General features: G+C 49.8%; 1 protein-coding gene across 1 annotated transcript; it reads left to right on the forward strand.

Moving 5' to 3' along the window:
* Positions 1–13,057: 13,057 nt before the first annotated feature.
* On the forward strand, positions 13,058–51,827 carry CD9 (CD9 molecule; the record flags this gene model as incomplete). The annotated part of the gene is given in 10 exon segments (XM_080705271.1): positions 13,058–13,123; positions 37,911–38,013; positions 47,194–47,291; positions 47,502–47,556; positions 47,559–47,572; positions 47,946–48,020; positions 48,915–49,013; positions 49,146–49,235; positions 50,510–50,593; positions 51,762–51,827. Coding segments are annotated over 10 exon segments (750 nt in total).
* Between the last annotated feature and the right edge of the window lie 19,205 nt (positions 51,828–71,032).

Below are 71,032 nucleotides of genomic sequence, written 5' to 3' on the forward strand. Positions count from 1 at the left end.
GTGTGCTCCAGCCCAGATGTGTCTGCTCCGGTCCTGTGTATGATCACGAGGGACTAATAGCTCCGTAATCTCCATGGTGCCTGGGAAATCGCTTCGAGGTAGAACAGAGTTGTTTTCTATTGTTGCCGCCACAACTTCAACGCACAAATTTACGATGTGTATTCTTCTTTGATAAGTCAGAAGTCTGACGTATGGAGTTCACTGTGCTAAGATCAAGAGGAGGGTAGGGCTGCTTTCCTTCTGGAGCCAAGACATTTCCTTGTCTTTTCCAGCTCCACAGGCTGCCCCATTCCTTGGCCCTGTGGCCCCTTCATTCATCGGCAAAGCCAACATCGTTGATCGTGTGTCCCCTGACGCATGGCCACACCTCCCCTCAACCACAGTCAGGAAAGAGTCTCCAATTTCAGCAATTCATGGAGTTAGATTGGGCCCACCTAGATTAGCTCAAGATAATCTCCCTTCAGAACCTTAAGCAGATCTGCAAAATCCCTTTTGCCACGTAAGGTAATAATTCTCAGGTTCTAGGGGACTGATTAGGTTGTGGACGTATTTAGAGGGCGATTATTCTGCCTATCACATTATTATAGAGAAAGAAAAGGCAAGGTGCCAATTATAACGATGTGCTTCTGGTGAAAAAAGAAATGGTGGTATGGTAATTAGATATATAATATGTGTCTATTAAAACATAGCATGTAGCTGGGCGTGGTGGTGCATGCTTGTAATCCCCACGCTCAGGAGACGGAGAGAGGAGGATCGCGCAGGTTCGAAGCCAGCCACACTGGCTTAAGAGACCCTGTTTCCAAATAAAATATAAAATAGGTCTGGGAGTGTAGCCCGGAGGTAGAGGGTTTCCAGGAACCCCAGTACCATAAAAAAGTATGTATATATTATATATGATGTATAATGTGTATTATGTTATAATAGCATATATCAATTTATAATTCTATATATATTAGCTGGGCATGGTTAGTGCACACTTATAATCTCAGCATTTGGGAGGCTGAGACAGGAGGATCTGGGTTCACGACCAACCTCAGCTACTATTTAGTGAGGCTTTTTGCAACTCAGTGAGACCCTGTTTCAAAATAAAGAATAAAAGCCGGGTGTGGTGGCGCACGCTTGTAATCCCTGAGCTTGGGAGGCTGAGACAGGAGGATCGCACAGGTTCAAAGCAACTTAGTGAGACCCTGTTTCCAATAAAATAGAAAATAGGTCCGGGAGTATAGCCCGGAGGTAGAAAGTCTCTGGGTTCCACCGCCAGTACCACCAAAAAATAAATAAAGAAATAAAATAAAAAGAATAAAAAATAGGGCTAGGGATGTTGCTTGTAGGTAGAATGTCCCTGGGTTTCAGCCACAGAACTGCAAAATAATAATAATAATAATAATTCTATACATGTTACATTATATATAACATATACTTGTGAATTAGCATTTGCTTATATTTACATAAAGATAGATACATAAACACCAGCATTGGCTTTTGGAGGAGGCCTAGACTCATAAGAGACAAGATTAATGGAACTTTTTTGTTATTATGGAAGTGTTTAAATACACACAAAACTAGAAAGACTAGTATAGTGAGTCCTATATACCCATCACCAGCATCAGAATTTGGCTTTTTTCTTTTTATTTATTTTTTCAATCTTATCGCTTCACTTTCAGAGAAGGGGGCTGAAATTCTTAGAGCAAATGCCAGGCATTATATCATTCTGCCCTTAGGACTTCAGCACACTTTTCTAAGATATAGGGTTTTCTCAAAAACACAACCACAATATCATCTTCACACATGATAAAGTTGGCATTATTTCCTTAATATCAGCTAATACTGAGTCCATTATTAAATTTCTCTGATTGCCTGCAAAAATTTTAAGACTTGGTTCGTCTGCCTGGGTGTGGTGGCTCACACTTATAATCCCAATACTTGGGAGGCTGAGACAGGAGGATCATAGGTTCAAGACCTGCAAAGCAAATTAGTGAGACCCTCAGAAATTTAGCAAGATCCTATTTCTAAATAAAAGATATAGGGCTAGAGGTGTAGCTCAGGGATATAACACCCCTGGGTTCAATCCCCAGTACCAAAAAAAAAAAAAAAAAATGTTTGTCTGAATCAGGATTCAAATAAGCCCCACCCACACATTGCCCTTGGTTAACACAATCCTTAAATCTTTTCTATAGATTGCTTAGCAGTTTCCAGGAAAATCACATGTCCCTCTTCCTCTTTTTTTTTTTCTTTTTTTTTTTTTTTTTTTTTTTTTTGGTGGTACTGGGGTTCCTGGAAGCCCTTCTACCTCCGGGCTACACTCCCAGACATATTTTATATTTTTGAAACAGGGTCTCTTATGCCAGCATGGCTGGCTTCGAACCTGCGCGATCCTCCTGTCTCCGCCTCCCAAGCGCAGGGATTACAAGCGTGCGCCACCACACCCGGCTCCTCTTCTTTATATCTATTTTTCAACTATGTAAATGAGTAAACTTTTTAAAACTTAAACTTCGACGCAAATACAAACCTAATGTTGCATGGTGAGTTGGCTTCCCAAAGGGGCCCCATTAAAGCCCCAGTGATGGGCAGAGTCAGGGACACTGGGGCGCTGGCACTCCAGTTTCCTGGCCTGCCTGGCGGGGGTGGGTGGTGACATCTCGATGTCACCTAGAACAGAACAACTAGATGAAAGTCCCCAAGACCAAGGATGCTACAACTGTTCTGTGTGTGCCAGGCGGGTAAAACACAGGAAACTTATCCCCAGCCAAATGGAGCCAGAGAACTCTCCTAGACCCAGGCATTGATGCAAAGCCCAGTCAGGCTGGACCACAGAGGACACTGGGATAGATAAAGAAAGCAGAGAGACAGAGGGGCAGGCCAAGCCCTACAAAAACTCTGTCACTGGCCCCCAGTGTCCTGTGAAAAACCCCCAAGTAGTATGGCCCGGGAAGGGATAACCGGTAATGTGTTGGTGTGTGCCATGGCGTGGGTCCTATTCATCCCCCAAAGGTCCATGTGCTGAGCGCTTGGTCCCCAGGGTGATGTGTTGGGAGGTGCTAGGGTTCCTTTAAGCAGTGGGGCCTAGCAGAAGGTCCTTTAGTCAACTGGGGGCAGAGGTGCTCTCGAAAGCAGGACCCTGGTCTCTGTCTCTGTCTGTCTGTCTGTCTGTCTGTCTGTCTGTCTGTCTGTCTGTCTGTCCAGAACAAGCCTGTATCTAGTCCACCCCAGACGCAGTTGGGTGAGACAAGGCCCTTCCTCAAGGAGATCATAGTCTCTGGAGTATCAGCCAACTATCCTATGAAGCAAAGCGCAGAGCCCCTTCCCCAGTGCCGCCCCCTCCCTCTTGTCCATGGCTACAGCTTCTCCAAGGTCAGCCCAGCTGTGCGCTCCCACCCTCGACACCCCCCAGCTCTTCACTCCCCCAGTTCTTCCCTCCTCTCTGAAACCCAGTGGTCCATGTCTACCGGATCATGCATCCTCAGTCAGAAAAACAGTTCCTTCCAAGTGAATCTAGAATCCAGCCCATCCCAGGCTCTGGCCCTTGGTCCATGTTCAGTAAACATGTGGCCAACAGGACACAGCATGTTGGACAGAGACGCTCCGAAGACAGAGGGCTTGCTCCTCAAAGAGCAGAAAGTTCTCTTCCTGCCAAAACTCCATGACTCCGAGGCTTGGCACCATTTAATGTTTTATAACAACCCAGTTCGCTGCCCTGGCCCATGAGGCTCAGACGCAAAGTCAGGCTTGTAAGCTCCCTCCCCGCTTAAAGAGTGCGTGAACATCCAGAATCTCACTGATTCACTTGTGCCGGTGATGTCAGAATTTCTATTAAGCCCATTTTATGCACAAAGAAATGGAGTCTCAGAAAAGCAAAGCCCAGGTTGTCATGGCTCCCGGGTGTGTACACTGGGGCTGGGGCCGGGGACTTCTTTTTTTAACATTCATAATATTTTCCTGTAATTTCTTCTCTGCCTTCCTAGGCAGGAAACACACACACACACACACACACACACACACACACACACACACACACATTCACTCACTCACCAGAGCCCAGTATTCTCCTCCTGAATCCAGAGGCACCTTCCAGAACTGAAGTTAGCTGCAGAGGGAGGAGAAGCCAAGAATGTACTACCTTAAGTACCACTGAGACAACCAGCCACCCAGCCCCTCCCCGCCTGGTGCAGAAAGAGCCATAATCCTCTTCGCAGCTGCAGAAAGGGAGGCTCAGATGAAACAGACACTAGCAGAAGCAAGTCCAAAATGCAAACTCAGCATCTATTGTCAGCCCCTAAGGCCCCAAGAATCAGCTCACTGGGAGACCCCTTCAGGGTGGTGTGACCCCTGGGAGGTCATCTGCAGCCCCTTGACCTACCTTTACAATCAAAAGGCAAAAATGGCACACACACACACACACACAAAAAAAAAAAAAAAAAAAAAAAAACAGGCAGGTGCAGTGTTGTGCACCTGCGTTCCCAGCTGCTTGGGAGACTGAGGTAAGAGGATCACTTGAGTCTACAAGACTATGGCCAGCCTGGGTGGCACCGTGAGACTTCATCACAAAATAATAATAGGGGCTGGGCATCAGTGATGTAGCACCCCTGGTTCAATCCTTAGTACCACACACACAAAGGCAATGAGTAGTGTCAATAGTAACACATCCACTCACCCCATGAAGAGGCAATTCAGTAGTTATGTTCTGGAGGCAGACCACCAGGTTAAAATCCTGGCTCTGCTGCTTCCTAGCAAGATAATGAACATCCTTGTAGCTTGTTCGCCCCATCTGTAACAAGGAAGCTGGGCATGGTGGCACACATCTGTAATTCCCGTACTTGGGAGGCTAAAACAGGATTACAGGTTCAAGGCCAGTAAGCTAGTGAGATCTTGTTTCAAAACAAAAAATAAAAAAGGGCTGGGAACTCAGGATGCCCCTGAGTTCCATCCCCAGTACCACAAAAAATAAATAAATAAAATTGGGTTCTTACAACTCCTCTCTGCCTCTACCTCCCCTCCTATAGGACAGATCCTGAGAAATAGTATTTGTTTTGCTGAGCAGAGGTGAGGTGAGGAGAGAGAGGCCCAGGAAATGCCTGGCTGGAGGTAAATTGTTCCCCAAGAACATGTGCAGAGGACCAGCCCAGGGCGGGGCGGGGAGAGAGAATGAGAATGAAGAGGATGGCCAGGGCTGGGCTGCGGGAAGGAGACAAGAGCGGTTGCCACAGAATGGATGATGGAGGAAAGTCATTCCAGGAAGGACCTTCAGCCTGGCGTCCTCTGGCATGTGCGCTGTAACCCCTCGTCTACCCCTCCTTGAACTCTTGGTCAGATGCACACTATACACCAGTGGTCTCTACGCGCTGTGCTTGTGTGTTTAATGCTAGGAGGGGGGGAGGAGGGGGAGGAGGAGGAGGAGGAGGAGGAGGAGGAGGAGGAGGAGGAGGAGGAGGAAGAGGTGAGAGTCTCACAGCCCAAGGCAGCCCATGAGTTTAAGAGGTGCAGACTGGATGGGTGAATGGCAAGGAGAGGCGATGGAGGGGAGGACAGTTGCTTGGGATACGGGCCAGCTTTGGGATGTGGTCCCTAGTATGAGGAGCAGCAAGAGGGATGAAAGATGGAGGAGTCAGTGCTGGGCTGAAGACCTGAGCCCTGGTCCTGACTAGCCACTAAGCCACTATATCCTGCCTTGTTTTTTTGGTGTTTGGTGTTTTGGGGGGTTTTGTTTTTGTTTTTTTCAGAACTAGGGGTTGAACCCAGGAGCATTCTACCTCCAAGCTACACCCCCTAGCCCTAACTTTTATTCTTTATTGTGAAACAGGGTCTCACTAAGTTGTTGCGAACTCACTAAGTAGCTGAGGCTGGCTGTGAACCTGTGATCCTCCTGTCTCAGCCTCCCAAAAACTTGGACTACAAACATGTGCCACCACGCCCAGCTTTGTTTTTGTTTTTTTTTTAATACTAGAAATTGAACTCTGGGTTTCTCTACCATTGAGCTACATCCCCAGCTCTTTATATTTGATTTGTTTTTGGTACTAAGGATTGAACTCAAATGTACTCTACCTCCGAGCTACACTCCTAACCCTTTTTTTTTTTCTTTTGTGGTACTGGGGATAGAACCCAAGGGCCTTCTACCTCCAGGATATACCCCCAGATCTAATTTATATTTTATTTGAAAACAGGATCTTACTAAGTCACTAAGAGCCTCGCTAAGCTGCTAAGGCTGACTTCAAACCTGAGATCCTCCTGTCTCAGCCTTCCATGTACTGGGATTATAAGCATGTGCCACCATGCTCAGTTCCCAACCCATTTTATTTATTTATTTATTTATTTATTTACTTATTTATTTATTTATTTTGCGGGTCTGGGAATGGAACCCAGAGGCATTTGACCTCCGAGCTACACCCCCTGCCCAATTTTTTATTCTTTATTTTGAAACCAGGTCACACTGAGTTGCAGAGGGCCTCACTAAGTAGCTGAGGCTGTCCGCAAACCAGGATCCTCCAGTCTCAGCCTCCCGAATGCTGGGATTACAAGCGTGCGCCACCACGCCCGGCTTATTTTATTTTTTGAGACAGAGTTTCATTAAATTGTGGAGGCTTGTGATCCTCCTGCCTTCGCCTCCTGAGTAGCTGGGATTAGAGGTGTTCACCACCACACCCAGGTTGGTTTCTTATCTTTAAACTGGATAGCATCTGTGGTGTCTCATAGCAACAACACTGAGATACACTGGGAAATAAGAATCACATTTGCTCAGCAGATGCGAGGCGAGGGGGAGGAGGTGGAGGAATCTCGGGTGACGTGAGTCTGTGCGCTCCCAAGCCCACATCAGCTGACTGACAGGAAGGATAAGGAGAGAAGAGGTCAGTTTCGGGTGTAGGAGGTTAGGGACCTCAGAGATTAAGATCTCTGATCCTGATGTTTACTTTGATAATTATATTCATTTCCTATTGCTTCTTTAATAAATTATTACCAATTTAGCAGCTTAAAACAACACATATTTAGCAGGGCATGGTGGCACACACCTGTAATCCCAGTACTTGGGAGGCTGAGACAGGAGAATCACAAGTTGAAAGCCAGCTTCAGTAACTTAAGGAGAGCCTGTTTTAGAATTAAAAACTGAAACAAAAGGGTTGGGGTACAACTCAGTGGCATAGCACCCTTGGGTTCCATCCCTCGTACCACAAGGAAAGAAAGAAAGAACATATATTTAGTTATTTCACAGGTCCAGATATCAGAAGTCTAAAATAAGTCCACAGAACGTTCTGAAAGCAGCCTAGGTATCCGTCAGCAGATGAGTAGACAAAGAAGCTGTGGTGCGTGCTCACGAGGAAGTCCTACTCAGCCAAGAAGAGGAACAAAATCACGTCATCTGCAGGGAAATGGCCGGGACTGGACAACATCGGAGAAAGCGAGCTCCTCCAGACGAAGGAAAGCAACACGGGCTTCCTCTCAGATGTGGAAGCTGGAGAGAAAAAAGAGAAGGGACCACGTGAAAATTAGGAGAGAGGCCATTTGAGCAGTGAGAGGGGGGTCGGGAGGGGAAAAGAAGTTGTAGGAAGCAAAAAGAACAGACGATTCTATGTGTACAAATGCATTTTTTTTTTTTTTTTTTGGTACTGGGGATGGAACCCAGGGGCATTCTACCTCCAAGCTACACCCCCCCGCCCTATTTTATTCTTTATTTTGAAACAGGGTCTCACTAAGTTGTGGAGGGCCTCACTAAATAGCTGAGGCTGGCTGGGAACCTGAGATCCTCCTGTCTCAGGAGGATGGCAGGTTTGAGGCCAGCCTGGGCAAAAACTTAGGGAGACCCTGTGCAGGGCTGGGAGTGGAGCTCAGAGGTAAAATGGCCCTGGATCTAATCTCGAGTACCAAAAAAGGTGAGTAGAACGGCATGTTGCTCCTGGGGAGAATTCTCTAGGGGAGAATTTGATTCTTGACCTTCCCAGAATTTTAATACTGGAAATTGAACTCTGGGTTTCTCTACCATTGAGCTACGTTCCCAGCTCTTTATATTTGCTGGTTGATTTGTTTTTGGTACTAGGGCTTAAACTCAAGGGGTCCTATACCTCCGGGCCTTTTTTTTTTTTTTTCTTTTGTGGTACTGGGGATAGAACCCAGGGGCCTTCTACCTCCGGGCTATACCCCCAGATCTATTTTATATTTTATTTGAAAACAGGAGCTTAGTCACTAAGCTGCTGAGGCTGGCTTCAAACCTGAGATCCTCCTATCTCAGCTTTCCAACTACTGGGATTACAAGCGTGTGCCACCATGCCCAATTCTCTCTTAAAAATCCTTTTGAGCCAGGACGATGGCGCATCCTTGTAATCCCAAGTACTTGGGAGACTGAGACAGGGGGATCACAGGTTCATGGATAGCCTCAGCAAGTAGCGAGACTCGCATCAACCTAGAGAGACTGTGTTTCAAAATAAAAATAAAGTATGGCTGGGGGGGTAGGTCAGAGGTAGAATGCCTCTGGGTTCAATCCCCAGTACCACCAAAAACAAACACACACAAAGAGAGAGAGGAGAGAGAGAGAGAGAGAGAGAGAGAGAGAGAGAGAGAGAGAGAGAGAGAGAGAGAGAGAGAGAGAGAGAGAGAGAGAGAGAGAGAGAGAACGAACACAGGACCCACCAGGACAAACTCTTCATTCCAGGATCCCTGAACATAATCACATCTTTAAAGCCCCTTATGCCCTGTAAGACGGCACATTCCCAGGCTTCAGGCCCTGAGAAGGGGCATACCTGGAGACTTGAATGTTGGGAAAGGTGAGTCAAACAAAGGAAATACAGGAGGAAACCAGCGCTCAGTGCAGAAGCTGAGCTGTCCACTCCTTTACAGAAGACCAGCAGGAGGCGGGGACAGTGAGGACTGGGGGCTCTGGAAATCAGAAATCAGTGGGAGCAACTGCACTTGTGGGAGCACACCACCAAAATATGTACAGATACAGGAAGATAAAGACGGCCAAAGAGTCAAACGTGAGAGACAAACAAGGAGACCCGTGGAGGAAGAGACCGGAGCCATCATCGGAGGCGCTGGAGTGCGAGGAACAGCAAAGAAGCTTCTACAAGTAAAGGAGATGAACCAAGATGGCCTCTAATATGGTGACTGGGAGAGCCTTCGGGCCTGGAGACTGGAAATCCAGCCCGCTGCCCTCTGAAGCCCCGGCCCAGCTGGCCCATAGCTGGACGAGGGATGGAAGTCCACCGGGTAGGTGTGGCTCATCACTAGCCCACCTGGTCCCTGCGTGGTCAGATCTCACCACCAGGGGGAGCACAGGAGCCAAGTGAACCCTGAACTGAGGGGTAGGGGGCGGGGAAGGGGTATTTCAGAAACAGGATGCCCCAGGAAAGGGAGGAGAAGTTTTTCCACTCCTGCTCCACAAAGCCTGGAAGGCCCCTGGCTGCCTTCATGTGATCTCTGACTCAAGGACTTACCCAGATTTTCCAGTTAAATCAAACCATATTTTTTTCCATCTCTCCGTTTCCCGGCCTCCCGCAGGACTGCCCGTAACAAACAGGCTTTGGCCCAGAGGTTTACAGCACCACAGATCGCCGGGATGGAGGAGACCTTTCCCGTTTCCTAACCCAAGATGCTCGCCGTAGAGAGGAGGCGATGGAGGCCCAGAGATGGGAGGCGACCTGTCTAAAATGAACCCCAGGGCCAGAACCAAGACCAGAACGCAAATCTCTACACTCCAGGCCCAACGCTCAGATCACCCGCGAAGGACTCCGGAGCGGCCAGCCGCCTCTCGTAGCTCCATGGTTGAAAATAATATCTATCGGTGATGATGGGCGATGTGTCAGGCATTGCATCAAGACCTGGGTGTTTGAATTATCCAAAGAAGTTTCTAGTGTAGACTGAAATATTTACTGAACTCCTCCCACAGGTGCTTAACTGCAGGAGGAGGAAGGAGTTGTACAGAGATAAAATCTTTTTTTTTTTTTTTTTACTTTAGACCTGTTCTCCCCAGATACGTGGCCTCTGGCCAGAAGAGCATAATGGGGCATTGTTTGGCGCCTTTCTCCTCCACTGTGCTTTACCCACTGGGGTAGAACCTTCCTCCTGGCTGGGAGGGTGAGTAACCGGCATTCCTGGCTCACCCTCTTCTTCCTCATCCTCTCTCCGCCCCCAGCTCACCCACCACCGCTGGTTTCCGGGCTCAGCTGGCTGCCTGTGGTTTGAGTCTCTGAGCCTTTGCATATTCAGTTACCACTGCCTGGAAGTCCCTCTCTACCTGCCCACCTGCTACTGACCCCATCCTCCCAACTCAGCTACTGCCTGCTTCCTGCTCCCAACAACTTCAAGGTGACTGACAGGAGGGCGTGCCCTGCTCTCCTTCTTGTTGCAGCTTTCCTGAACAGAATTCGTGGGCTTGAACTGTTTGTGGGCCTCTCCACCCTACCCTGAGGTTCTCCCATGCTATCTATCCTCAGACAGAGGGGGTTTCATCTCAGGACTCTCGCCTCCGCCATTGCCGAGACACCCGGCAAGCTCTCTAGAAATGCTAGTAGAGTTGGGACAGTGTCGTACTGAGATCCCAGTACGACAGGCAGGAGGGTCGCCGGTGCATGGCAGGCCTGGGCAACTTAGGAAAACCCTGTCTCAAAGTAAAATCAAAAGGGCTGGAGGTGGCGCTCAGGGGTATAGCGCCCCTGGGTTCAATCCTCAGTACTACAAAAAAGCAGAAAAAATAAAAGAACAAAGAGAACTTGGAACAAATAAAGTTGGAACAAATAAATGAGTCTGGCCCCTGCTGCCGGGACTCCCTCTCTCTTCCCGCTCCCACTTCATTCCCTCGTCACTCTCTGAATCCATGCCCACCCTCCCTCTCGTCTCCTGTCTCCTAACACATTTCCACCGGCCCTCAGTTCAGCTTTCCCACTGCTCCCCTCGGGCTACCCAACTGCACCTCCCCAAACACATCTCAGTTTTCTGTCCAATTCCCCATAGCTCTGAGCCAAAGACAAGGCACACAAGCAATGGTTCTTATCAACACGGAGCTCCCTGCCCACCCAACAAGTACCCACCTGAGATAAAGGGAGGGATCCCCCAGAGGCTAGCACAGCTGGACCGCTCCCCCTCCACCTGACATTGCCCTCATATTCAGAGTGCAAAGCTGGGGACCAGGGGCCCTCCCGGCATCCCACTGAGCCCCAGCCTTGGTACCCAAGATTCTCCACTGACAGCCTAGCACAGCTGAGTCTTCCCAATCCAGGGGAGGAGCCCCTCCTCGGAGCTCTCTTAGCCCCCAGGCCTATCTCCATAACCCCAAATAGCACCCTCAGCCCTTGGCAGAGAGCCAGTCTCCCTCCCCCCACCAGATCTAAGCTCCTACTTGGCAGAAAGGGGATTTAAATCACTGTCCCAAGCTCCTTCTCCTAGAGAAATACCCTCACTAAGTAGATTCAGATTTTTTTTTTTCTAAACTAGGGATGGAACCCAGGGGCATTCTACCTCCAAACTACACCCACAGCCCTATATTTTTATTCTTATTTTGAAACAGGTCTCACTAAGTTGCAGAGAGCCTCACTGCGACCCTCCTGTCTCAGAAAAAAAAAAGTGTTTGGGTGAATCAAGGAGACAGGTTGGGGAGATAGCTGAGTGGTAGAGTCTTCACGTGGAAGCCCGCTCCCTTCCCCACACTGCTTAAAAAAATCAGTGAGATCAGTCTAATGATAATAAACAAAGTAAAGACTACCGTGTGCCAACAGTATGCTGTGTAAAATTTTGAGTTCCGGACTTTTGGCTTCTTGGTAGTTTCTGATGTTTCTGTAAGGAGCATGATTCGGTTTTGTTCAGACGAGAGAACACTAATGTTAATAATGGGGGAGCTCTGTACTTTCTGCTTAATTTTCCTACAAACCTAAAACAGCTCTAACAAAAGTATAGCAATAAAAAAATGAAATTAAAAAAATTGACAAAGAAAAGAAAAGCACTCAAGGAAACTACATTTTGAAAAACACGCAAAGGATTTAGAGGAACCCCCTCGCCCAGTCCTGAGAATCAGAAAGTCGGAATTCCTTCCAGTGGAGGGGGTGGGGCCGGCCACGGCACGCACCCCCAGGTGGAGTGGGGTGGGGTCCGGGCGCAGCACAAAGTCCCGCAGGTGTCCCGTGCCGGGCCACTAATGCAAGATGGGGAGTTTGGACTTAGGTCACTGAACGTAAGGAGCTACAGAAGTTTTTGAGAGCAGGAGAAAGGGCACCTGGCACTTTCCACCGCAAGACGCACGAGGGAGGGCGGGGTGGAGCGGTGGGACGCCGAAGCCCCTCCGCACCCTCGCTTCCCCTCCAGGGCTTTAAGCCGCAAGCCCAGGCCAGCCCTCCTGCCTGTCCAGTCCCCCCGCCGAATTACTACGGGGCGATCGGGATTTGATTACTTCCAAAGGCTCCCGATGTCCTCCCACCTGGACCGCGGGCGAGCTTCTGATTCCACCTACTCCGCACCCTGTGCCAAATAAGAATACGTGCAATAAGTAAACGTTTGCAAAGAGACGGCTCAAGGAAGGCATTTTCCTTCCAAATCGAGGTCAAAGCCGGAGCCGCAGGCTGGCAGCCGGCCTTCGGGGTTAGGGTCCTTCAGCCTAGCCGGCCCGGGAAGACCCTTCCCAGGCTAAGGGCTTGGGCGGAGCGCCCGGACTCGGCTGGGAAGAACCGGAAGGGCGAGGCCTCCATGAAAGCACCGGTCCAAGGGGCTGGGTATGGCGGCTTGGGAAGACCCCGGGCGCTCGGAAGGAGAGGGGGCCCCGGGAGGACGACGTCGGGATGGAGGGTGGGTCAGCTCGGGGCTTAGCGGAGGCCGAGCTCGGCGGGATGCGCGGGCCGGGGTCCCGGGGACCTGGGCGGGGCGGGGGGCGGGGCCGGGGCGGGGGGCGGGGCCGGGGCGGCACCCCACGGCACATGCGCAGCGCGGCCCGCCGCGCGCCCCGAGGAGTGGCACTTTTTAAAAGTGCAGCCGCAGGCCAGCCCACATCCGCCAGCGCCTCTGTCCAGCGCCCGGTCCCTCGCGTCCCAGCCGCGCGCCCCCGGCTCCCACATCACCATCCCGGCCCAGACCAGCCCAGCCAACCCTCACCATGCCGGTCAAAGGAGGTACCAAGTGCATCAAATATCTGCTCTTCGGATTTAACTTCGTCTTCTGGGTGAGTGAGCGCCGACGGCCGCGCGCTCCGCGGCGGGGCCACCTGTTCCCGGGCCCCGCACGCTGTCTACACCCGGGGGCGCCGGGTGGCTGGGAGTCCGCGTAGCTGGCACTGCCCGCGCCGGGCAGACTGGCGCGGAGAGAGAAGGCGCTGTGGCCGCCAGCTGGCTCCTCGGCCGGGGCCGGGCGCTGGCGGGACGGGCGCGTCCGTGGGGGGCCTGCGGCAGCCGAGCCGGCGGGGTAACCTGGGGGTCCTGGTGGGCTGGGACGCGCGGGCTGGCCTCGGCCCTCTCCTTCGCCGAGGACTTGGGGTGGGTTTGTGTCAGCTCCCACCCTGATCCCCTCGAGTGCGGTAGACAGAAGCTGCACAGTCGTCATCGGGGAACTTGGGTCCTGGCCAGGAAGACTTGGGCGGTCAGTGCAGGTCGAGACCCAGTCCCCGCCCCCCCCCCCAAGTGGCCAGGGCGCAGGGAAGGGCGCCCTTCTAAAGGACTCGATGGCGCAGGGAGCGCTCAGAGAACAGCTGTTGCACTTTTGCACAGGAGCGAGGCCGGGGGTCCCCCCTCCACCCTCCAGGGGGAACCTCGCAGACCCGCGGTTCGCCCAGGCTTTGAGTCTGAGCCGCCGCGTTGAGAATGTCCCAGCGCCCTCGAAGCTACCTGAAAGACCAGCTAGTCGTGATTCTCTTTCCAAGAGCGATAACTATCTTCACTGGAGAGAACTCTGAGACTAGAGTTTGGGACGAGAAGGAGGGAGGGGTAGATGCCTATCGACCCCTCGGGTGGGATGAGTCCTGCGCTTCTGTCTTTCCGGCAGAGATCAGGTGCCCCCCCCCCCCGCCCCGGAGCCTCGCCCCCCTCCCCCACCAGCCCACCCAAGGGCAAGGCGGAGCCCTGGAGAAGGGGCGTTCACCTGGAGAGAGAGCTCTTGCCCGCTCGCTCAGCCTCTCAGCAAATGGGAAGCCTGAACCAGGAGACCGACAGGGGCTGCGTCCACTCCCAACTTTCCAACCTTTGCTTGGGGCACGGAGGGACCGCCCAGGGACTGGAGCCTGGAGTCACCAGCGCCTTATGCCTTGACTTTGAGGGCCACCTCCCCTACACACAGATGGACAGTCTTTGCTACTCTGCCAGCAGTAAAGGTTTCAGCACAGTAACCCCAGTACCACCCCTGAGCGAGATGGCTGCAGAAACAGGTGTGCGCCAACAGAGGCGTGTGACCAAAACATGTGTGTATTTTCTTTCAGCTGGTCACTGCGGTCTTTTGGCTCCTAGGGGCAAATATTGAGTTAATCCCCCCACCCCACCCGACCCCACCGCCGTCCCCTGGGGCTGAAGGAGTGGTAGGGAGCAGATCCGCATCCCGAGAAGTCCCCTTACCCAACTCAAAATAGTGAGGATGGCACCTGCGTGTACGTACCCCCTGCCCAGGGCAACCTTTGACCTGCCTTAGACCCCGCCTGCAGCAGTCACCCCCTCCAGCACTAGCAGCCTCTCCACTACCAGGCTTGGCTTTCTCCACTTACCAACTCCAGGCACCACAAAAGAATGTCTGAGGTTGGCTCCGCCTCAGCTGTCCCCGCCCCACCCTACCCCACCCCACCCTGTCCTTTAGGGACTTTTCCTCTCCCTGGAGGGCCTGTAGGGGTAGCATTGGAGCAAGGCTTGGGGCTGGGGAGAGCCACAGACTGCCACCGTGTGCCTGCGTACCCCATCTGCCCCCCTGGCATGTGCAGGAGGCTCCTCTGGCCACCGGAGTCTGCCAGTCTGCTGCCTGCTGGCCCGCAATCTGTCCTCCTGTCTCCCTCCTGCCTCCCCCCCCCCTCTCTCTCTCCTCTCCTCTCGCAGCCCAAGCTCCCCTGCCTGGCTGTGGTCTCAAACAGAACCGTCTGTCTCTGGAAGTTGTGGTTTTCCGGTTGGGAGTGACCTTAACCTTGTTTCCTTCAGCCTTTGGTCTCCATCAAGCCGAGATGAGCACTCAGCCACACTTTTCTGAATTTGTCATTGTTCACCTGTCCTAAGTTGGGGGGTCCTAGAGAGACTATGCCCTAACCTTCCTGGAGATGAAAAAATATGGGAGTGGCGGGTCTACTTGTACAGCGTTTCACAGTCTGCAGAGTGTGCGCCCCCAAATCCCATGATATAGACAAAGCTGGGAGCAAGATCTGCATCTTACTCTTTGGTGATCAGGAATCTGGTCCCTGGAAGGTTAAATGACTTGTCCAGGGTCACGTGGCCCGAGAGTATCAGAAGTAACCTGACCCGGCTGGGGAAGAAGGGTGTAATGAGGATCCCCAAATATCTGGAATCCTTATAATGTCACCATTTCTTTCTCTTTTGAGACCAGCGATTTGTACATTTGGCATTTGGAACTGAATGTGGGCCTTTAATTCAGGAGTCGGGAGGCCGGGGGCCACCAACACACCTGTGTGCAGAGGCTGCTGAGAGGGGATGGGTGGCAGGGATCCTTAGAGGAGCCAGCCTCAGTGGCGGTAGGACGGTTGGGCGCTGGGGGTGCCTCCACCCTGGTCCTGCTCTGATCCCTCTGGGTCACTCCATGACAGCTGAGCCCAGGCAGCCTGGGCCTCCCCAAACTGGGCATCTGATGCCTACAGCCAAACCAGCCACCGGTCTGTTTTCCCAACATCCCCGGAGCCAAATTCCCCAGCCCCATTTGGGTTTGTTTTTGCATTTCCTTCAGACCTCCCTGCCTACCTCCCCAAAATAAAAAAGGCTGAAAAGGAAAACATTTTACTAAGGTCAGAGCAAACACAATTTTGCCAGGCTTGAGCCAGGCCAGGAATGTCTCGCTCATTCTATCCCCCCACATCGTTTGGAACAAACGTCTCAGAAGAACCCTTAAAGCCAGCCTCGTGCCTCCCTCCTGCAGCAACAAGACTGTCCCACACGACCCCAAAAGAGGAGTCAGGAAATGGAAGTGAACAGTGGTTGCAGAGTCTTGACCCAGATCCTGGCTTCTCTTGACCTTTTACCTTGGAGCGAGAGCCCGGTTCTCACGTCTCTTTCCTGCTGGCAGCTCCTTGTCCCCGTCCTGGGTGGGGTCTCTCTGAGACTTCTGTTCTCAGTGCCCATGTACCTGAGGGGTCTGTGGCCATACAGCAGGATGGTCTAAGCTCTGGATTCAACACCGCCACAGCCCTGGGGTCCCAGGGAGGGTTCAGCGCAGCTGTGGAAGGCACTTGGCACCTCCGCTTGGAGTCAGCTTCCCCCACAGCTGTTGTTCTGCGTTGGTGCAAAGTAGCTTGAGGCTGTATGCACAGAGTAGGAACAGTTCTCCATGAAGTGGACGTTGAAGCCACAGGAGCGGACTCAGCCCACAGGGCCTCTGTCTTTCCAGCTCCTGCCAACCTCCTTCTCCAGGGCAAAACACTGACTCCATTTCAAGGGCTGCTACACACCTGACCGGGAGAGGGGCACTTCTGAAAATAAAACTGCAAGGCAGAGAGCCCTGAGGTATCAGGATTCAGGGGCCGGGCACAGTAGGGATGAGTTGGGTGGCAAAATTCCCGGTTCCCCACCCACTGCCTCCCCAGAAGCTGTCTGGCTTGGATGTTGGGCTGAGCAAGTACCGGGCTGCTGTGTAAAATGGCTCCCGTGGCTGGCTCACAAACCGCCAGGGCCAGTGGAGAAGCCGCTGTGTTCAGACCTGGCAGGGTAAGAGAGGTGAGCTGAGGCCAGGTGTCTGCGCTGCTCAGGAAAATAGGACCTCTATCCTCCCCGCATCTTTATGGCTTCTCCGCCACCCCTGCGATGGTTGCCAGCAGCAAAGATCTAGACTCCTGATCTTGGGGTTGGGGATAGACAGACTAAATTCACTCTCTACACACTAACAGCACCCGCCCCAGGCCCTGCCGCCTTGTGCTGGGGAAGACCCACACTTGGAAAGGCTTTCATAAACAGCTGCAGTGGGGGAGGGGGCTCTCCAGACCGCTGGCTCCTCTGGGGCTTCTCTCACCTCTTCCTTGGAGAGGCGCATTGAGAGTGAACCATCCCCCTTGCACACAGGACTTGTGTGTGCCCAGATTGCTCTGTTTATTTTCCTGTTCAGCTCAGTTATATGAAGAGGTGCGGCTTCTGCAATTGGTCGCAGCTTGGAACTTAAGAATACCTTAGACTTACAAAAGCACCTTTTCTCCCCAGAGCGCGGCCCTGGAGAGGTTGTGCCTGGCATATCTGGCTGGGAGGTAGGGGCCGGAGGTCACCAGGTTTCTTTGGCTTCTGACAGTATATTTTAGATAGACCTGTGTGGCGTCGGGGGGGAAAAGAGAGCAGAGAAGTTTGAAGAAGCTGCTTGCTTATTTACATTCTGCGTTCCTTCCTCCCCCAGGTTGGGTGAGTGAGATTTTATTTGGACTCACTCACTGCAATTTTTTTTTTTTCAATCAAGCTTTATTTACCTCCTCTACGCGGAAGAGCCACGACTTCTCTGTTGCAGGGTTTGAAAATCTCAGACTTGGATCTGGAGTCTCGGGAGAAGCTGATGGCAGCTGGAGGAATTCAGGAGACCAAACGGGCTAAGCCTAATACATTTTGTGATTTATGCTTTGGAGGTCTGACTGCGGATCGCTTCCCTGCCCCATCCCATGGGAAAAGTCAGGCGGGTCCAGGGACATTTTCGTTTTCATCCAATGATGGCATACAGCCGTGGAAAGCAACATTCTGTCCCCAGATGAGATAATTTTATTATAATTACTTCCATCCGGTAATTTCACACACACACCAAAAAAAAAAAAAAACTTAGTTGTGGATAATTTTAAAGTATTGTATGTTGTCATCCAAAACTCGGAAATCTTAACCTTTCTAGGGAATCCCATGAAGTCAATGCCTGTGAAAAAATGTTTTGCTCTTTTTTTTTTTTTAATTTATTTTTTGTGTGTACTGGGGTTCCTGGAAGCCCTTCCACCTCCAGGCTACACTCCTAGAACCTATTTTTTATATTTTTATTTGGAAACAGGGTCTCTTAAGCCAGTATGGCTGGCTTCGAACCTGCGTGATCCTCCTGTCTCCGCCTCCTAAGTGCGGGGATTACAAGCGTGTGCCACCACGCCCGGCATATGCTCATATTTTCAATCTTTTTTTTTTTTGGTCTGAATCTCAGGTCATAAATGCCCCATATTAGTTTTCTGCCTCAGTTTCTAGGCAGTTCCTGTCCTGTCCTGAATCCCATCTTTCTTTCCTTCCTTCTTTCTTTCTTTCTTCCTTTCTTTCTTCTTTACTTCCTTACGTCCTTACTTCTTCCTTCCTTCCCTCCTTCCTTTTTTTTTTTGTGGTTCTAGGGGTGAAACCCAGGGGCACTCTACCTCTCAGCTACACCCCCAACTCTATTTTATTCTTTATTTTGAAATAGGGTCTCTCTACATTGCGGAGGGCCTCACTAAATAGCTGAGGCTGGCTGCGAACTCACGATCCTCCTGTTTCAGCCCCCCAAGTATTAGGATTACAAGCGTGCGCCACCACGCCCGGCAGGATCCCGCGTTTCTATCATAAGGAGCAGGTGGCCTTGCCACTTCCTGGGGACAGCATGGGCAGGGAATGGGGACTTTGCAAAAGGCATTAGAAACGAGAAGCGCTAGGTTCTCATGATGATGAAGTGGGGCCCAACCTGGGGAGCCGGCCTCCCCACCCATTCCCGCTGACTCTCAGCTTAATCACTGCCCAAGGAGTGGCTTTGACTCTCACTTCACTTAACGAGTGTTGTGTGTTTCTAGTCCACAGGAAAAACCCAGTGTTACGAGCTTCCAGCCAAGTTTTGCTTCTTGGGTTAGGTTTTCCCACAGCTTGGGGGATGCTACCTGTCGAGGAGCAACTTGCTTTCTCCTCTTTCCCACAAGATGGGGCTGGAAGGGTCATGCCCTCTTCTCCTCTTCCCTCTGAAGATTTGGGGAAAGGAGACATCTCTCACCTGGGGTCCTTTTAGGAACTGAGACTCTTGAGGGGACAAACAGCCTTGTTAAGTGATAGAGACAGACAGAGCCGTCTGACTTGGAGAGGGCCCCAGCTTAATGTGAGTCTAAGGAAGGTCCCTGGGTAGAGAGGTGTGTGAACCACTACTTAGTTCAGTCTCCTTGCTGAGCACTGCAGGGGCGCGGGGATGAGCAGCTATCTCTGGCTGTCAGGGAAGGGACTGACCTTCACGGCTTAGCCAGTGCACATCCAGGGTTCCAGTGAACACCTCGCAGACCTGAGCAGGCCATTGGTGGGACTCCTCCCAGGCCCTGCCTCTGAACTGAGCATCTCAGCATCAGATAGTCTTTGCGTGCACTTCTGGCCTAAGCTGCATGTAAGTGTCCAGATGTAGAAGCAACACAATTCCTGTGTGGACCACAGGAGAATATCCTTAGCTTGGGTGTTAAGAATATCATAAGCCCAGCATTGTGGCACATGCTTGTAATTACTTCCAGCATTTGGGAGGCTGAGACAGAAGGATCGTGATTTGAGGGCAGCCTCAGCTATTACTTAGTGAGGCTTTTTGCAATTCAGTGAGACCTTGTTTCCAAGTAAAGAATAAAAAATAAGGCTGAGGGTGTAGCTCAGCGGTAGAATGCCCCTGGGTTCCATCCCCAGTACCGCAAAAACAAAACAAAACAAAAACACATAAAGTAAATTGGACAGTTGTATTCAATTCCAAACAGATTTCTATAACATACCAGTTTTCATTTCTTTTCGCCCTACATTGATGGAGTCTGTGGCATAAGAGATAATCACAATTCACTAAAATTTTAAGTGAAAATATCAGCAAAACCATAGTTCCTTGTGAACCCATCATTGCCATTCCACTCAATAGAAGTCAGATGCTTGAATCCAGACCACCTCTACCCTTCAGGTGAGCCACGGCAGCGTGCCAGTTTGCATGCTCACCTCAGATCCCATGCCCAGCTCCAATGGGTGTTTTCCAGGTGAGAGACCTTGTGCACCTCTCTCTGCGGCCCACTCCTAGAGAGGAATGTGTGCCCCGAGGGCACTAAGGCAATGCCTTCTGATCCCCCATTGCCAAGCGAATGCCTTCTGGCGATGCAGGCTGCAGATTTAAACGCATTACTACCATAATCATTGTTTGAAAGCTTCCTTTCAGCAAGCCTGGGCAGTCTTTCATGCCCTACTTCATTCCCCCCTAATCAAAGGATAGCCCTGGCTTCCTAACACAGGCAACCTCATTACCAGAAAACTTAACGTGGTGGCGCATGCCTGTAATCCCAGCATACGGGAGGCTGAGACAGGAGAATCACGGTTTGCAGACAGCCTCAGCTACCTAGGCCCTTTGCAACTCAGTGAGACCCTGTTTCAAAATAAAGACTAAAAAATAGGACTGGGAGTGTAGCTCGGAGTAGAAGGCCCCTGGGGTTCCACCCCCAGTACCACACACACACACACACAAAAAGCCCGCACATAGAAATTTCCACCCATGCGAGGGTGGGACCTTCACCTTTCTGTGTCGTGGGAAGCTGGTACCATTCTCACGTCGCAAGTGCCTCCAGGACCCGTTGGTATGTCTCCAGAGCTGTAGCAGAGCCTATGAGGGTGCTATCTTGTGCTCTTTGCTGGCCGGGTGGTGCTGTGGGAGAAGGGCAGAGGCTCCGGGGCTATTCCTATAGGGAGTGCAGGGTGAGGGGTCACTGGACGGGCCACAGCCCCGTCTCACACACAGTGGCCAATGGGCAGCTGTACCAACAGTGAGGAGGCCAGGATGAGAAGCCGACATGCCAAGTGGCTGTAGAGGATCCGCATCCCAGGGCACGGCTGGGGTTGAGTGCGGCCAGAATGTGGACCGCCCTCCCGGCCAGAGCCCAGCGGAGGGAGCAGCATCTCCCCCGAGGGAGGCCGGGCCCTGGCAGCACCTCGGGCCACGCGGACAGTGCAGGTGTCTTCTCTCTGGTACATATGCGCCTTCTTGGGGCCTTTAGCAATAGAAGATGCTCCTGTTTAAAGGGGGATCAGGCCGGGTGTGGTGGCGCACGCTTGTAATCCCAGCATTTGAGAGGCTGAGACTGGAGGATCACGACAACCTCGGCTACTCAGTGAGGGCCTTTGCCACTTAGCGAGACCCGGTTTCAAAATAAATAATTAAAAAAAAATAATAGGGCAGGGGGTGTAGCTCGGAGTTCAAATGCCCTTGGGTTCCATCCCCAGACCCGCAAAAATAAAAGGGGGGAGGGATCGGATGTGGCCAGGAAGGAGGAAGAGAGAAAAGGAAAAAACTCTGGCTTGGGAGTAAAAAAAAGGGATCAAAAAGATCAACAGTACAGAGTCGAGCGTGGTGGCACAAACTCGTGATCCCAACATTGGGAGGCTGAGACCAGAGGAGAGCCCAGCCTCAGCTACTTAGTGAGGCCCTTTGCAACTCAGTGAGACCCTGTTTCAAAATAAAGAATAAAAAATAGGGCTGGGGGTGTCTCTCAGAGGTAGAATGCCCCTGGGTTCCATCCTAGTACCACACACCAAAAAAAATTAAAATTAAAAATAAAATAAAAAGGGGCTGGGTATGCAACTCAGAGGCAGAATACCTTGGCTTTAATCTCCAGTAACACACACACACACACACACACACACACACACACACACACACATCATTTTACCTACCCAGTGAGGCAAGTAAAGTACTTAGGGTACAATGTGGAGATTAGCAAATATTTGCGTGCTCACTAATAATAACTAATAATTCACCTGGAACGAAGGTGAAGTCACAGTGAGGGACAGAGCAGGTGGCAGGTGAGACACAGGAGTTTGGGGGACTCGCCCCCCTGAACCCTTGCTGGGTGTCCCATGATGGGAGAGAAGGGTACCGCACTGAGCAGCACTGAGAGTGTCCTTTGCCAACACTGCCAGGCCACAACCACATGGCTCTGCTCAGAAGCCGTAAAGAAGGGCACCTCGTACCTCTGGGGCTGTGCAGCCACGTGGTAGCCAGCTCTGCGGATAGGATGAGCGCCCACTGGTCCCCGTGGTGGAGTGTGTAAGCAAGAGTGTGTGTGCATAATCGCCAGACATCTCAGTGAGGCGTACACAATGGGAAACAAATGTGTGGTACGCTGGAATTTAAAGCACAACTTGCCCCAAACAATCCCCCACATCAGATGATTTTGGTTAAGATCAGAATGCCTGCTTTCAGCAGAAAAGGGATTTATTTATGGGCCGGCCCATACGCGCTATGCATCTGGCGAGCAGGCGGTGGAAACTTGAGAGCTCTTGTTTAGAAAGGTTACCTTGGGCTTCCCACTTGTGGGGCAAGATGCCACTGCCACTGAGCTACACCCCCAGCCCCAGGGCTCTGGTTTTTTAAACGATGATGCTGACTTCGTCCTTGGAAGGGAAGATTTCTCAGCCCTTGAACTTGTCCAAACCAGGTAGCTTCCTCATTTCAGTAAAGGTATGCTGAGAAAAAGCTTAGGTGGCCCTCAATCCCTTGCCACACCCTGGAGAGGAGGCCCTGGCTACCTCCCTGCTCCTGAGAATGAGACAGACATGGAGTCTGATCTCCTGTGGGCCGTGCTGTGCAGGGAGGGAGCGGGAGAGCTCGCCGCTGAGTCACTATTTGCTCTGAAACCCTGGGCAAGCCACTTCCCATCTCTGAGCCTGTCTCCCCATCTCTTAACTGGGATGATCCAGACCACTTTTGAGGCAGTCTGTCCACTAAGAATGAAAAGGGGTGTCAGGTCACAGTAAAACTCTCGTCTCCCAGCATCCCTCCTATCCCTGGGAAACCCTTGGTGCCTGCACTCTTGTTGCTCAATAATGAAGGAAACGTCCTAGGAAGGCAGAGCCCCGCACCAGCCTGAGGCCTGGCTGGGGACCTGTAAACACAGTTGCCCAAAGAGACTGCGGAGTGGTACCCATCATCAGGCCTCACAGCTGTTGTATTGGGCCTCCTGCACCCCTGCACCCAGGAGCCCCAGGAGGGCTGGAATCCCCAGAAAGGGTGAGCCTGCGGCCAGTATGTGCTTAGGACACCAGCACAGGCGTCAGGAGATAAAGGCATGCTCTTTGAGTTCTTTATACCCATTTTATAATTTGGGTTTCTTTTTTATGTTGAATTATATGGATGGTGGGGTAAGGGACTATAATTTGAGTTTAAGATACTGCATGGACATAAGAGGCAGAAGTCTTCCTCCCCATGGACCTGACTTCTTGAGACTGGTTTGGAATTTTTTTTGATGTGGCACACATACACACACACACACACACACACACACACACACACACACACACCTTCCCCAGCCCCCTGAAGTCCTTAAAGATCAACATGAAACAGCAAGGGCCATTTATGACTGGGGTAATTATTAGGGGCAGGGAATGGGGGAGGCAGCAAATCTGTGATCTCTGCAGCCTCATTTTCCTTATCTGCTTAATGAAGGCGATAATCCACCAAGCAGTTAGCGTGGGCCGCAGGAAGAGCTCTCGGGTAGATTCTGCTGCCGCCGCTGTGTTCAGGTATCTGTCTCCTCCTAAATGCTCATATCCAGCCGTAGCCCACTACTTCCGCATCACACAGGGTTGCTTAGAGCTGACTTTTCCCTAAGGCTCTTCTTTCAGGACACAGATTGGAGGGCTTATCTTCCCTCCTGCCTATGGAACTCACAGTTCCAGCCACCCCAGAGGTGGGTGAGGGGAGAGATCAGTGCTGTACTTTCCTGGAAATGCCCCTCCAAGGTGCCCGGCTGGCGGAGCCTCTTAGGAGAAATGGAGAGAAACCACCCTACTTTGCATCCAAATCAGAAAGGGTGGCCTTAGCACCCCACATCCCCACCTTCTGTGCACACCTGGTACTTCCTAGAAAGGGATTCCTCTTATCTAGTACTTTCTTAACACCTAGGACACCCAGAAACCAGGTCCAACAGAGCCAAAGGAAGCCCCCATTGCTTCTGTGTGGGTAGAAAATGAGAGAAAGGTGGGGTTGACCCTGGGCAAAGCCTCCTCTCCCAGCCTGGGAGAGAAAACAGTCCCAGGCGAGGAGTGAGGGGCAGCCCCCTCCGCTCACCTAGGTGCTGGGTGTCACTGAATCTAAGTCATCGGTCAAGCCAGGGCAGGTAGAGGGACCCTACCTCTGAGTTACAGTGAAATCCCCCGTGTCCAGGCCGCCCTCCTCTTTCAGGGTTCCTGTGCCTGGGAAAGAGTGTAGCTTTGAGCCATCTGCGTAGACCTGAATCCGTTTGAGCCCTGCCTCTTCACTGACTGTCTTTCTGAGTGAATTGCTTAACATTGTTGATCCAGAACCTGCTCTGAGTAAGAGCGGTGAGAAGACGCAGTGAGATTCCGTACGCACACCGCCTCCTCACGGAGAGTGACCGCTCTAATCCCTATTATCCTATTATTTATTTCCCTTCACCAGCCTCTGGACGAGTTGTTTATGGGCCAAAGAACCCGCCAGAAGTGGAGTCTATCGCCAGCCTCTGTGTGTTCTTTTTTTTTCTTTTTCTTCTTTCTTTTTTTCTTTCTTTCTTATCTTTTCTGTGTGTGTGTGTGTGTGTGTGTGTGTGTGTGTGTGTGTGTGTTACTGGAAATGAAACCCAGGGGCCTTCTACCTCCGAGCTACACCTCCAGCTCTATTTTTATATTTTATTTGGAAACAGGGTCTCACTAAGCTGCTGAGGCTAGCTTCAAACCGGCGATCCTCCTGTCTCTGCCTCCCAAGTACTGGGATTACAAGGGTGTACCACAATGCTTGGCTTGTTTTCTTATTTTTAAAAATGATCTTTTGTAGAGTTCAGGGTGGTGGGCGGTCGGAGTCCACTCTCACGCATAATAGCGGCCTGGCCTGGGACAAGAGGGGAGGTTTTTGCCAAACCTCAGCACTGCCCTGCTACGAAGGCCATGGGAGCCTCTCGCCTGCACCCTGAGCCATCGGGGCCTGGGCTGGAGGGAGCGGGACTCGGGCAGAGCCGCGGCCGGTGCAAGTGCAGGTTCCTTGAACGGTTGCCTGGCCCCGTGAATTTCCTTCGGGAATTTCCTTCCTGACCTTCGTGCCTTCCCGTTAGCTCCACACACCCCTTCCTCCACAGTCACCGTGTCCCATCCCAGGGTGCCAGAGACCTGCTTGGCAGAGCTCAGAGAAGTGAGAGGACCAGCTCTGTGTCAAAGTCTCCCCTGGGGACTCCACCAAGCCCAACTGCTGAGCCCCTCCCACACCTGAGTACATATGGAGTCTAGAATGGGAGGGCCAATTTGACTTCTGGCAGGTTCCAGGGGCACACCTGAAAACTGCTGCCTACACAAGGGATAGCCGGAAGGCTAGCCTCATACCCGGTATCTTTCCGAAAGAATTTAAGTCCGCACACTGTAATGATACATGCATTCCCATGTTTATGGCAGTGGCCAAGTTATAGAACCAGCCTAGGGTCTGTCAACAGATGAATGGGTTTTTAAAATGTGGTACCTAGCCAGGTAGGGTGGCACACACCTATAATCCTAGTACTTGGGAAGCTGAGACAGGAGGATCACAGGTTTGAAGCCAGCCTCAGCAACTTATTGAGGCCTTATTTCAAAAAAAAAAAAAAAAAAAAGGGCAGGCATGGTGGTGCATGCCTTTAATCCCAGCATTCGGGAGGCGGAGACTGGAGGATCTCAGCTACTTAATGAGGCCCTTTGCAACTCAGAGACCCTGTTTCAAAAATAGAAAGACTAAAAAATGGGGCTGGGGGTGTAACTTGGAGGTACAATGCCCTTGGGTTCCATCTCTGATTCCGAAAAAAAAAAAGCAGTGTTTGGGAGGCTGAGACAGGAAGGTTGCAAGTTTGAGGACAGCCTCAGCAACATAGCAAGATTCCCAACAACCCATCAAGACCCTGTTTCCAAACGAAAAATAAATAAAAAGGGCTGGGGATGTTGCTCGGCAGTAGAATGCCCCTGAGTTCAGTCCCCAATATGTGTGGTATATATACACGATGGGATTTTGTTCAGCCATAAAAAACAAAATGATGCCATTTGCAGGAAAATGGATGGAAGTGAAGAACATCGGGCTAAGTGACATTAGCCAGACTCAGAAAGTCCGGGGTCATGTGCTTGCCCTCATATGGAAGCTAGAGAGAAGAGAAAGATAATCCTGAAAACAGGAGGAAGAACAGGAGCAGAAAGGACAGTGATCAAGGGGAGGGAAGAGGAGGCTCTAGGAATGAAATTGACCAAATTTTAATTCTATGCACATATGACTGTATCACAGTGAACCCCACTTTTATGTGTAATTATAATGCACTGATAAAAAGAAGTGTTTTGTTTTGTTTTGTTTGTGGTACTGGGGATTGAACCCGGGGGCATTCTACCTCCAAGCAACATCCTCAGCCCTATTTTTTATTTTTTATTTTGAAACAGGGTCTCACTAAGTTGCAGAGGGCCTCACTAAGTAGCTGAGGCTGACCACAAACTCACGATTCTCCTGTCTCAGCCTCCCAAATGCTGGGATTACAAGTCTGTGTCACCATGCCAGGCTTAAGTTATTATTATTATTTTTTATTCTTTTTGGTGGTACTGGGGATGGAACCCAGGGGCCTTCTACCTCTGGGCTACACTCCCAGACCTATTTTATATTTTATTTGGAAACAGGGTCTCTTAAGCCAGCTGAGGCTGGCTTCGAACCTGCTCGATCCTCCTGTCTCAGCCTCCCAAGCGTGGGGATTACAAGCGTGTGCCACCACTCCTGGCTTAAGTCAATTATTTTTATTTAAAAAATGGATTGCTCTTGAAGATGCCGATTTCTGGCCATTTGAACGCTGCCTTCAGACAGCAACTTGGTAGAAGTTCAGGCTGACCGCGTTTTCTGGAGAGGGCTGAGGGTGTAGCTCGGTGGTAGAACATTTGCCTAGCACGCCTGATGGCTCGGGCTCCACACCCAGTACTGAAAAAAGAAAAAGAAAAAAAAGAGCTTTCTAATGAGAAAGCCTGGCCCTCAGGCTGGGCTGCCCACCAGCCTCCAGGATGGTCATGGCCACAAGAAGACTTCTGTTCTCTATGGAGGCTGTCCCTGGGGCTTTTCAGCTTACCTCTAATAAAACTAAAGTTAGTCCTGGGCCCCATGGATGCCTTCGAATTCAGCCTGAGTGATATTTTGCTGCCGGTGGCGTCTCTCTGCCGATTGGACTGGAGTTTGGTTTTGTTGTTGTTTAATTTTGTGGAAGGCCTGCGTGAGGGCGGACTCCAGGACCTCTAGCTCTGCCCAGACGCCTCCGCCTGTCCAAAGCTCCAGCCTCCCTCTGAAGTGGGGGAGGAGGACGCAGGAGAGGATTAGAGGAGACTGCAACACTGGGATCCTGTTTGTTCTTGCTGGCACCGCCCGGCCTTCTGACTGGTGACGCGCCCATCCTCGGCTTGGCATACAGTGCTGAGCTGAGGTTGCTATGGAGGTGGGTGAGGCCCAGAGCCCGCAGGTCTGGGTGGCCTGACTTGTTTTTAAATGTCGAAGCCTGTGTGGACACAGAAGGCCTTATCTCCACCTCCGTGGCTTTCTTAAAAGCGTCACTGGTATTTCGGAGCCTGGGAAAGGCTGGCAGGGAAACCTGCGCCCTCAGTATTTGGTCTCTTATTATAACTTCTTAGGTGCCACGGATAACTATCTGCTTCTGTTTACCCAAGTCCAGGTATGTAAAAAAAAAAAAAAAAAAAAAAAACAGGCTGATAAGCATCTTACCCAAGGAGAGAATTCTAGAGAACAGGGTTTTCTGGGTGCTATGGTACACGCCTGGGATCCAGCTACCTGGGAGCCTGAGGCAGGAGGATTGCAAGTTTGAGGCCAGCCTGGGCAAGTTAGCCAGACTTTTGTCTCAAAATAAAATAAAAAGGACTGGGGCTGTAGCTCCCTGATAGAGCCCTTGCCTGCCCCTAAATAAACAGACAGATAAGAGTATAAGGTTTCCTTTCCTACCCCACCCAGGAAAGCTCCCTCCCTCCCTGTCCCTGCCTCTGTAATAACTCCCTTCTGCAGAGTCCAAGCTGGGATCCCAGGAAGAATGGAAGCCTGGAACCCAGCAGTCCCTCCACCTTCCGTCCCCACAGAGCTTTGGCATTCTCAGCCCGATCACAGGGAAGTGTGGACGGTGCTGTGTGGGCGTGACGAAGGTAAATTTATCCACCTTCCTCCACCACCCAACACTCCACACAGACATTCACAGAAACCAGAAAACAGGAGCCCACTGTCCTAGGCGACCCCGCCCCGCCAGCCTCCCTCGCCCATCGTAGGAGGACACACAGCAGATGACCACGGAGTGGCCCTGAGCTATACACTGCCATCCCCTGTCCCGCTCCAGGTCTATTACTGTTAGTATTCTTATTACACTCATTTTTTTTTCTTCTTTTTGGTGGTACTGGGGTTCCTGGAAACCTTTCTGCCTCCAAGCTACACTCCCAGACCTATTTTATACTTTATTTGGAAACAGGGTCTCACTAAGTTGCTGAGAGCCTCACCAAGTAGCCGAGGCTGGCTTCGAACCTGCGCGATCCTCCTGTCTCAGCCTCCCAAGCACGGGGATTACAAGTGTGCGCCACCACGCCCAGCGTCTCACTTTTATTTTTCCCTACTGAATCTGGCTGGCTCTAGCTGTTCAGTTTTCAGCCTGGCTATATGCAGTACTTCATTTAATACTCACCTTCAACCTAAGTTGAAGGCAAGACAGGTATCATACTATATTATTTTTTCTTTTCTTTGTTTCTTTTTTAATGCAGTACTGGGGATGGAACCCAGGGGCATTCTACCTCCACACTACACCCCCAGCCCTATTTTTTTATTCTTTATTTTGAAACAGGGTCTCACTACGTTGCAATGGGCCTAGTACTGAGGCTGTCCATGAACCACGATCCTCCTGTCTCAACCTCCCAACTGCTGGGATTACAAGCATGCTCCACCACACCCAACTTATATATATATATATTTTTTTTTTTTTTAAATACATCAGGACTCCAAGGTTCAGAGAAGTTGGGGAAAGTGTTTGAATTCCTGGTGGTAGAATTAGAGCCCAGAGTCTGTGTCCATCCTCCGGCAGCACCATTCTTACCCAGGAGTGCAGCAGAGTTGCCTGGGAGCACTCAGAATCCCCCTGTGCTGGAATCGAGGCCGGCTTGTGTTTAGAATCTCATAGGTCAAGCCAGGTGCAGTGCTACATGCCTATAATCCTAGTACTTGGGAGGCTGAGACAAAAGGATCGCTGGATAAAGGCCAGCCTGGGCAGCTTAGTGAGAAACCCTGTCTCAAAATAAAAAGGGCTGGGAGTATAGCTTGCTGGTAGAGTACCCTTGGTCTCAATCCCCAGCACTGCAAGAAAAATAAAAATAAAAAATTTCGCCGGGCGTGGTGGCGCACGCTTGTAATCCCCGCGCTTGGGAGGCAGAGACAGGAGGATCGCGCAGGTTCGAAGCCAGCCGCGCACACTGGCTTAGGAGACCCTGTTTCCAAATAAAAATGTAAAAAAATAGGTCTGGGAGTGTAGCCCGGAGGTAGAAGGGCTTCCAGGAACCCCAGTACCACCCAAAAAAAAAAAAAAAAAAATTCAAGCCAGGCATGGTGGTGCACACTTGTAATCCCGGCATTTGGGAGGCTGAGACTGGAGTATCGCGGTTCGCGGACAGCCTCAGCTACTCAGTGAGGCCCTTTGCAACCTAGTGAGACCCAGTTTCAAAATAAAGAATAAAAAAATAGGACAGGGGGTGTAGCTTGGAGGTAGAATGCCCCTGGGTTCCATCCCTAGTACCGAAAAAAAGAAAAATATCCTAAGTCATTCTGACGCCCACTCCGTGTTGAGGCATGCTCCGGGCCAGGCTAGCCGTGCAGGTGACAGGTGACAGGTGTCAGCTCCAGCGCCTCCCGTCCCTTGTGAGCTACTTCCTATTATGCCACCTGTTCCTTCCTGAAATAGCCCTTGCTTTTCCAGAAGGACAGTGAAAAACAGGGAAGAATGAATCCTCTCCCTCTCCCCAGGACCCCATCCACCCACCGCCTCCCCAGTGTGGCAGGTCTGGCCACTTCTAGTCCACAGCAGACCACGGAGAGAAAGCACCGTGGAGAGTCAACCACTCTGTGCTCTCTGGGCTTCCTAAGACAGCTGGATGGGAAGGTGTGATGAGTATTTTGTCCTTTAAGAAAAGAAAAATGAACAGCCAGTCAGGCCCTAGGAGGGGGCGTCGCCGAGACCCTGCAGTTTGTTTGCAGTTTGTTTGACTCAGGGATCCTCAGAGCACTGGGCGCCCCTAAGCGCCATTACACTTTATTTCTCTTTCTTCATTCTTGTTTAATCCTCCTCTGGAATTGGAGACAGTTCCTCTAACTCCAGGTATGTGTTTTCAGGAGAGGTTTCTGTCCTGTACCTGAGGTTAGCAGTGACTCACCGGGCCCTTCGCTGTGCTGGTGCCTTTTAGCAAAGGTGCACTGTCAAGGTGTTTGTGAAGGAGAGGAGGCAGCCAGGCCGCTCTTCACTGGGCCACGGTTCGGAGCAGTGTTAGGTTTCTGTGTCTCTGAAGCTGTCATAAACCCCACGTGACCAGGTTACCTGTGAGTTCATCAAAAATCGGAGCGTCAAACTGGGTCTCTCAGAGAGGTGGAGAGGCGGGTGGACTTGTAAGTACAGAGCAAAGCGGAAGATTTTCAAGAGACTCTATAAGGATTATAATCTCATGGTGACATCACATACAAAGAGAGAAGATTTGTCACCCACCAAGTGCTTCCCAGCCAGGCCTCCTGGGTCCTCCCCAGTGCGCTCTCTAGGAAAGCAGTTGGTCTTGTCGTTTCTGGCTCTTGTTGTGTGATAGTAAAAGATGAATCCAGCCAGTCGGGCGTGGTGGCGCATGCTTGTAAATCCCAGCATTCGGGAGGCTGAGACAGGAGGATCGCGGTTCGCGGACAGCCTCAGCTACTTAGTGAGGCCCTCTGCAACTCAGTGAGACCCGGTTTCAAAATAAAGAATAAGAAACAGGGCTGTGGGTGTAGCTCAGAGGTTGAATGCCCCTGGGTTTTCATTCCCAGTACCATAAAAAAAAATAAATAAATAAATAAAAAGAATCCAGATGGGTGGGAAAGAAAGTTTGTCCAAAGGGAGAGGTCTTTGGGGTGGATTTCAGAGTTCTTTTCTGTGAAGTCTTTATTTATTGAGTAATCATGCGCTAATGACTATTCTTTCCAAAGTATGGACAGACAGGGGAGACAAGAAAAAAAACTAAGGAGTAACATGGTGGCACACATTTGTAATTCCCAGTACCAGGGAGGCTGAGACAAGAGAATGGCAGGTTCGAGGCCAGCCTCAGCAACTTAGGGAGACCTTGTTTCAAAATAGAAAAATAAAATAGGGCTATGGGGATAGCCCAGAGATAGAATGCCCCTGGGTTCAGTTTCCGGTACCAAAAAAAAAAAAAAAAAAAAAAGGAAAGAAACAGACTAAAAAGTCTTTCTAACGTCAAAGAGTGTGTGTTCTGGTGAGACGGGAGGTGAGTGCTGAGGTTAGACAAAGGACGAACATGAAGGTACTGGAGGATTAAACACTTGAGGACTGCATCGGTCTTGGAGGAGACTGGGGAGACCAGGGCGGGCACAGCCTAGGTTGACAGGGTGGCGTTTCAGGAGGAAGGACCTGCATGGGCAGGGGTGGGATGCAGGAGGCTGATGGGGAAGCTTGGAGTCTGTGTCTGAGGATGGGAGGGGGCAGGTGCCCTGATGGCCGCTGCTGGGGACGGGGGTGGGTGGGTGGGTGGGGAGCAGTCGAGCAGTTTGTTCCGTTTGGTTGTTTTAGGGTGGAAGACCTGCCCGTGTGTTGGCAGAGATGGAATCGCAGAGGCAGGAAAGAGGCTAATTCATGGCAGGTTCTTGAAGGAGCCAGGGAGAGAGGGGCCCCAGCTGTTGCTGCGGCTGCTGCTACTGTTGCTTTTTTAGACCTTTAATTTCGTTTTAGGCCAACAGAAAAGTTGGGAAGATAGTATAGAGAATCCTAAAGTCCTTGCTGTGTGCCCCATTGTTTTTGTTAGTTTGGGTTTTTGGGGGGTTTTTTAGTGGTACTGGGTGGGGTTCCTGGAAGCCCTTCTACCTCCGGGCTAGGCTACACTCCCAGACCTATTTTATACTTTTTATTTGGAAACAGGGTCTCTTAAGCCAGCGCGGCTGGCTTCGAACCTGCACGATCCTCCTGTCTCCACCTCCCAAGCGCGGGGATTACAAGCGTGCGCCACCGTGCCCGGCTTGTGCGTCCCAGTGTACCAGGTTACATTTGTCACAACAGAAGCCAGCACTGGTGTATAACAAGTCAGAAATCCAGACTTAAGCCGGGCGTGGTGGCGCACGCTGTAATCCCAGCATTCAGCAGGCTGAGACAGGAGGATCGCGGTTTGCAGACAGCCTCAGCTACTTAGTGAGGCCCTTTGCAACTTAGTGAGGCCCTTTGCAACTCAGTGAGACCCTGTTTCAAAATAAAGAATAAAAAATAGGGCAGAGGGTGTAGCTCGGAGGTAGAATGCCCCTGGGCTCCATCCCCAGTAAAAGTCCAGACCTAACTGGCAGGACACCAGCATCCACGATGATGTCCTCTCTCTGTTCCAGGATCCTGCCCAGGGTACCACGGGATGGCCCTGTGTCTCCTTGCAACCCCTGGTCCGTGACAGCTGACTTTCCTTTTCGGCACCACCTTAACAGTGTTGAGAAGTACCAGTTAAAGTATTTTGTAAACTCTCATCACCTTAGGTTTGTCCCATTTTTTTCCCTTGTGATTGCCCGTTCATCTTCTCAGAGGGAAAAATGAGCATAAATGAAGAAAGAAATGTCTGATAAAACAATGGGGGAGAAATTATCCCTCTTTTCCGTCTACTGTGAAATGGATGGAACCATTCTGAGCCAGATGGCAAAGCAACTTTTCCTGGCAAAACCAGGAAAAGGAAACGGGGCAGACTGCGGATGGGGCCGAGGCTGAGTGTGACGGCCCCAGGCTTTCCTCCTCCCTCCACACCCGCTGGCGACGGGGCAAGTTGCTGTCCTCTTCCTAGGGCCCTGTGAGCAGCGGCTTGTCTGAGCCTCTGCAGCAAACCTGCTCAGACCGGGTGATGAAGGAAAAGAGAAGCGGCCGTGACAATCATGTGGCCGGCGTGACTACCAGTCTGCCAATTAACCTGGGAGGAATCCACCCATCTCTTGACCTCCCAGACCCCTGTACAGGCATCCCTCGGTACCCACAGGGAGTGATTCCAGCCCCCACCCACCACCACCATGGCCAAGTGCAAGGATGCTCAAGTTCTGTATATAAAATGATGTTGTAGCTGGGCGTGGTGGCACACGCTTGTAATCCCAGCATTCAGGAGGCTGAGACCGGAGGATCGCAGTTTGTGGCCAGCCTCAGCTACTTAGTGAGGCCCTTTGCAACTCAGTGAGACCCTGTTTCAAAATAAAGATTAAGAGCCAGGCATGGTGGTGCACACTTGTAATCCCAGCATTTGGGAGGCTGAGACCGGAGGATCGTGGTTCGCAGCCAGCCTCAGCTACTTAGTGAGGCCCTTTGCAACTTAGTGAGGCCCTTTGCAACTCTGAGGTAGAATGCCCCTGGGTTCCATCCCCAAACCCGCCTTGTTTCAAAATAAAAATAGGATGGAGGTATAACTTGGAAGTAGAATGCCTCTGGATTCAAACCCAGTACCGCAAAAAGAAAAGTCAAAAATTAAAAGGGCTAGGGTTCAGTCCCCAGTTCTGCAAAAAAAAAAAAAGGCAGCAGGCCTATGTTTGTGTGTGTGTGTGTATGTGTGTGTGTGTGTGTGTGTGTGTGTGTGTGTGAGAGAGAGAGAGAGAGAGAGAGAGAGAGAGAGAGAGAGAGAGAGAGAGAGAGAGAGAGACAAACAGACAGACAGACATGCTCTGTGTTCCCGCCTTTCCTTCCTTCTGGGATTTTTTTTTTTCCAGTACTGGGTATGGAACCCAGGGGCATTCAACCTCCCAGCTACACCCCCTGCCCTATTTTTTATTCTTTATTTTGAAACGGTCTCTCACTGAGTTGCAAAGGACCTCACTAAGTAGCTGAGGCTGTCGGTGAACCGCGATCCCCCTGTCTCAGCCTCCCGAATTGCTGGGATTGCAAGATTGTGCCACCATGCCCAGCTTCCTCTTGGGATTCTCGAACCTTCCCCCTCTCTATTGGTAGCCTTTTAGGTATAAAAGGCCAGTATCTATTATAGTTTTTCTTTATCTCTTCGGCCAGCTGCTTTCTTTTCTCGTTGTCTTGGTGCTGTGGCTTTGAAAACCCAGCAGCATGACTTAAGGTTTGGAGAAGAGCCCTAGCACCCAGGCCTCCCAGCTCTGCGTTGCCTTTGACCCAGGTGAGACCTGAAATACTTCCGTCCCCTCCTGGTTCCAGTTCTGTGATCCAGCGCCCTCCTCTCCACCTGTGCATTCAGACCGGCTGGACAGCTGGGCTCTCAAGGGTCTCCGTGGGATGGGTGGGGTCTTCCTCTGTGGGTTTTACTCAGGCACCTGTCCCTAAGTGAGCCTGGGGTCATCCCCAAAGAGACCCAGCTCCTGCCCCGGGAGCTTTCTGTGCAGAGCACAGCTTTATGCCATCCTCTGAAGCTTGTCCCCAAGCATGGGATTATTTTAATTCTTTTCGCAGCTACTGGTTTAATTTTTCTCACTGAGAAAGGGTAGGTGAGTTGCCTGGCTCTGTGGGGGATACGATCACTGAGATAATTCCTTGGCATGCACAGGCTGGAGCAGACAGAAAGAAAAGAGCCCCGCCTCTCACCCTCTCAACAAAGTCCCGAGGGTCAAGGGCAGCAGGAGACCTGTGTGCCCAGGGGCCCAGACCCACCAGGCGTGCACCTGTCTAGCACCCCTGCACACCGGGGTCGAGACACATATTTTTCCTCGCCCAGGTGCACTCAGCTGGGCCCCACCTCCCCGAGCTCTTGTTGTTTGGGAAACCCCAATTAGAGGAGAGTGTCCTGGCTGGGGCCAGGGTAGAAGACTCCTGCTTCTCTCCCAAGCGTGCTCTGTTATCTTTGGGTTAGACCAGGAGACTCCTGCTCACCTGCATGTCTTACTAATAAAAACCTAAGCCGGGCGTGGTGGTGCACGCTTGTAACCCCGGTACTTGGGAGGCTGAGACAGGAGGATCACGCAGGTTCGTGGCCAGCCTCAGCTACTTAGTGAGGCTCTCTGCAACTCGGTGAGACCCTGTTTCCAAATAAAGGATAAAAAATAGGGCTGGGGTGTAGCTCAGAAGAATGCCCCAGGGTTAAATCCCCAGTACAGAAAGAAAAACCTGACCCATGTCTTTTAAGCAAAGTTCTCAGATTCGTGTGTGTGTGTGTGTGTGTGCGCGCGCGCGCGTGTGTGTGTGTGTGTGTGTGTGTGTGTGTGTGTGTGTGTGGTATTGTTTTTGTTTTGTTCTGTTTTGGTACTGGGATTGAGCCCAGGGGCATTCTACCTCCAGTCTACTATACCCACTAAATTGCTGAGGCTAGTCTCAAACCTATGATCCTCCTATCTCAGCCTCCCAAAAACTGGGAGTGCAGGTGTGTGCCACTGAGCCGGGCTGCCTGCTGCCTTTTTGCATTGAATTTCTCAGTTAACCGGCCTGGGAGAGTGGTGTGGAAGCCATTAGCTGTCCTGTTTGCCCCAGTGCTAATCCAGAGACCGCTTCCGTTGGCCGGGTCCCAAGGACTGGGAGGCAGAGCTACGATGACTCTATAGCCCACGGTTGTACAGGCTGTGCTATCTAAGGGTGCTGAGGCACCTGCCAGTGAACTCACGTTTTGGTGCTGCCTTACCCAGCTCTCAGATTCATCTTAATGGCAGAATCTCTACACCTCCGAGCTTGGCATCCATGAGGTCGTGGCTCCCAGGGTCAGGCCCTGGGCACTTGGCTTTGAGTAGTTCTTGCTGGTGTTTGCCATCGCCTTACTAAGGGGAGGGGATGAGAGGTGTGGGGAGAGGCCGAGTGGCTGCCCACAGAGCCCAGGGCCCATGCTGCAGACCCCCGTGCTGGGAAGGGCAGATTCTCCCAAAGCCCACGTGGCGCCCCCTCCTTCAGAGTAATCCTGACATAATCTCCATCCGTCTTTAACCATACTAAAAAGGCAAGGAAGGGCCACATCTTCCCATTACAATTTTACAGATGGCAGGAGAATTTATGACAGTACCTCTACCATCTTTTCTCCATTAAGATGTATGACTACAATGCACCAATTAAAAAAAAATATTTAAAAAAAAAAGAATGTATGGCAGGAGCCCGGCCATGGTGACGCAGCGCCTCTAATCCCAGTACTTGGGAGGCTGAGACAGGAGGATCACAGGTTTGAGGACAGTCTCAGCAACTTAGTGATACTCTTTCAAAATTAGTGAGGCCTTTTGCAACTCAGTGAGACCCTGTTAAAATAAATAATAAAAAATCGGGCTGGGGGTATAGCTTGGAGGTAGAATGCCCCTGGGTTCCATCCCCAGTACCGCAAAAAAATAAAAATAAAAATAAAAAAAGGGCTGGGATTGTAGCTCGGAGGCAGAACGCCCCGGGGTTCAACCCCCAGTGGGGGAGCTCGCCTGTGTGACCAGGGCCAGTCGGCTCGTGCTGGGGATGCGGGCAGCAGAGGTCTTGGGCGGCCCCTTACCTTATGACTGTCCCCACTTCCCATCCCTCATGCCCAAACTCTTGCCATGTTGTGGGGAAAAGACGAGGGGAAGTGGCAAAGAAAGGGGCCCGTCCACCTGGCCCCGCACCCATGCCGGCTGCCGCTCGGGAGGGCCACACGTCACGCCCCCAGCCAGCCCTGGTACCAGCGACGACGCGGGAGCCCAGCTGGCACTGGGGTGGGGGCTGGCAGGAGGCCTCCCCATGGCATCTGGTTGAACAATGCCCGGCCGGGATTTGGCCTTTGAATAGAGGACCGATGTGGACGTGCGAGGGAGGCTCTGATATGTCCTCTGCTAAGTGAGCAGCGTGGCCTCAGAGGACATCGCAGCCGCCCCCCTGTGCCCGTGCGCGTTCACAGTTACATTGCCATCGTCCAAGTCGAAACTAAGGATATTATACTAGGCTCAGTGGCACGTGCCCATAGGCCCAGCTGCTCAAGAGGCTGAGACGGGAGGATCCCTTGAGCCCGGGAGTTCAAGGCCAGCCTGGGCTACGTAGCAGGGTAACTCACAGTATTGCTGTACCCCAGACACCCACCTACCCACTTTTTTTTTTTTTTTTTTTTTTGCAGTACTGGGGATGGAATCCAGGGGCTTTCTACCTCTGAGCAACACCCCAGCCTATTTTTTTTATTCTTTATTTTGAAACAGGGTCTCACTGAGTGGCCAAGGGCTCACCTAAGTAGTTGAGGCTGTCAGCCAGCTGCGATCCTGTCTCGGTGACGTGCACTCTTTCCTGAGCATAAATCCTTTCCTGTACCCACAGGATACCACTCACTTCATGATCATTAATGCTTTCTTATGTCTCCTGTATGCACAGATACATGTACAGTAATTATAATAGTTTTTACTTATATAAAATCATACCGTATCAATTCGTGTGGCTCTTGCGTTTGTTTAGCATCGTAAAATGCACTTAGAGCGTCGTACGTAGATGTTGTTATTAATCTTCAGTGCCGTGTACTAGCCTAAGGCTTTCTAGAAAGTATTCATCCACAGCCATACTGCTGGTGGGTAATTGTTGATTCCCAGCTTGGTGATATTTTGACCCATGGATCTATCACACGCACCCACTGGCTTCTGCACATGAAGGGCAGAGCCGGAGGGTGATCCCAGAGGCTTTTGTGAGCTTCAAATCTTACCCTTCAGCATTTGGGGACTGTGTTGGCCCTGGCAGCCAGAATTAATTCCAGTGTCCTGTTGTCTCGCAGCTTGCTGGGATTGCCGTCCTGGCCATCGGACTATGGCTCCGATTCGACTCTCAGACCAAGAGCATCTTTGAGCAAGAAAATAACAATTCGAGCTTCTACACAGGTAAGCAGGGAGGACCGGGTCTGGGAAAGACTCTGGCCGCATGAGCCAGTCCTGCCCCTTTCAAGTAGTGTAGTTTGTGTGTGCGAGCGTGTGTAGTTGCGCCCATGAATCTGCATCTGACTGATGTGGTTTCCTTTCGTGCCGGCCGAGTTTGGCATTCTGACCAGCCTCTGATGTGAGGCTGGCGCTGGCAAAGTCGCTTCCACTCTGTTGAGGGTTTATGAACCTTCGTTCACATCCCTCATGCGCTCTCCTAATTACCCACCCTCGTAGGCTTCTTTTTTTGTTTTCTCTTCATTCAGAAAACCTTTGTTCTTCTTCTACCAGGAAGATAGGTAGCCCCTCTCCCCACTATCGGGATGAGAACTCAGACCCAAAAGAAGACAGCCCCCTGGATCACATGGCCAGAAGTAATAGGGGAGGCCGGGGTGTAGCTCGGTGATAGAGCACGTGCCCGATGTGCACGTGGCCCTGGGTCTCACAAAAGAAAGTGAACAGCGAGGCCAGGCCTGTTGGCCGACTCCTATAATCCCAGTACTCGGAAGGCTGACAAAGGAGGGTCTCAGGTTCGAGGCCAGCCTTCAGCCACTTAGCAAGACTCTGAATCAAAATAAAAAATAAAGAAGGCTAGGGGTGTAGCTCAGAGGTAGACTGCCCTGGGTTCAACCCTCCTGCACCCAAAGAAGGAAAAGAAGTTTCTAGAAGAGACCCCATCCAGCCCTTGTGAGGGCCATGGCGTTTGGTTTCATTTTTGATTTTGCTTTTCTGAACTGCTTTTACCACAGAGGAAGGTTTGCAACGTCGACATGCCTGGGCTTTTCTGAACGTGAACAGACTTACCAGGTCTCTTTCTGCGCACGGGCTCCTTGGCATCCTTTCTGGCATCCTTTCTGGCATCCTTTCTGGCATCTTCCGGTTAGCTTCTCGAAGGGGAAAAGAGACTCGGGCCTGTCGAACGCGACTTCCCGGTTTCTGAGTAAGCTCAGACCCTGCGGTTCCGCTTTATGTCTAGTTTGGCCGTGGGAACCTTGTCATTTGCAAGAAACAGAAGAAGACCCCTATTTTTAGGGTGTTTCTGTCATGTCATCAGGCTCCAAGTGTAAGTCTGGTCATTTCCTTCCCACCCACCAAAGTTATTTTTACAAAAAGATGGAGAAAACAGCCTCGTGGGGGTTATCTCCCCAGCTTCAGGGACGGGCGGCCGGGGCTGGCCGGCCACGCCACCTCCCTTTATACCTCCCTGAGGTATAAAATACAAAAATTTATATTAAGAAAAATACAGTTTATTGATATAAAAATTATATTTTCTATAAATAAATTTTTATTTTTATAAAAATATAGCCCAAAGCCGGGCATGGTAGCTCACACTTGTAATCCCAGCATTCGGGAGGCCGAGACAGGAGGATCGCGGTTCGCAGGCAGCCTCAGCTACTTAGTGAGGCCCTCTGCAACTCAGTGAGACCTTGTTTCAAAATAAAGAATAAAAGTAGGGCAGAGGGTGTAGCTCAGAGGCAGAATGCCCTGGATTCCATGCCCAGTACCAAATATACATATATATATAATCCCAATATAAATATATGTAATATATAGATTATATTATATATAATATATATTATAATATATATTATATTTATCCCAGTTGACTGCATAGCCCCTGAGCCCTGTGGACAGCTTTCCTGCCTTAACGAGTTGTTAACTGGTTTTTTTTTGGGGGGGGGGGGGTCACGGCTCCCCATTGTCAGAAAGCAAGGAAAGGAAAGGAAAGCACAATGTGTTTTGTTTTTAACTACACATGCAGAGTTTTCAGGCAGCGGGTTTCCATAGTGCCCTGACTTGTTTTAGCAACAGAGCATTTTTTGCGCCAGCAGGCTTGGAATGCCACGGGGGGGGGGGGGGGGGGTGCTCTGAGCAGGGAGCGGGGACGAGGTGCTCCACCCTGACCCGACCTGCACTAGAGCTGCTTCAGGCTGGGCCTCCCCAGCACAGGCCCGGGGCCTCCCAGAGAGCTCCTCCCCTCCTGTCCTGTCCGCTCCTAGCCACCCAGGGTTTCCCCTCTGCTGCCCAGCTCTGCTAGTTCAGTGCGTGTGTCGACAAGGGAGGAAGGCCCTGGCACACTGAGCTGGTTCCTCACACTGACTGTCTCTTCCGTTCACTGTTATGTTGTCCATATTTAATCCCATAACCCTTCGGAGAGAGCATGGAATGATTCTCCTCTCGCAGATAAAGAGGCCAGAATTTAGAGAGGCCAAATTAACCATCCACGAAGGACCTCGAGAGGCAGGGCTGCACCCGGGCGTGCTGGTGCACAGCTGTCATCTACTAGTACTTGGGAAGCTGAGACAGGAGGAGCACAGGTTCAAGGCTAGCCTCAGCCACTTAGCGAGGCTCTCAGCAACCTAGTGAGACCTTGTTTACAAACAAAAAAATAAAAAATAACAAAAAGGGCTGAGTGTGTAGCTCAGAAGTAAAATGCCTCTGGGTTCAATCCCCAGTATCAATCAATAAATAGGGCTAGGGGTAGAGCTCAGAGGCAGAATGCTCCTGGGTTCAATCCCCAATAAGAAAGAAAGGGAGGGAGAGAGGGGGGAGGGGGAGGGGGAGGGGAGAGGAGAGGAGAGGAGAGGAGAGGAGAGGAGAGGAGAGGAGAGGAGAGGAGAGGAGAGGAGAGGAGAAAGAGAAACCCCGGCTGCCTCTCTTAGATTCTCTGTGCTAGGTCTTGGAAGGATCTCCACATGTAAATATAGAAAAAAATAGTACTAGCAGAACATTCCCGGGTGACAGGGCTGGAGTGGGGCCCTCTTGGTCTTTTACTTTCGGCCGACGTGGTCATGGGAGAGAAGCCATCCGTGGCCCTAGCTAGCAAGTAACATATAGAGAGAAACGAGCACGCCTTTGGAGGAGCCAGACTTGAGGCCATCATGGGCCCCTGCACACACACACACACACACACACACACACACACACACACACACACACCTGGCTAGAAGTGATCAGGAGGGTTATTTGAAGGTGCAGTCCCTGCCTGGGGGTGAGGAGCTTTGAAGACAGCTCTGTTTACAGAAGCCTGGGGACCAGGGGACCATGAGTGACCCCAGAATCTCATCAGGAGCAGCAGCTGTTTGCATCTGGCCAAGCCCCGCCTTCGGGTCACTAAATGGGAAACTGAATCCTGTTGGTCCCTGAGCGAACAGACAAGGAAGCTTCTCTCTGCGAGCCCCCTTCCCCACTGGGCTGAGACCAGCGCATACGCCTGCGCCCTCCACCCGCCCTCCCAGCAAACGAGCCAGGAGTGCCAGCTACACCCAGGCCGCTGTCCTGACATCACCTGCACACTGGGCACAACTGTCTGCAAAGCTGCCCGCGGGGCAGCCTGACACACACTGACCCTTCAGGAAACCTGCAGGACCCGGGGCCATCTCCCTTCCAGGGGGGCTGCGGCTTGCACAGCGAGTCCAGAACAGCTGACGGCCTTATATGGGCCTTCTCTCCCATTCAGGCCCTGGGAGAGCCGCCCGTCAGCAGTATCCATAATCCCGGGCTGCGCACACGCTGGAGGACTTCGCTTGCTTGGTCCCAGGCCAGCGGCTCTTCTTAACTCCTTGGTGTCCTTCAGAATGTGGCCCCTGCATGGGGGAAGTGAAGGGGCTCAGCCAGAGGCCGTGAATGTCCACACCTCCCTGGGACCATCCCTGTTCTCGAACAGGTGCCCAAGGATTTGCAGGACTGTGCTACCTCTGAGCTATACCCTTAGCCCTTTAAAAAAAAAAAGTATTTTGAAACAGGATCTTGCTAAGTTGCTGAGGCTGGCCTCGAACCTGCCATCCTCTCGTTTCAGCCTCCCAAGTAGTGGGATTACAGGCGTGCACCACCATGCCTGGCTTGTGCCCCTTATTAATGAGCAGCCGTCCGGGGGAGGGAGAAGAACCAAAGGAGAGCCACTGGGGCAGAGTTAGGGCTCCTGTGAACCCCTGGTTATTTGGAGATAATAAACTCTGTTAAGCCAGAGACTCCAGTGGGGTTTGTTCTCCCCGCGCCCTGCTGTGAGGACTGCTGTTTGCAAAGTAGAGTTGAGGTCCCCACAGGAGACTGGTGTGTTTTCTCCGAGCCTGAGCCCCATGAGAACCTGGAAACACAGGCAAAAAAAACAATGTGCCGCTTTACGTGTAAAGGGCACCCCCAACATATGCTACTCCAGCCTTCTTTTTCTTTTTCTTTCTTTTTTTTTAAATAGGCCTATAATGTCAGCCTGAAAGAAAAAAAAAAAAAAAACAGAATAAACAACCCTTAAGCAATTTAACATGGTAATCCTCGAGAAGGCCCTGTGACGAATAACTTTTTCCATGAGTCAGACAGAGAGCCAGCCTTCGCTTATTTTATGAAGAGGAACACTTTGTCATCATTGCCAGCCCTTGCTAACAAGCTTGGCGGGCTGGGTTCTAAGCAGCTTTCTCAAAGAGAGGCATTAGCCGGGCGTGGTGGCGCACGCCTGTAATCCCAGTGCTTGGGAGGCTGAGACAGGAGGATCGCGGGTTCGTGGCCAGCCTCAGCAACTTAGAAAGACCCTGTTTCAAAATAACAAAATAAAAAAAAAGGCTGGGGGTGCAGCTTGGAAGCAGAATGTCACTGGGTTCGATCGATTATCAGTATGGAAGGGAGGGAGGAAGGAAGAGAAGTACTAGACAGTCCTTGTTTTATTTTGTTTTTTTGTGTATATGTGTGGTGTTTTTTGGTACTGGGGATTGAACCCAGGTTATTTTACCTCTGAGCTATATCCCCTAGCCCTTTTCTTAAATTTTTCTTTTCTTTTCTTTTTTTTTTTTTTTTTTGTTTGTTTCGGGGTTTTTTTGTTGTTGTTGTTGTTGTTGTTGTTTTGGTTCGTTGGTTTTTGCAGGTCTGGGGATGGAACCCAGGGGCATTCGACCTCCAAGCCACACCCCCTGCTCTATTTTTTATTCTTTATTTTGAAACAGGGTCTCTTACGCCAGCGCGGCTGGCTTCGAACCTGCGCGATCCTCCTGTCTCCGCCTCCCAAGCGCGGGGATTGCAAGCGTGCGCCACCACGCCAGGCATATTTTGGGGGTTTTTTGTTTGGTTGGTTTTGGTTTTTGCAGGTCTGGGGATGGAACCCAAGGGCATTCGACCTCCAAGCTATACCCCCTGCCCTATTTTTTATTCTTTATTTTGTAACAGGGTCTCACTGAGTTGCAGAGGGCCTCACTAAGTAGCTGAGGCTGTCCATGAACCAAGATCCTATGGTCTTAGCCTCCTGGATGCTGGGATTACAAGTGTGCACCACCACCCATGCCCTCACTAACAGAGTCTCACTAAGTTGCAGAGGGCCTCACTAAGTACCCGAGGCTGGCCATGAACCCCAACCTCCTGTCTCAGCCTCCCAAGTACTAGGATTACAAGCTTGTGCTACCCCTCCCAGCTTCTTTTCTTGTTTTGAAATAGGGTCTTGCTAAGTTGCTGAGAGAGTCTGAGTACTCTGCTGGGGCTGTCCTTGAACCTGTGATTCCCCTGTCTCAGTCTCCTAAGTGCTGGGATTACAGACGTGCGCCACCACCCCTGACTTGGACAGTCCTTTTAAGAAGCAAGCCAAGCCCTGCAGTGGTTCCAGGACCTCTTGGGAGAGGGACCTGCTTCCGGATGAACTACGGTGTAGCTTGACAGCCGCTGCTCGGGCGCCCTGCCCCCTTGGACAGCTGCTGGGCTACAAGCCATGACCCATGACTCCAGAGGGCTCATGTCAAGTGCGTAGACCTGCAGCTGGCCAAGCAAGATTTGAAGCCAACCGAAACTTTTTATTTTAAAATCTTCCTAGCCAGGCACGGTGGCAGACATCTATAATCCCAGGACTCGAGAGGCTGAGTGAGGTAGGAGGATCGCAGGTTTGAGGCTCAGTCTCTGCTGAGCCCTAGGATGAGTATGTAATGTTAACCAAGAGGCCTGTTAAGAGAATGTTCTCTGTTCTTCCCTGTACATTGACCCACCCGCCCTGGCTTCTGTCGGGGTCCGCGGGCCTCTGCGCTGGGCCGTGGACTTGGAGAAAACGCGGCCGCCGTTCTGTCTGTTCTTGCTGGGCTGTATTTCATGGGCTTGTAAATCCTTTTGATCTCTTAATACCCTCATTTATTCGGCCCTGCTCTGGAGCCCAGAGGAGTGACCTCAGCATTTGTCGTCCTCGTCTTGATGAGATGGCGAGAAACCCGGGGCGTGTCTACTGTCCCACTCGCCGCTGTCGCTGTCCCCGTGTGAGAGCCGGGAACAGAGGGCTGCGCGGCCTCCCCAGCCCGGGCCCCGCCGCACTTGGCCGCCTGGGAGGATGGCTCGGGACAAGCCACGCTTGTCCCCTGGCCCAATCTGGGCCAGGCGTGCGCTGCAACAATACCCATATTCATACAGTCGGGGTTGCCAGGAGCCCCACGTGACTTGACATCATGACAGATGTGGGGAGAAGGGAGAGGCACAAACGCGCCCTGTGTGTGTCCTGCTCCTCGCTGCCCCAGCCTCGGCTGCAGGCGGCTCGCAGGCTCCCTTGCCTGCAAAGCCCGGCCCGAGGATCAGCCGCAGATGCGGGACAGTGAGGTCACTGCCACCTGCGGAGAGTTCTCATCGCGGGTCCTGCAGTGGATGGTGGGAAATATCTCTCTCTCTCTCTCTCTCTCTCTCTCTCTCTCTCTCTCTCTCTCTCTCATTTTCAGCCTGTACTTGAAGTAAGTCTCTTGTCCCAGTTAAAGAACAATGGGGAACTGGGCGTGGTGGCACACTGCCTGTAATGCCAGTACTTGGGAGGCTGAGACTTGAGGAGGATCACAGGCCAGCCTCAGCAACTTCATGAAGCCCTCAGTAACTTAGAAAGGCTCTGTTTCAAAATAAAAAATAAAAAAATAGGGCTGGGATGAGGACACCCCTGGGTTCAATACCCAGTAACAACAAAAATTGTTTTAAACAAATAAGAAAAACGTTAGAATAGGGAAGCCAGGTGTGGTGGCACATGCTTGTAATCCCAGTACTTGGGAGGCAGAGACAGGAGGATCCAGGTTCTCAGGCAGCCTCAGCTACTTAGTGAGGCCCTCTGCCACTTACTGAGACCCTGTTTAAAAATAAAGACTAAAAAATTGGGCTGGGGGTATAGATCAGAGGTAGAATGACCCTGGGTTCGGTCCCCAACACCACAAAAAAAAATAATAGTAATAATAATAACAAAGAGCAATGAGTTCATAAAATTCATCACTGTGGTTCTTAATAATTGTTGCCCAGCCCTGTATTATCCAGAGTAATAACAGGTGGCACTTGTTGCACACATGTGAATCATACATTTAACCCTCAAACAGTCCTTGAAGTAGATGGGTGTTACCATCCCTTCCACTTCTTGGGCTGAGCCTTGAACCCAGGTCCCTGCGCTTACAAAGCACAGCTCCTAACACTGAGCTACACCCCCAGCCCCAACCATTCCAGTATTGCGTACAGAAAACTTACATAGAGCCTGGTACACTGGCGCACACCTGTCATCCCGGTGACTCAGGAGGCTGAGGCAGGAGGATTGCAAGTTTGAGGCAACCTAGTGAGATCCTGTCTCAAAATAAACAAGGCTGGGGTGTAGCTTAGGGATAGAGCACTCTTGTGTTCAATTCCAAGAAATGATGATGATGATGATGATGATGAGGAGGAGGAGGAGGAGGAGGAGGAGGAGGCAGAAGAAGAGACAGAAGAGGAGAAAAGGAAAAGTAAACGTTAAGTTGCACAGAGAGATGCAGTGACCAGCCCGGGATAGCAGAGCGCCATCCAACCCAGGAGGGGACAGGCCTGCTGGAGGTTCTGCTTCTCTTCTGGTTTGCCCATGGGGCTCTTGGGGGCTGGGGGGACAGGGGTAATCCCTATGGAACAGCTATGGCATCTGTAGGATGGGCCCCTGGGCGGGCTGGGCAGTGAAGTCATCCCAGGCTGCTCCACAGCGCCCCCCTGTCCCCGGAATTTGCATTGTTTGGGGTGTAGGCAAGCAGTGTAGAAGGAGCTGCCCCTCCCCCCGCCTCTTGCAGGGAGACCCTGGAACAGCTGCTCACCCTGCCCTTAGCAAGCAGGGGCCTTTACACCCTTAACCTGGAGTTAGGGTGCTGCAGGCTGTCTTTGAAATGTCCCAACACGCAACCTCTTTAATTCCAATAAGTAAGGAAACTGTAGGCCAGGGAGGGAAAATTTCTTAACTGAAAGCCACACAGTAGTTGCTAGCTGTGTTAGAACTAAAGCAAGGGTTTTCTGACACCCAGATGTGTGTCCTTGCACTAGAGCGAGGTACTTGCACAGTTACCAGCAGGTGCCCTTGGTAGTACTAACTGCACGTGCCTGATGGCCGCCCTGCAGTCAGCAGGGCCCGGAGGCATCGCTGTGAGCGTCCGAGAGAACTGGCCTCCTGGACCAGAAGTACCTGGGTGTGCAGAGTCCTTCCTGCTAGAAGGACAGGATCCTTCCAGGGGGCTCAAGGGCTCGTCCAAGTCCCAGAAGGTAGCCTGAGTTGGGAGGGTCTGTGTTAACTAATTCCAGTGAACTCATTGTGTGTGTGTGTGTGTGTGTGTGTGTGTGTGTGTGTGTGTGTGTGTGTGTGTGTGGTATGGGGGACGGAACTGAGGGGCCTTCTACCTTCAAGCTATACCCCAGCCCTGTTGGTTTCTTTTTTCTTTTATTTTGAAACAGGGTCTTACTAAGTTGCAGAGGGTCTTTACTAAGTTGCTCGGGCTGCCCTTGAACCTGCGACCCCCCTGTCTCAACCTCCCATTACTAGGATTACACGCATGCACCACCACACTGGGATGAGTGGACTCAACTTACTGGGAACGCTGGCAGACTAGACCGGGTTGTGTCTCAAGGAGAACCGGGAGGGCCCCCTGGATAGCCCTGCTCGCGATTACGGATTAACAAGCCCCTTCCAGAAAGGCCGAGGGCCAGGTAGAAGTAGAGGCGTGAGGAAGCCGGGTCCTCAAAGAGGACCTGGGGGCGGGGGCGCAGCAGAGGTGGAAGATGCTGTGGTCTAAGGAAGGAGCCTTCTTCCCTAAGATGGGAACCAAAGGTTGGGAGCAGTCACGGAATCGCGCAGAGGAATAAAAGAATGGTGGCAGCTATCACGACCTCCAAACTAATTTCTCTATTTGTGCGGGTTTTTTTTCCTCTGTCCTCCCCCAGGAGTTTACATTCTGATTGGAGCCGGGGCCCTCATGATGCTGGTGGGCTTCTTGGGCTGCTGTGGGGCCGTGCAGGAGTCCCAGTGCATGCTGGGATTGGTGAGTCTCCCTCCGTGTTATGGAGCCCGCCTCTGACTCCTAACCCCGCTCCCTCAACCGAACCTCAGCAGGCCATAATCACAAACAATCCCAGGCCTTCCCAGCACCCCTCCCTCCAGGCCCTGCCCCGCCACCATCTTGCCTGTGGCCCTGGGCCCCTCCCCTTTGGTAGGCTTGCTTTTCCGCAGCCCGTCTTGTCACTTCCCGTAGGCAGCTAAGTGCCAGGATTTTGTTTTCCCCTCTCTTGAGGACCACGTTTGCTTTTTCCCCTGAATCCACAGGTGCTTTTGCTTTCTCTCCTCGTTTCCAAATATGTTAGTCTTCCCTACAGAGTGTAGCCACTGCCCGATTCCCCCAGAGCCTGCGGGCTTCGCCAGCAGCAGCAGTATTTATCGCCCGCTGGACTCCTAACTAACACCCTCTAAACACCACTCTGGGGGTGAGCTGTGTCCGCTCTCCTCCAAGATGGGGCCTCCTCCCAGAGTTGCACACCTGCCCTCCGTACCTCCTTCTCCGCACCTTCTAGGCCAGTCATTTGTGACCCCCCCACCCTGCCTGGGCCCAGACAGTTGTCCTTCTTCCTTGTCCTCAAACACGCTGTGGTCCCCTGGCTGCTGGGCTGGGATCGTCCTCACTCCCCGCTTTGCCTCCTAGTTCTTCGGCTTCCTCTTGGTGATATTTGCCATCGAGATAGCTGCGGCCATCTGGGGCTATTCCCACAAGGATGAGGTAGGTGTCTCCCAGAAAGTCCCGTGGGTTGGAGAATCAGGGGCGGACGGAGGGGTCCTGGCGGGGTCCGGGTCGGCTGGCAGCCTTGCGCGAGCCTCCTCATCCAGCACATTGCCTCGTGCGAGCAGAACCAGGTGCCTGGGCTGGCTGTGCCGAGCTCGGGCTGCCCAAGAGGCCGGTGGCTACTAGACGTTCAGGAACTATTCATTTGGGGGAAGTTAGTGCACATGTGCGCGCACACACACTGTGTGTGTGTGTGTGTGTGTGTGTGTGTGTGTGTGTGTGTGTGTGTGTGTGTGTGTTAGAGAGAGAGTTTATGTCTCAATTCAGTTCCGCTCTCAACTCCTGGAAAAATTGCTCAGAAAAACAACTTTTAGCCAGGTGCACACATGATGTAATCCCATCAACCTGGAGACTGAAGTAGGAGGATTGTAAGTTTGAGGCCAGCCTGGGCTAGCGATCTCAGAGTGAAGCCCCTGGGTTCAATCCCCAGGGGGGAGAGAGAGAGGAGAGAGGAGAGAGGAGAGAGGAGAGAGGAGAGAGAGAGAGAGAGAGAGAGAGAGAGAGAGAGAGAGAGAGAGGAGAGAGAGAGGAGAGAAGAGGGAGAGAGGGAGAGAGGAAGAAGGAGGAGGAGGAGGAGGAAAGACAGAGAGGAGAGGGGAGGGGAAGGGAGAGGAGAGGAGAGGAGAGGAGAGGAGAGGAGAGGAGAGGAGAGGAGAGGAGAGGAGAGGAGAGGAGAGGAGAGGAGAGGGAAAATTTCCTAGAAGAGGTAGGAGATGACAGGTGCCACACAACCCTGAGAGGTGACACTAGTGGCTTTAGTCTGACACACAGGAATTCGAGTGACGGGTAACGCACTAATGAAAACATGCAAAAATTGTCTGTCTGCCGTAGGTGATTAAGGAAGTCCAGGAGTTTTACAAGGACACCTACAACAAGCTGAAGAACAAAGACGAGCCACAGCAGGAGACGCTGAAAGCCATCCACTACGCGGTAGGTCGACAGGTCTCAGAGGTGTCTGTGCGCGGGGCACTCGGGCCACTCGGCGTACCGGGCCAGCACGCCTCTGATTTGGCTATCTTTGTCATTAATGTCTCCCTCCCCATCCCTGCCTTCTCTCCACAGCTGGACTGCTGTGGAATAGCTGGGGGTGTGGAGCAATTTATCTTGGACATCTGCCCCAAAAAGGACATTATACAAACTATCCAAGTGAAGGTAAGTTCGAGAGCAAGCCTCCCGCGCGCTGCTCCGCGGCCCTGGGCAGCTCCTTCGAGAGTGGGAGAGAAAGTGACCGCGGGCATCCACGTGGTGGACGAGTCCTCCTTCCATAGAAGGGGGGAGGGCCCCAGAGGGTGAGAGGGAGGATGGAGATGTCGGGTGAAGCCCATCAATGTGTGCAGCAAGTGTGTGTTAATGATTCCAAGGAAAAGAAAGCAACCACGATAATAACAATAATAATCCCTTTACTTTATGGATAAAGATTAAATAAGTATGGATAAAGATTAAATGAGTACCGAGCCAGGCTCGGTGGCACACACCCAAAATCTCAGTACTTGGGAGGCTGAAAAAGAAGGATCATAGATCCAAGGCCAGACTCAGCAACTTAGCAAGACCCTAATTAAAAATAAAAAGTGCTGCGGGGCGTGGTTGCACACCCTTGTAATCCCAGTGCTGGGGAGGCTGAGACAGGAGGATCACAGGTTTGCGGCCAGCCTCAGCTACTTAGTGAGGCCCTCCTCGACTTAATGAGACCTTGCTTCAAAATAAAGAATAAAAGCCGGGCAGGGTGGCGCATGCTTGTAATCCCAGAATTTGGGAGGCTGAGACCAGAGTATCGCAGGTTCAAAGCCAGCCTCAGCGGCTTAGTGAGGCTCGCAGAAATGTAATGAGACCCTGTTTCCAAATAAAATATAAACTCGGTCTGAAGGTATAGCCCGGAGGTAAAAGGCTCCTAGGTTCCGTCCCAGTACTACCAAAAAAAAAAAAAATCTGAAAAAAAAAAAAGAATAAAAAATCGGACTGGGGGTGTAGCTCAGAGGTAGAATGCCCCTGGGTTCCATCCCCAGCAGCACAATAAATAAATAAATAAATAAATAAATAAATAAATAAATAAATAAATGGCTGGGGGTATAGGTCAGAGGTAGAGTGCCCCTGGGTTCCATCCCCAGTACTACAATTAATTAATTAATTAATTAATGGCTGGGGGTATAGGTCAGAGGTAGAGTGCCCCTGGGTCCAGCCTCCAGTAGCCCCCCGAAAGAACAATAATAATAATGATGAAAACCCCAACTTCATCCTTCCCCAATGTCTCACTCAGATTTCAGGAATGCACTACGCATACCTTCTCCGTTCCCCTTTCCCTCTAGGACATCTCTTATCCCAGAATACCTACCCCCAACCCTTCCTGTGTGGGGCAGGTGCTTGGGGGAGGGGGAGAGGGATCTCCCAGCGAGGATTCCGAGTGACCTGGGTCTCATTTGCTCCCCAAGCCCTGCCCTGAGGCCATCAAAGAGGTCTTCGACAACAAGTTCCACATCATCGGAGCCGTGGGCATCGGCATCGCCGTGGTGATGGTGAGTGGCAGGTGCCTGGGATTGCATGGGTTCGAAGCCAGCCGTGCTGGCTTAAGAGACCCTGTTTCCAAATAAAAAGTGTAAAATGGGTCTGGGAGTGTAGCCCGGAGGTAGAAGGTTTCCAGGAACTCCATTACCACCAAAATAATAATAATAATAATAATAATAATAATAATAATAATAATGTAAAATAAAATAAAATAAAATTGGATTGGAGGTGTAACTCAGAAGTAAAATGCTCCCGGGGGTTCAATCTCTAGTACCACCACTAAAAAAAAAAAAAAAAAAAAAAATTGTGGTACTAAGGATGGAACCCAGGGGCATTCTACCTCCGAGCTACGCCCCCAGTCCTATTTTTTTGTCTTTTTATTTTTTGAAACAGGGTCTCACTGAGTTGCAAAGGGCCTCACTAAGTAGCTAAGGTTGTCTGCGAACTGTGATCCTCTGGTCTCCACCTCCCGAATGCTAGGATTACAAGCAAGTGCCACCACGCCTACCTGGCTAGGAATTTTAAACATGTACATATACAAAGATGGACGCAAATATACTAACATCAAGCTGGAGGTGTGGCTCAGTCATCCAGCCTTATCCTAGCATGCTGAAAGTTCTGGGGTTCTGGATTCCATCCTCTGCCCTACCCAAAAAAAAGTCCTAACCTGTGTGGTCTATTGGAGTGCCTGGAGTCTGGGCACTGAATTCTGTGATGACCTTGTTGGTTCTCACCCTAAAAGTTCTCCAAAGAAAGCCCTTGTGCATAGCCAGGCATGGTGGCGCACGCTTGTAATCCCAGCATTCGGGAGGCTGAGACAGGAGGGTCACGGTTCGAGGACAGCCTCAGCTACTTAGTGAGGCCCTTTGCAATTCGGTGAGACCCTGTTTCAAAAAGAGAATAAAAAATAAGGCTGGGGGTGTAGCTCAGAGGTAGGATGCCCCGGGGTTCCATCCCCAGTACCGCCAAAAAAAAAAAAAAGAAAATGAAAAATAAAGCCCTGTGGGCTTATATTGGCAGATGTCCCTCGAGCCCAGCGTCCTCCCCGTTACCTAGCCCTCATCTCTCTGGCTTCCGTGCCTCCTGGAGGTTCCGGTTGTCGTCTGTCTTGAGCTGAATGCGCACGCCTTTCGCTCTCCCTCCGCCTTCCGTAACAGAGCCGCCCGTCCTGTCTTGCAGATCTTCGGCATGATCTTCAGTATGATCTTGTGCTGTGCCATTCGCAGGAGCCGTGAGATGGTCTAGAGTCAGCTCGCACCCCGGAGCAGGAAAGCCCACCCCCGAGGATTGCTGGGGGTTTGGGTTTTTTGCCACTAACCTTAGTATCCATTCTGCATTTCTAAACAAAAGTTATTCTGTGTTTGTCTTTTTAATGCTTTGTTCAAGATTGACACTTGTAGTTAAGAGTTCTGGGGGGACAGTTTGCTTTGGTTTATATTTTTTTAGTTGTTATTTTTTTTTTTTTTGGCTTGTATGTTAAGCAGATATCCTGCAATGAAAGGTACTATATTTGCTAGACTCTAGGCAAACCATATTGTACATAAAGAGAATTTTTTTGTCTTAAATAAAAATGTTTATCAAATTTAATCAGGTTGTAACTTATATTGAAGACAATTTGATACATAATAAAAGATTATGACAACATTGTGGGCTGGTTTGGTTTTGCTTTTGCTTTCTTTAAATCATCCTTAGATCTATTTGATTTGCAAATATTTTTTTTACCTACGATTTACTCTTGACTGCGTATTTATGAGAAGTAGATTGGCTGCTACGATTGAACTTTGCACGTGTTAGGGAGGTACCCTACCACTGAGCTACACCCTCGACCCTACTGTGTTTATTTTGAGACATAACTCTTGCTAAGTTGCTGAGGTTGACCTAGATCTTGCGATCCTCCTGCCTCAGGCTCGCGAGCCGCTGGGGTTACAGGTATGCACCGAGCCCACCCGGGTGGAGGGCTTTGGATCTGAGATCACACAGTTCTTGGCAGGAGGGTCAGCACCAAGACCACCCAGCACTCGCTCAGCGGCATGCTGCATCTTGGGGACACAAGAGTAAACAAAGGGACTTTGTTTGACTTGGCGCCGCGCTCACCCCTCACCCCCAGTGCCTAATGTATGACAGGTGCTCAGTATTCACCTCCATGAAGGTCTGTTGATTGAATGACTAATTGTGTATCCATCACGGTTTTATGAGAGGTATACAAGAAATACATCTATGTACGGATTTGTCACAGAAATCTGACCCCATGCAATTATGGCAGCCGGCCGAGCAGTCTCTGTTATCACTGTGACAGGAAGGACAGGTGGAGGTAAAGAAAGAGCAAGAAGCAGGAGCCGGACCTGCCACCATGGAGACAGGCAAATCTGTGTCCGCTCTTGTCTTCTCCAATGATGGATGGAGTGAGACGTGCGGGGCCAGGGCGCTCTATAATGGAGCCAGACACACACGCCAGCCTGGGAGGTGGAGAGAAGAACAACTCCTATGAGCTACTGAGGCTTCTCTCCTCTGAACCTCCCACAAGGATCTTCCTAGTGTTCCACCACAACAGGAAATGCCCAGAGGGGAATTCTGGGAAGTGTAGTTTGGCTTACCCAAGTTGTCAAGTCACAAACCCTCACAGTATAGGTCCTCCGGAGGGAGATAAGCGTAATGAGAAGGGTGGACAGAGGCTCAGGGAGCCCCGTTCCTATCCCACTTGCTGATTGGCTTTAGGTTCTTTCTTAATAAAGGAGAGGCTGGAAAAGGGATCAAAATGCCCCCGAATCCATCCATTATATTCAGAAACCAGAACACCCATGTTCATAGAGTACCTTCACAACAGCCATAGATAGAGACAACCCAAGTGTCCAACGAGGGGCACAACAGGATATTATTTGGCCTTAAAAAGAAGTGCAAGCCGGGCGTGGTGGCGCACACTTGTAATCCCAGCATTCCGGAGGCTGAGACAGGAGGATCGCGGTTCGCGGACAGCCTCAGCTACTTAGTGAGGCCCTTTGCAACTCAGTGAGACCCTGTTTCAAAATAAAGAATACAAAATAGGGCTGGAGGCGTAGCTCAGAGGTAGACTGTCCCTGGGTTCCATCCCCAATACCACCAAAAAAAAAAAAAAAAAAAGTGCATTTCTGGAATCCCAGACAGGCAAGAGAATCACAAGTTCAAGGTTAGTCTGGGCAACTAAAAGAATCACAAGTTCAAGATTAGGCTGAGAAGTGTGCATGTATGTCTACAAAAGTTTGTATCCCACTATGATGTATGAATACAGTGCACCAATAAAATAAAATTTAAAAAAAAAAAAGATTAGGCTGAGCAACTAAAAGAACCCTGTCTCAAAAAAAAAAAAAAAAATGCAGTTCTGATCCATGCCACATCATGGTTGAACCTTGAAGCTATTATGCTAAGTGAATGAGGCAGATACAAAAGACATTCTATAATTCCAATAATCAGAGCTGCTAGGATAAGTAAATCTGTGTAGCTGGAAAGTCAGAGTAAACAAGAGGCAGGGGGGAATAGGAGTTTCTGTTTGGGCTGATGAAGTTCAGGAAATAGCGGTGATGGTTACACACTGATTAGACTTAGTGTCACTATATTGTACACTTAAAAATAGTTCAAATGGGCCAGGCGTAGTGGCACACGCTTGTAATCCCAGCATTTGGGAGGCTGAGATAGGAGGCTCGGGGTTCAAGGACAGCCTCAGCTACTACTTAGTGAGCCCCTTTGCAACTCAGTGAGACCCTGTTTCAAGATAAAGAATAAAAAGTAGGGCTGGGGGTGGAGCTCGGAGGTTGAATGCCCCTGGGTTCCATCCCCAGTACTGCAAAAACACACACACACACACACACACACACAAATAGTTAAAATGGTAGATTGTGCATGAGGGCTATTTTACTTCACATGCAGAAACTCAGCTGGGTTTGGGCTCTCATCTTCTCTAAGTGACCCTAGATCCCTTCATTTATGGTATTTGCGGCTAACTACTGCTCTTGTTGTGAGAATAGCAGGTCAACTGTTAGGTTTTTATTCGTTTTTTGTTTCCTGTTTCGTGGCACTGGGGATGGAACCCAGGGCCTTGCACATACTAAACCAAGCATTCCACCACTGGACTATATAACCCCAGGCCTTTTTAGTTTTTTATTCTAAGACAGAATCTCACTAAGTTAATTGCCCAGGCTGGCTTCAAACCTGACATCCTGCCTCAAACTGCCTCAGCCTCCCGAGTCTCTGGGATTACAGGTGTACAGTACTGTGCCCAGCAACTGTGGGAGTTTTTTTTTTATAAATTGTAGAGAAGGTCTGAGAAAGGAAGGGGAGATGGTAGAGTCGGCTGCCGGCTCCTGGGTCCAGCCCGGGATCATCAGAGGACTATTCCACCAAGCAAATCCTCTCTTCTTCCCCCAGCCATGATTAGAACCAGCCAGGAATGTGTGAGCCTGGGTATTTCCCACCCCAGCCGCGCTCAGCCTTCAGGCTGGCTGCTGAGGCTGGAACATCTAATATGATTGTCCCTACTCAAGACTTGGCCATCAGATCCCAGAGAGTTAATTGAATTTCTTTCATTTTAAATTGGATTTCCCCAAACCATCTGCTTCCCCTGTGGAAATTCAGGCAGGATCCAATCTGATCCCAGTGTAGAATCTCCACCACACTGCAAAGCTCGGGATCCAGGTCTGATCTATCCCTTCTTTCTACCTTTTTTTTTTTTTTTTTTTTGAGGGTCTGGGGATGGAACCCAGGGGCATTCGACCTCCGAACTATACCCTTGCCCTATTTTTTCATTCTTTATTTTGAAACAGGGTCTCACTAAGTTGCAGAAGGCCTCACTAAGTAGCTGAGGCTGTCCTCGAACCTGGATCCTCCTGTCTCAGCTTCTCGAATGCTGGGATTACAAGTCTGCGCCACCACGCCCGGCTCTACCATTTTAATAATAAAGTTTGCTTTATTTTAAAATTTAAATTTTAAATAAATAAATAAATAATACTTTAAATAAATAAAATTTAAATTTAAATTTTATTTATTTAAATTTTTTAGCAGTATATTTCTGGCTATTTTTTCTAAACTAGCTAAAAACTAGTTTTTCTAAACTAGCTAAAAACAAGAACCCACGTTGACATCTCAAATTGTTACAGGTTCCTTTGTGCATAAATTGAAGATAGCAACAATCTCTCTCTTAGGCAACAGTCTCATGGCTATACTCCAAAACAACTGGCCACGCAACTTAGAGGAAGGAAGATTTACTTGCTTGCAGACGTTTGGAGATGTCCTCAGAGGTCAGGGTGTGGAAAGAACATGAAACTTTGCTCTCACATAATGGAAGCCAGAAGCAGAGAGCAAGTGGGGAGGAGGAGGCTCAATGATCCCCAAGGTCACACCCCCAGGGACCCCTCCTCAGCCACCAAGCCCCGAAACAACATGGCTACCTTGTTTCTGTGAGGGCGAGGGGAACATTCTAAACCCAAACCATCATACACAGGTTAGTGTTTTTAAATGGTAGGTTTTTTTTTTTTTTTTTAATTACATATGTAAGAGCTGGGTGTGGTGCTGCATGCTTGTAATCCCAGCATTTGGGAGGCTGAGACAGGAGGATCTGGGTTCGAGGACAGCCTCAGCTACTTAGTGAGGCCCTCTGCAACTTAGTGAGACCCTGTTTCAAAATAAAGAATGAAAAATAGGGCTGAGGGTATAGCTTGGAGATAGAATACCCCTGGGTTTTATCCCCAGTACCACAAAAAATAAATAAAATAAAATTGCATATGTATGTTAGGTAGCTAGGCCGATATGAGCAAGGTGTGGGATAGGACTTGCTCCACTTGCAGTGACAAAATATGACTCCACCTTAGGTGACAGAAAAACTCCATCCCTTGGCTTTCATGGCCAGAGACAACCTCCTTAAATCTAAAAGGAGAGGGCATGTCCCAGCTCCTGCCTGGTCCTCTAGGTGCAGGAGAGGCCAGTTCTGAGGAGCAGGAGGAGGAGGTTGAGGAGGTTGAGGAGGAGGAGGAGGAGAAGGAGGAGGTTGAGGAGGAGGAGGAGGAGAAGGAGGAGGTTGAGGAGGAGGTTGAGGAGGAGGAGAAGGAGGAGGTTGAGGAGGAGGAGGAGGAGAAGGAGGAGGTTGAGGAGGAGGAGGAGGAGAGGAAGAGGAAGAGGAAGAGGAAGAAGAAGAAGAAGAAGAAGAAGAAGAAGAAGAAGAAGAAGAAGAAGAAGAAGAAGAGGAGGAGGAGGAGGAGGAGAGGAAGAGGAAGAAGAAGAAGAAGAAGAAGAAGAAGAAGAAGAAGAAGAAGAAGAAGAAGAAGAAGAGGAGGAGGAGGAGGAGGAGGAGGAGGAGGAGGAGGAAGGAGGAAGGAGGAAGGAGGAAGGAGAAGGAGAAGAAGAAGAAGAAGTTGTTGTTGTTGAAGCCATGGAATAGGATCAAGGGCCACCTTGAAGCTATCACTTGCTGACTCCTGAGGCATTTCTTGAAGATTCTTTTTTTGGAGTGTGTGTGTGTGTGTGTTGTATGTGTGTGTTGTGTGTGTGTGTGTTGCTGTGATTGAAGCCAGGGGCTACACTATCAGCCCTCTTTTATTTTTGTTTTGAATCAGCATCTCACGAGGTTGCTAAGCATCTCACTACTTGCTGAGGCGGCCCTCAAACCTATTATCCTCCTGTCTCAGCCTCCCAAGTCCTGGGATTACAAGCCCACGCCACCATGCCTGGCTTTTTGAAGATTTTTGACACTGATAAATTATCTTTCTATTAAAAACTATCCCTACACAGTCATGGTGAGTTTAGGATTCACAATAAAATCCTTCCATTGCGGGCTGAGGGTGTAGTTCAATGGTAGAGCAGGTACTTAGCATGAAGGAGGCCATGGATTTAATCCCCAGAACCAAAAGAAGGCAAAATCTTTCCAGTGACCTGGCCTTCCCATTAACCTACTCTCATATCTAGCGGTGTGCAAATACGTTGCCATGACCCAACCCTACATGTGGCTCAGTACACACACACACACACACACACACACACACACACACCCCATCTATAAGTGCCTACATGTATATATACATAAATGAAACAGTTGCGGTGATACTTACCCATGCAATATACTCCAGGATATTTTCTATTCTAAGTATACAGCTGCTGGTTGCAGCCAGCTAACTTAATTGTACATCCACTAATGGGCTGTGTCTCTCCATTTGCAAAACACCACCCTCCACGCTTTCATGACTTCGCTTCATTTTTAGAGATCAAAAAGTTGGAGGGGAACCAGCAAGAGAAACTGAGATGAAATTGCCAGTGAGGTAGAGGGACAAAGAGACCCTTCATGGGCTCAAATGGAGCATCGTCCTCTCTGACCTCTCCCTGTCCTCCAAACGCATTCCCTCCAGGCTTCCAAATCCCACCCTTTCTCCATCTCTCCATTCACCGGGCCACCTCCTCCCCAACCCCCGCTGCCTCCTCCTCATGTCACTTCTTCTATATCTGTTTTATTTCTTTTGTTTTTTGTGGCACTCGGGACTGAACCCAAGGGCATTCACCTCTGAGCTACACCCCCAACTCTATTTTATTTTATTTTTTTATTTGGAAACAGGGTCTCACTCGGCTGATGAGAATCTCACTACTTGCAGAGGCTGTCCTCAAACCTGTGATCCTCCTGTCTTAGCCTCCCAAGTCCTGGGATTACAAGCGTGCGCCATCAAGCCCAGCTTATATCCGGTTTAGACTATGTAGATTGTTAAATAAAAAATACAGATAGCCAGGTGTGGTGGTGTATGCTTGTAATCCCCGCGCTTGAGAGGCTGACACAGGAGGATCGCGCAGGTTCAGAGCCAGCCTCAGCTACTTAGTGAGGCTCTCAGCAACTTAGCAAGACCCTGTTTCCAAATAAAATATAAAATAGGTCTAGGAGTGTAGCCCAGAGGTAGGCGGCCTCTGGGTTCCACCCCCAGTACCACCAAAAATAAATAAATAAATAAAATATATAAAAATATAGGAAGCCATTGTTTGGAACTAAGCTCCAGCCCTAGGTCACCACAGACAGAGAGACCTCAGCAAAATTTCCCAAATAAGCCGTTTTCAATTACCATGCTAATGAGGTTCCCTCAGCTCAAGGGGGGGGGGGCCTAACCTGAAAGAACCCAGTGCTAATCAGTAATTTTCCTCTCAATCTGTCTCCCAGTCCCAACTTTGCAAAGAAAGTAGCTTTGCAATGCCCTGCTTCTTGTTGCCGTTTTCACTTTCTTTTTTTTTTTAAGCCCTTTTCTAGGTATAGAACTAAACCGCTTTATTCTGGCCATCGGAACGCGCCTTCTGTGTTATGAAATGTAGCGCTGCCTTGATTCTAGAAAAGAAAATAAAGCCAATCAAGATGGTGAAGCTAAATTCTTGTGATTTTGTCCTTTGAGAGCAGCTCATAAAATCACCCAATCGTTGGTTCGTGGCCTAAGTCGCCGCTCAGCAGCTCAGCATACTTGGCGGTTCTGCTCCAAGCACTCTTGCAGGTGCTGTAGACCAAGCAGCGAGCAAAGCCCAGGTCTTGCTGGGGAAGATCATCTCGATAAGGTAGAAGAGAAGAAATAAAATTTTAGGTGCCTCTGCCTGTGTCTGACGGGCGCGTGTTGAAATTCCTTTCGCCCTGGAAGCCAAGAACCCACAGAAGTTATCGTGTTCCTCGTGACAGTCTTACTGCAGAAGCAGACAATGAGAAAAGAAACTAAAAATTCTGATATGTTAGTGCATGCCTGTAATCCCAGTATTTGGGAGGCTGAGACGGGAGGACGGCAGGTTGAAGGCCAGCATGTGTTCACTTGGCAAGACCTTGTTTCAAAATAAAATAAAATAGAATAGAATAGGTCGCCAGGCGTGGTGGCGCACGCTGTAATCCCCGCGCTTGGGAGGCGGAGACAGGAGGATCGCGCAGGTTCGCAGCCAGCCACACTGGCTTAAGAGACCCTGTTTCCAAATTTTAAAAAGTATAAAAATGGGTCTGGGAGTATAGCCCGGAGGTAGAAGGGTTTCCAGGAACCCCAGTACAATAATAATAATAATAATAATAATAATAATAATAATAATAATAATAAATAGGTCTGGAGGGATAGCTCAGATGTAGAACGCCCCTGGCTTCAGTCCCCAGCACTGTCGGTGATGAACTCAGGATCATCAGGGTCCTTGGCTAACGTGATGGCAAAGAATTTCAGCACGAGACAGAGACATAAACAGAGGTTTATTTAGGAAAGTAGGAAATATAGTTAAGGGAAAATTCAGGCCACCTCAGGAAGGAGAGACATTCTGGGGAGTGCAGGACTTCTTCTTATGGGGAACTTTGCATGAGGTGTGGGCTAAAGAGGTAGGTGGGGGTGCCATCATCCCGAGGGAATCTGTCCCAGAGCCCCGAGGCGACCTCTGGTGGCTTGGCGAAGGGCCCGCCCCAGGAGGATGCTCTCAGCCCGTCATCCCGAGGTGGTTTCTGGTGGTCTGGTCCTCCTTAGGGTCCCCGCACTGGTCTTCATTATTTGATAAGCTGGAGAGCCTCCTCAATTATAATTCTCAAGATATTATATCTGTCTTTTTAACAATGCACAGGGCAATTATTGTTTATTTCAGTTAACTCTAGGATCTACAGATTTCACAGAAATTTGGAAAAGTTTGGCCAGGGAAAGAGAACTGGTTTTAGGAATAAAGGCTGAGGCCCTTTAGCACCAGATTCTTACATCAGAATTATATTTTACTTTTCTTCCTGTCGTGTGTGTGTGTGTGTGTGTGTGTGTGTGTGTGTGTGTATGACTGAGGCTTGAGGCCAGGGGCATAATACTTCCAATCTAAACCCCCAGTCCTTTTTATTTTTTATTTTGAAACGGGATCATCCTTGCTAAGTTGCTGAGACTGACTTCAATCCTCCTGTCTCAGCCTCCCAAGTGCTGGGATTCCAGGCATGGGCTGCCACACCCAGCTAAGGGTTCACATTTTATATATATATATATATATATATATATATATATATATATATATATATATATATTTATATTTATTTGCATATTTATTTATTTGTGTATGTATGTATGTATATATGTATTATGTGTTTGTGGTACTGGGGATAGAACCCAGGGGCATTCTACCTCTGAGTTATACCCCGGCCCCATTTTTTATTCTTTATTTTGAAACAGGGTCTCACTGAGTTGCAAAGGGCCTCGCTAAGTAGCTGAGGCTGGCTGCGAACCATGATCCTCCTGTCTCAGCCTCCCAAATGCTGGGATTACAAGCGTGCGCCACCACACCCGGCTCAGCTTCACATTTTAAAGCAAGAAAAATGTGAGCATGTTTATATGCTGATCAGAAGGAGCCAGTAGAGAGAGAGGGTGAAGATTTGGGTGAGGAGGTAAAGGGCAGAGGAAGCCCAAGGTGGGGCCCCCAGAGGGCTGAGGGGGCGAGGCAGCCTCGGACTCCAGACCAGAAGGAAGCAAGTGGTGGATGCAGTGGGTGGTGTGGGTGGGAAGTGGAGGAGGAGCCTTCTGTTTACTCCGTGGGGTAGAAATGTCACCATCGACTGGGAATAAGCAGGTGGGTGGGGTGAAGGAGAAGACAGCCCTTAAGGGAGAATGGCCACGGCTGCTTCTGATAATAACCCCTCAGTGCCGGGACGTGACAGTTCACAAGAGAGTTTCTCAACACGCCCTCACCCCATCCTCTGGAAAGCCCCGGAGCATAGTCTTGTCACTCTTCTGTGCAGAGAGGAAACTGAACTGGGGTGGTGGGAGGCCTGAGGAGTATTGGCGGAACCCCAGAGCTACTGAGAGACGACAGTATCCAGGAGGTGGAGCCTAGCGGGCGGCCATGGGGACCCTGGCCCCTCCTCTTCCTTATTACTTGTTTTTTATTTACTTTGTGTGTGTGTGTGTGTGTGTGTGTGTGTGTGTGTGTGTGTGTGTGTGTTACTGAGAATTGAACCCGGGGCATTCTACCTCTGAGCTAAACCCCCAATCCTATTTTACATTTTAGTTTGAAACAGGGCCTCAGTAAATTGCCGAGACTGGCTTTGAACCTGTGATCTTCTTGCCTCAGCCTCCCAGGTACTGGGAGTATAAACCTGTGCCACCAACGCCCAGCTTCCTCTTCCTCTTTCTCTCTCTTACATTCTGGCTGCTACACGGTGTGCAGCCTCCTCACCCACATGCTCCAGCTACAGTGGACTTACTGAGCCCTCACAGGCCAAAGCAACAGGGCCAAGGCACCATGGGCAGAAACCTCTGAAAAAACAAGCCAAAACAAACCTTTTTGCCTTTTAAGTTGACTGTGTCAGGTATTTTATCACAGCAATGGAAAGCTGACTGACACGGGCCACCACATTGAGTCCTACTCCGGATCTTCCTGGAAGCACACTCTTGCACACACATGTGAACACACACGTCCACACATACTCTCCCAGGGGATTCGGAGCTCTGCTGACCACTCTTATCTCCCTCACAGAAAGGAACAAAGGAATGTAAACGAGTGAGACTGCCCTTGTTATAGGGATGACCTCAGATCTGTCCCCACTGAGGGGAAAAGTTAGTTAATTATTCATAACTGAAAAAAGAAGCTGAAAGACAATGGCGATAGTATGCTAACATTTGTGTAAGAAAATGAGAAGAGAAAAAACAGAATGTGTACGCAATTGTGTTTGCTTGGATACGCGTACAGCATTTCTGGAAGGAGGCCCACAAAACTGGTAAGGGTGGCTGCCTCGGGGGAGAGAGCCTGCCTGACGGAATAAGGGGGACATTGCAGCATTTCCCCCGCTGGGCCTTTTGCAATTTGAAAGTTACAGTTAATTTGGGGCTGTGGGTGTGGCGCAGAGATGGAACTTTTGTGTGTGTGATGGAACCCGCAGGCTTTCTACTTCCAGGCTACACTCCCAGGCCTATTTTATATTTTATTTGGAAACAGGGTCTCACTAAGTTGCTGAGAGCCTCACTAAGTAGCCGAGGCTGGCTTCGAACCTGCGCGATCCTCCTGTGTCAGCCTCCCAAGCGCGGGGATTACAAGCGTGCGCCACCATACCTGGTCAGAGATAGAACTCTTTCCTAGCATACCTGAGTTCAATCACCAGCAGAGAAACAAAATAAAAACAACGAATTAATTAATTAAATACAAAATACACACAAGTGCTTCAACTATGAGGAGAAACAAAGGTCTCAAAGCCATGCTGGCCCACTGCCCCACCGTGGTCCCCCAACTTCCTTTCTCTCCCCTAGGGCGTCTAGCCCGAATCTCTGCCCCACATCGGTCTCTCGGGATGCAGGCCCGCACCTCCTCCGCGTGCCCTTGTTTGCCTCTTTGGGTTACCACGGTCTCACGCAAGTGAGTCTAAAACTGAGGGGATCTGGGATTTAGGGTGTCTGTGAGTCAGGCCTGCCAGGCCATGGCTCGGCCGTTTTGCGGGCCTCATACTCAGGACCCCAGGGCACACCAAAGACAGTCGCCTCTCTGGAGCCAGCCTCTTCCTCTGCCCATCTCCCTGTTTCTGTGCCCTGTGCCAGGAGGCCCAGCTCATCGTCAAGGTCCTGTATCATCACAGCCCTGACACCAAAGCGGCATCGTCACCCCTCAGGCTGGGGCGGGGCTACCCTGGGCCAGTAGATCCTGGGCCAATCAGCTGTGGAGACGTGGGAGCCCACATGGGTAGACAGGGAGCCCTGGGCCTTAGAGAGGCTGGCAGGGGCCTGCGAAAGCCCCCGTGTCAAAAGGCACTGTGGGCAGGGCCACCAAGTGGTGCTCAATAGTCCCCTGGTGAAAGTGCAAGCTTGTAATCCCAGAACTTGGAAGGCTGAGACGAGGGTCGCAAGTTCACGGCCAGCCTCAGCTACTTAGTGAGGCCCTCCACAACCTAGTGAGACTCTGTTTCAAAATATATAATAAAAAGATAGGGCAGGGGGTGTAGCTCAGAGGTAGGATGTTCCTGAGTTCAATCCCCAGTACTGCAAAAAGAAATTTTTTATAATACCCAGAGACCTGGCGCCCACTCCCTCCCTCCCCCTTCTTCCCTCCTCTCTCTGCCTCTTGCTGTCTTGACCAAGACTCCAGCCATGGGGAAACTACATAAAAACAAAGAAATAAGTCACAGAAAAGGGGTGGGATTTTAAATTACAAAGGCCTGGATTTGCTGGGGTGGGATGGTGCACGCCTGTAAATCCCAGCTACTGGGGAGGTTGAGGTGGAAAGATGGTGAGTTCCAGGCCAGACTTGGCAGCGTAGTGAGACCCTGTTTCAAAACAAAAACTTAAGAGCCAGGCATGGTGGCGCAGGTTTGTAATCCCAGTACTTGAGAGGCCGAGACAGGAGGATAGCAGGCAAGTTCGGGCAGGTTCACGGTCAGCCTCAGCAACTTAGGCCCTCTGCAGCTTAGAGAGACCCTATTTCAAAATTAAAAAAAAAAAAAAATTAAAAGAGCTGAGGGGTATAATTTGGAGGTAGAATCTAGCCTCTGAGTTCAATCCCCCATACCAAAAAAAAAAAAAAAAAAAATCCCTAGGTGATGGGGAAGAGGAGATTACATGAATTTTTCCTATCACAGAACAAAAGTCATAAGTCAATACATTTACCAATGACATGGTGAGCACATCCCAAATCAGGAAAATCTCGTCTGTTTAGTACAGATTTTATCCTCCTTAGCTTTGGTGTTGGAGGCTAAAGGTCGGCTGAGTTTAATGACACATTCCAGGAATTTAGAGTCACAAGAATGTTCGGCCAGATACGAAAGTTAAGGGAATGGCGATTGCCGAGTTTAGAGGGCCCAGGCGCACTCTGGGTCTGGAGGTTGGCATCCCAGCCTCCCAGATGGGGAGGCTCCGCCTGGCCAAGGCTCAGCCGCCCGCAGCTCTTTACAGACAGACGCAGCTTCCTCAGAGAACTGCGGTTCACACAACTCAGGTCGTTTCTGCTGCCCCCAAATGTGTGGGGATTTCCCCGCCAGCAAGCCGGCCATTGCACAGGACACGCCAGCTGGGCCTCCTCTAACCCGATTCATTCCCACGCTGTATAGCTGCAGGTGGTGTCAGGTCCCAAGGTGGAAGGTTCAATCCCTGAGGCTGCCTGACCCCCCTCACATGTACATCCCAAGCCCCAGGTCACCCAAAAAAACATTTGGCCCACAGGTTATAAATTGGGGTTTTCGTATCCCTTTCCTTGGGTTCAATTAATTTGTTTCAGTGTTTCACAGACCTCCAGGAAACAAATTTACTGGCTTATTATAAAGAATGTCACAAAGGAAGCCGGGTGTGGTGGTGCATTCCTGTAATCCCTGTACTTGGGAGGCTGAGAAAAGAGGATCGCAATTTGAGGTCTTTTGCAACTCGGTGAGACCCTGTTTCTTTTTCCTATCTTTTTCTTTCTTTCTTTCCTTTTTCTTTTTTTTTTTTTTTTTTTTTTTGTGGTACTAGAGGTGAAACCCAGGGGCTTTTCTACCTCCGGGCTATACTCCCAGACCTATTTTATACTTTATCTGGAAACAGGGTCTCACTAAATTGCTGAGAGCCTCACTAAGCACCCAAGGCTGGCTTCGAACCTGTGCAATCCTCCTGTCTCAGCCTCCCAAACACTGGGATTACAAGTGTGCACCACCACGCCCTGCGAGACCCTGTTTCAAAATAAATAATTTAAAAATAGGGCTGGGGGTGTAGCTCGGAGGTAGATTACCTCCTGGTTCCATCTCCAGTACCACGAAAAATAAAATAAAATAACTGGAATTTTCGCTGGATGTGGTGGTGCATGTTTGTGATACCAGTACAGGAGGATAGCACAGGTTGGAGGCCAGCCTCAGCTACTTAGCGAGGCCCTTGGCAACTTAGTGAGACCCTGTTTCAAAATAAAAGATAAAACATAGGGCTGAATAGCTTGGAGGTAGAATGCCTCTGGATTCAAACCTCAGTATTGAAAAAAATATATATCACAAAGAAATCTGGGCGTGGTGGTGCACACCTGGACTCCCTGTACTTGGGGGGCTGAGAAAGGAGGATCGCAGGTTCGAGAACAGTCAAGTAGTGAGACTTTCATCAACCTAGCGAGACCCTATTTCCAAATAAGAAATAAAATTGGGCTGGGGGTATAGCTTGAAGGTAGAATGCCTCTGAGTTCAATCCCAGTACCACAGAAAAGAGGAAGGAAGGAAGGGAGGGAGGGAAGGAGGGAGGGAGGAGGGAAGGAGGGAGGGAGGGAGGGAGGGAATCACACAGAATCCAGATGCAGTAGTGAGAAATGGGAGCGGGGTGGAGCCGCCATGCATTCCCCCTCCAGGAACCTCCATGTGTCCAGCCATCCAGCTCCCTGAATTGTTATGTAGGCGTGATTGAAATCATTGGCCCCTGATACCGACTCAGCCTTCAGCTCCTCAGAGCTTAGGATAGGGCTGGAAGTCCCAACCCTAATCCTGCCTTGGTCTTCCTGGCGACCGCCCCGTCCTGCAGCTGCCAGCCGCCAGTCAACTTACACATATACAAAAAGACACTGTCCAGAAAGGACTCTAGGAGCTGTATGTCAGGAAACTGGGACAAAGACCAAATACCTATTTCACAATATCATATTTCATGCACTTTTATACACAGCACCAGTTGTTTTTAATATGGCCTGTTACACTATGTTAAACTCCACCAATAAAGGGTTAGTTATAAAATATATCCACTCTAAAAACTCCAACCGGGCGTGGTGGTGCAGGCTTGTAATCCCAGCATTTGGGAGGCTGAGACAGGAGGATCGCAGGTTTACCGTCAGCTTCAGCTACTTAGTGAGGCCCATTGAAACTTAGATCCCGTTTCAAAATAAAGAATAGAAATTAGGGTTGGAGAATGTAGATCAGAGGTAGAATGGCCCTGGGTTTAACCCAGCACAAGAAAGAAGAAAAGAAAGAAAGAAAAGAAAAGAAAGAAAGAAAGAAAGAAAGAAAGAAAGAAAGAAAGAAAGAAAGAAAGAGAGGGAGGGAGGGAAAGAGAGAGAAAAAAAGAAGGAAAGAAAGAGAGAGAGAGAAAGAGAAAGAAAGAAAGAAAGAAAGAAAGAAAGAAAGAAAGAAAGAAAGAAAGAAAGAAAGAACCCTCCAGCCAGGCGTGGTGGTGCACACTTATAATTCCAGTACTTGGGAGCTGAAATAGGAGGATCACAGGTTCATAGCCAGCCTCAACTACTTAGTGAGGTCCTCTGCAACTTAGTGGGACCCTGTTTCAAACTAAAAAAATAAAGTAGGAAGTGTAGCTAGGATGTAGAATGGCCCTGAGTTTAATCCCCAGCCAAAAAAAAAACCTCCAGGGAGCCAGCAGTGGTGTCCACCTGGGATTCCAGCTATTCGAGAGGCTGAGGCCGGAGATTGCAAATTCCAGGCAGCCCAGGCAATTTAGCAATACCATTTCAAAGCTTTAAAATAGGCCGGGGATGTAGCTCAAGGGTAGAGCATGTGCTTGGCATTCTTGAGGGCCTGGGTTCAATGCCCAGGACCATGAAAAACAAAGAAACTCCCAGGTGTCGCACCCATCTCTTTTATCAGGAGCCTTGGACCCCGGTCAGCTCTCTTGGAGACAGGCTAGAAGACTTAACAAACCCCTCTTGCAGGGCGTGACAGCTCTTGCCTGTAATCCCTTAACAAACCCCTTCTTGCAGGGCATGGCAGCTCTTGCCTGTGATCCCAGTGCTCAGGAGGCTAAGGCAGGAGGATCGCAGGTTTGAGACCAGCCTCAGCAACTCAGTGAGACCCGGTTTCAAAATAAAATAAAAATGCCCCTGGGTTCAATCTCCATTACTGGAAAAAAAAAAAAATAGAGCCCAGCAGGTATTCAGTGCTTAGTAAAAAAATAAAAAAATAAAAAATAAAGGATGCTTGGGGAAAGGTGGGAAGGGGCAGGTGTGTCAGGATGACATCAGCTGGTTTAGAGTGATCTGGTCATCTTCTGGATCCTGAAGACGCCTCTCCCATCCCTGGTAAGATAGTTGGGGGGGCTCGTTCATTATCACGAGTGAGGGAGCTCCCTGCGTGGTAGATGGTCTTGTTGTCCGATTAATAGGTAGCTCTCCTGCTTAAACTATTCCTAAGCGAGATATTAACAGTTCTCGCAGTATTATCACAAGTGAAAGAGTAAAGATACCTCCCTTTCCCAGAAACTTGGAGGTGACAGGGAGGACTTGGGAGGGAGGGACTTCGGTGCAAAGCTTTCACCTTCCTTCCTCTCCCTTTAAGTCTCCTTTCTGCCTATTTCGTTTATTTATTCTATTCTACTTCACAGCCATTAATCAGTTGTGGTGGGGAGGGGCCCCCAGGGGAGGGGATGAGCTTGTTGTGCGGTTGTCATGGCAACCACTCTGCACAGCCCGCCAGGTCCAAGTCTGTCTGTCCGCCTATTCCATTCCCGTCCCTCTTCCCTCTTTCCTCCCTCCACGGCCCCAGATGCAGGGATTCCCCTTGCTGCGTGCATCCCTGAGCGGAGTTTTCGTGAGGACACTGGGTGGTGGCACTGGATGGGCACACTTGAGCAGCTGTGGCTGATGTGATGCCGGGGAGTGAGGTGGCAGAGGGTGCCAGAGAGCCCAGGGTGAAGGAGAGAGGACCAAGGGGCGGGGAGACCCATCGGAGAGCACACAGCCAGACTGTTTTCCTTATAAAGGCACCAAAGCCAGGCGTGGTGGTGCACACTTGTAATCCCAGCATTCGGGAGGCTGAGACAGGAGGATCGTGGTTCGCGGACAGCCTCAGCTACTTGGTGGGGCTCTTTGCAACTCAGTGAGAATCTGTTTCAAAATAAAGAATAAAAAATAGGGCTGGGTTATAGCTCGAAGATAGAATGCCCCTGGGTTCCATCCCCATTAAAAAAAAAAAAAAAAAAAAAAAAGCACCAGAAATGGTTATCAGGAACCTGTAGAAGAGAAAGAAAGAGGCAGAGGAGGGAGAAGTTTCCTTTCAAGAGACACTAATGGGAGAAGGAATCCCGTGTGAGTGTGTGTGTGTGTGTGTGTGTGTGTGTGTGTGTGTGTGTGTGTTGGGGACTGAAGCCAAGGGCATTCTACCTCCAAGCTACACCCCCAGCCGTTTTTTAACTTATTGTTTTGAAATAAGGTCTCCCTAGGTTCCTGAGCGTCTGCTTACTGAGGCTGGCTTTGAGTGATCCTCCCGTCTCAGCCTCCCAAGTCCTGGGCTTACAGGTGTGTGCCACCATGCCTGGCAGGAAGCTCATTTCTGCTTAAGAAAGGGGGAAGAAAAGGAGGGCAGTGGCTTCACACAGAGGCTTGATTTAGTATACCTTGGGGGGTATGTAATGGGGATTAAACCCCAGTTACTCCAACTTCAAGCTGCACCCCCAGCCCTTTTCATTATGTTTTTAATTTTTTTAATTTATTTTTTATTGGTGCAATGTATTCATACATCATAATGGTATAAAGAAAATACTTTTGTAGACATACATGCACACATCGCCCAGTTAGCCCCCACCCGATCCCCACCCCGTTCCCTCCCCATCCCTCCTTCCAATGCTTGGCTTAGTGGTTGATATCTAGTTTTATAGCAATTTATCCAATATTAACAATGATAGTCTCACATAACAGTTTCATTTGTCTGATACCAAGCTTTTGATGACTTAAAGATAACATTTCAATATTTCTTTTTGCTTTCTTTCTTACTAGAGAATATTTTTTTCTTTTTTCTTTTTTCTTTTTTAGGTGAAACTATCATACATTTATTTATTTACTTTTCAGAAGAAATCTATCCTGATATGGAATATGAACTCTAGATACCCAAAACAATCTTGAAGAAGAACAAAGCTAGATGTATATTTTCTGATTTCAAACCATATAAAGCTACAATAATTGAAACAGTGTAGTACTGTTCTAAAGGCAGATATATAAACCATTTGAGTTAAATAAAAACCTAGAGATAAATTCTTCCATATATCGTCAAGTTATTTTTGACAAGGTTTCCACGAACATTTGGTGGAGGAAATACTAATCTTTTAACTAAATATTGTTGAAAAATAATAATTACATGAAAAAGAATAAAATTGGACCCTTACCTAATCCCATATACAAATATTAACTCAAAATAGATAAAAGACCTAAATATAAATCTTAATACTATAAACTTTTAGAAGAAAATCTGGGTCATAAAACCTCACAACATTGAAATTGGCAGTGATTTCTTGGATATGATTTCAATGGCACAGGCAACAAAAGGGTAAATAAACTCCCTAAAAAATAAAAAAAAAAAATATTGTATATCCAAAGACAATGTAAACAGAGTTAAAAGTTACTGACAGAATGGGATAAAATATTTCCAAATGCTATATCTGAAGGTATATTAATATTCCAACTAGAAATCCTAAAAATTAGCAACAATAAAAGCAAACAATACCATTTAGAGATAGGTAAAAGACTAACATAAATAATGAATCTCCACAGATAACCAATCTTAGTTGTCTGTTGGATGGAAAATCTTGTTTCTCTGGTTCTGGTGTGTGTTACCTATTTCTTCTTTGTAGTTAATCTCTTTGAGTATTTTCTCTAGCGCTGGTTTTGAAGACATAAATTCCTTCAGTTTCTGTTTGTCATGGAAGCTTCTTATTTCCCCATCTAATTTGATAGAAAGTTTTGCTGGGTAGGAAATTTTTGTCTGGAAGTTGTTTTCTTTCAGAGTTTGGAATATGTTACTCCAAGCCCTTCTGGCTCTCATGACTTGGTTTGGGAAGTCTGGAGTGATTCTAATTGGTTTGCCTCTGAATGTCACTTGGCCCTTTGTTTTTGTTGCCTTTAAGATTCTCTGCTTGGCTTCCACATTGGTCATTTTGACAATTATGTGGCGTGGGGATCCTCTTCTCTGATCCTGTCTAAAGGGACTTCTATAAGTTTCCTGGACCTGTGTATCGACCTCTTGCTCTACGTTTGGAAAATTTTCTGCTATTACTTCCTTGAAAAGTTTGTTGATCCCTTTGGTTTCACCCTCTTTTCCCTCCTCTATTCCAATTATTCTCAGGTTAACTCTCTTAAAATGGACCCATATTTCTTCAATGTCAGTTTCCTGCTGTCGGATATTTTTTTTCTAAATTAGAAACTATGCGTTCATTTTTGGATTGATCATCTTCTAAGAGCGAGATTCTATTCTCCATGTGGTCTAATCGGTTGTTTGTACTTTGAATTGAGGCCTTTACTTCATTAATTGCATCCTTTATCTCTTTTTGGCTCTCTCTGAATTCTTTTCGAAACACCTCTATTATTTCTACAGTTATTTTCCTGATTTAATCTTCTGGAAATCTCTGAATTTCTGTTTTATCAGGTTCTGATGTTGTGGGGTTGTGGGCATTCATTGCTCCATTGTTATTCCTCTTTCCCATGATTTCAGAAGTTTGTGCCTTCTCTGGGTTCTTCCCTTGGGTCACTATGACTTCACTTAAGGTGCTCTGGATCTCGAGTCTGTGGTATCTCAGTCCCCACTACTTCTTTACTGCGTTGTATCGCAGAGTCTCAGACCCAGGGAGTCG

This window comes from Muscardinus avellanarius (genome assembly GCF_963383645.1).
Source record: "Muscardinus avellanarius genome assembly, chromosome: 11".
Lineage (NCBI taxonomy): Eukaryota > Metazoa > Chordata > Mammalia > Rodentia > Gliridae > Muscardinus > Muscardinus avellanarius.